The sequence below is a fragment of the Lygodium microphyllum genome, chromosome 30, assembly GCF_053477565.2.
Source record: "Lygodium microphyllum isolate KBCC chromosome 30, Lygodium_microphyllum_v1.1.10, whole genome shotgun sequence".
Classification (NCBI taxonomy): domain Eukaryota; kingdom Viridiplantae; phylum Streptophyta; class Polypodiopsida; order Schizaeales; family Lygodiaceae; genus Lygodium; species Lygodium microphyllum.
This window is the reverse complement of record NC_141164.1, coordinates 40,429,577-40,501,665: the sequence shown is the minus strand read 5'-3', so window position 1 is coordinate 40,501,665 and position 72,089 is coordinate 40,429,577.

Genomic DNA, 72,089 nt, shown 5'->3' with positions numbered 1-72,089 from the left:
GTGAATGGTCCTATGGACCTTAGTACTATTGTATACACTTATGTTATGTTAGTAGTCTATGAAATAATGGAAGATGATGAACGACCTGAAGGTCAGGTTGCTGCTCCATTACATTGTCTCTCTCCCTCTCTCTTCCAACATGGTATCAGAGCCTTCATGGATGGGCTCTTGAAGGCATGAAGCTGTGAGAAAGACCTACAGCCTGAAGACTCAAGGCAGTGGTTGAAGAGAAGCAGGCTGACAATGTGCAGGCTGTCATTATATCTCTGAAGGTATGCATTTTGTCATTTTGGGTTGTCATTATACAAGAGGGTTGTCCTGGCCTGTTTGAAGCATTGTAGAGGCTTCATTGAGCACTCAAGAGCAAGCATCAACTATCCTTGTGGAGTATACCTGCTGCTGAAACCCCCAGGGCTGCTGGCATGTTTGCGCCTGATCTTGAATGATCATTTTCTGCTGCTAATGAAGATATCAATCACTACCTAGTTGATCTCCAACTTGAAAATGCTTCTTGAAAGGTCCTTTGATGCCTTGATAAGCCATTGCTTGGTCTAGAGCTGATGTATGAGCTGGAACAGTGAGCTTCAGATCTGAAATACAGTCCAAGATAGTTACAAACAGGGAATACACAGCATGTATGTATCTCTGACATGAGATTTGAGCATAGATATGCTTATGTAGACATATGTATTGGTTGGTATGCTTATGAACTGAAGTCTTGGTGGGAAAAATATTCAAATCTGGAAATTTTTAATGGCTGGAAGCTATCACTGAATAGGGCAGCATACACTAGAGTCCTCCTGAAGATTTGAAGCCATTTGATGAGCATTTTGAGCTCTACTAAAGTGAGGGTTCATTCAGGAAGCATATGTACTGAGTTTGATGCATTTGGGTTGCATTTTACTGATAAAATATTCAGATCTGAAATTTTATGACAGGCTAAAAACTGTTATAAAACTGTCATCATCATACACTCATTGACTTGAAGAAATACATGCCTTTTGTTACCTACAGGGAGTTGTATGGTACGGGATATGATTGTTGAATGCTATGAGCATTGAGATGAGCATTGAATGCTCTTAAAAACTGAAATCTGAATCAGAGAACAAATGCTTTGACAGTGTATTGGCTGGTCATAAACAGTCCATGTACTTTTTGACATTACTTCTTAAAGATAGAGAGTTTATGAATGCCCGTATGGTTATGTATTGATCCCTACACACAGTGGCATATGTATGAAGTGGCTTGAGGATCTCTTGGGCTGAAATACATCTTGGTTTGACAGTTTATTGGTTGTATAAAATCTGTGAGCAAATTTATGTCACTTGTACTTGCTGGATATGCACTGTTTTGTGCCCGTATGACTATGTCTAGTTGCCTTCATATACTAGCAAATGTCTAGGAAAGTTTGGAGCATGTATGACATGTTTTAAAGTGGTTTTTGACAGTAAATTCACTGCTGGTTACTGAAAAATTACAGGTTTTAGACTGCGTATTCTCTTTACTGCAATAAGCTTGCATGACACAGAGTTACAATACCTGCAAAGTCTATGTACTGACTGATGTACCTACGGGTTATACCACATGTTTGTGGATGTTTTTGAGGTTGTAAAGGGCTAAAATACCCTGGTTTTTTGCAGAGAATAGTTGCAGAAAACTGTCATAAACAGTCAAGGACTGAGGTTGGTCAGAGTGACTTGTTGGCTTGCAGGAAGTCAGGCAGTGACTAAATAGTGTTTGGTACAACATGGCAAATGCAGAAAGGACTGAAAACATAACCCAGATAGTGGGGGAAAAGCTTGACAGTAACAATTATGCCATATGGAAGTTCCGCATGGAGAACTTCTTAATAGGGAAAGGCTATTGGGAGTTGGTGATTGGAGCAGAAGCTAAACCTGAGCTCCCAAATCGACCTACGGCTGATCAGAGACGATTACACCGAGCCTGGATAGAAAGAGCTCGTAGAGTCTTGCACTGGCTCTCTTTATGTATCTCAGATGCCATGGTAATGTAGATAATGAACTGTAGCTCTCCTAAGGATGCATGGGACATTTTGGTCAAGTATTATGGCACAACCACAAGTGCCAGGAAGATACAATTGAAGCAGAAGTTCAACAACATGGAGAGGAAGAGCAGATCTATACAGGATTATGTCACGGAGGTTAAGACCATTGCGTATCAGTTGGCATCTGTTGGTTCACAGGTTGAAGATGAAGACATGGGTGCTGTGACCTTGAACGGCTTGGGGCCTGAGTATAAGTCTTTTGACACTTCTGTGTCTGTGCAGGATGAAATGCTTGATTTCAATGAGCTGGTTGCATTGCTTATCCATGAAGAGGTTAAGCTTGATTTGGCTGCAGGATCTAGCACTTCTAAAAACAAGGATGCAGTTTTCTATTCCAATCAACGTGGCCGTGGAAACCGTGGTAGAGGCTATGGATTTGGCAGAGGAGGCCAGCAAAATGCATCCTATGGCAATAATAATCAGCAGATATCGAATGCAAGAGGCGGTGGAAACTTTAGAGGCAGGGGGAGATCTAGCCCTAGAGGTAGAGGCTCCTGGCAACAGCAGCATCCATCTTACAATCCGAACAAGGATAAGGATTGTCATTACTGCGGAAAGTATGGGCATATTGCCAAGGACTGCTGGAAGAAGCAGGGCAATCAGAAAGGCAAACAACATGGGCATTTTGCTACATCTAGTCAAGTAGATGATACTTCAGGAGATAGATTGTTTGGCATGCAGTATGTAAAAGACAGAGTTGCTGAAAAATCCACTGATGATGCAGTTTGGTATATTGATTCAGGGGCATTGAACCATATGACTCCTCATGGTGATTGGTTCACTGATATGGTGGTTGAAAAAAATGGCTATGTCTGTACAGGTGATGACACGCAACATAGCATTGAGCATAAAGGCAAAGTGCCTCTTGTGGTTCATGATGGAAAAAATAAAAATTTGCATGATGTATTGCATGTTCCTTCGATTATGAAGAACCTACTGTTTGTTGCTCAAATGATGGAGCAGAACTTGCAGGTTAGATTCAACAAGCATGGTTGCTTTATTGAAGAGTTTGGTAATGGATGCAAGTTAATAGCTCGTGGTCACATGAAATGGCAAAATGTTTACTCTTGATGCTACCTTGCTAGAGCTGAATTCAGCCATGTTTGCCCATGGTTCTGGCACTACCAGAGAATTGAAAATTTGGCACAAGAGAGTGGGGCATGTAAATTTGCAAAGGCTGCAAATTATGTAGAAAAAACAGCTTGTTACAGGTTTACCCAAGTTCCAATATTCAGATATTGGTCATGTATGTGATGCTTGCTAGTTTGGTAAGCAGTCAAGGTTGCCATTTGTCAGGCATGTAAGGAAAAGTACACGTCCATTGCAGTTAGTGCACTCTGATGTTTGGGGGCCAGTCCATAATACATCCATGGGAGGCTCGAAGTATTATGTTACATTCATTGATGATTACAGTCGCTATACCTGGGTTTACATTCTGAAGACAAAGGATGAGGTATTTGTGATGGGACCTAAAATAGGCCGGCACTGGCTCATGCACTAGCCGGACCTCTATCATGCGCTCAACAACCCCATGGCCTCACGGACAGGAGCGTGGATGACACATACATCATCTTCCTAAACATCTTGTGTTTGTATTACGTCTCATAGTCCAACTCTAACCCAATTAACACTCCTTAGAGGGAGTCCCAACACATTGCCAAATAGCACAAAGTACAAACATAGGAGGTCCTCCCATGGCTGACTGCCGCTACCTCACTGCGACTCTCCTACACCTTGGGGATTGGCCCCTCGATGCGTTGCTAAACATATACAACACATACGAACACAAACTTCTCTCTTTTATGATTCGCGTATTTCTAGGAGATATACCATGCTTCCTCACTTTACTTTCCCCCTTAGACCCAACGCCTAGCCTGCAGCTTGGACAACCTTACTCACTCAACGTTGGTCATATTCCTCTAGAAATCAATTGCCATGCATCCAGGAGATATTGTTTGATACCTTTTAAATTTCTTTATGATTTATGCAAATTGTGAATGTCCATGTGCTCAAACAATTAAGAAAATCAGCATTGGTGCACATGTGAAAAACATTTCTTTCAATGATTTTGACTATTGCTCATATGCGGCGTTGCATGAACCTAGCACCGAGGAACCCTCGTGCTACTAGGTTCTTAATCTTTAATTATCGACCAACCTAAATGGTATGCATAAAAACTAGCAAGCTTTTCATCATTTCATTCAACATTTAAACACTTTTTATACACTCTACCCCCTCACTCGTTTAGGTTGTGCATTATTGATCGGTTTAGGGCTCATTTTCCACATTTTTATTGTATAAAAAGCCATAAAAACTCACTAGAACATAAAGGTAGGGCTGAACTGAGGCTAAACCTCATACTTCAGACCCCCCATACATCCACAAACATGAATCTTATTTTTTCTTAATTTTTGGCACTCAAAATCCATTTTTCCCTTATTTTTATCCATTTTTCCTATTTTTCTTGTATTTTTCCGTAATATTAAATAACTAAAAATACAAAATGAGTTGTGGAATGTGGCCCTTAGGTTCATTTGCAGCAAAACCACAAATTTAGTTGGTGTGTCTTATTATATTTTTCATTTATATATCAAAAACACCCAATTTTTCCATATTTCGCGTGTTTTACGGGCTTTACACTATTAATTTCAATCACAACACTTATGATTTTCTGATTTTTTGAGCATAAACTGATCAAACTCATAGCAAGCAACAATATAACGCATAATCATCCTGTGGGAACAAATATTCATAAAGCAATTTGCATAAAACATCAATTTCCTTTGTAAAAATGAGATTACCATTCTTTGCGGGTTGTGGGTTTTTATTTGTCATATCTCGGGACTGATTTCCAGCCACCATTAATGCTCATGACAGTCCACAATCAGCAATCTTCATTCCTCTTGAACCACGGAGCAATCCGGTCTTAATTGGACAAACATCCGTCATCCATTCTTCTTCTTCTTCTTCACCACATGAATCTGCCCTTAGAGGAGAGAGAGGGAGGAGAGAGAAAGACTGATTTCAGAGATCTTCATAGAGACCGCCATTGGAGGAGCGAACCACGGCAAAATGATCGGCATCCAGGGGGGATTGAAGCCCCATGATCAATTGGGGGGGTTGCTCACAGGCAGGAGATGGCATGATCAACAAGAGGGCGCATTTTTCTGCACCTACATGCCACGCCCTCTCTCCACGATTTTTCTCTCTTCCATGCATGAAAAGTTTCATGCTACATTTAAATTTTGGGCTCCCAAGGGTCACTTGCCCATTTTGGCCAAATTTTGTCCACCTCTTTGCATCTTGACCGGTTTCTTGGCCATTTCCTCGTCCGGACTCCGAATTGAGCTCTGAAAAATCCTGGGCGTCCGGCTCGGCATCCCGCATTGGCCGGTAACTCTTGTCAACCCGTACGACAGTCTGAAAAATTATGAAAAATTAACAAGTGTCGCTCGGGCGTCTTTAAAGCACTTTGGCGCTTAAAATCGTCCTAGATCGAGCCGCCGCCTTCGACGTTGAATATTTGTCCCTTGATATTCGTAATTTTTAGCTATTTTTAAGCACTTCTTGGCACCAAAATTCCGCTCTCAATTTGTTATTTTTCAGCATTTTAAAAAGCAGGTTGAAAAGGAATTTGACTGTTATATCTCTTGCTTGAGGTTAGATAGCGGTGGGGAGTATGTGTCAAATGAGTTTGACAACTTTTTGGCTGAAAATGGCATACATAGGCAACTTACCTGCAGCTACACTCCCCAGCAGAATGGGCTAGCTGAAAGAAAGAACAGGGTTTTGATGGAAGCTTCTCGCGCCATGATGAATGAGAAGAAGATGCAGCTCTATTATTGGGCTGAGGCTGTTATGACAGCCATGTATATCTTGAATCGGACTCCCACTGCAGGTATTCATGAGATGACACTATTTGAAAAGCTGTATGGCTATAAGCCAGATGTAAGTCACATGAAAGTCTTTGGCTGTCTTGCTTATGTGCATATTCTAGATTAAAAAAGGAAGAAGTTGGATCCAAAAGCGCATAAGTGTGTTTTCATTGGATATTCGCAAGAGAAGAAGGCATACAAATGCTATGATCCCTCTACCAGGGAGACCTTGGTGAGCAGGGATTTTATTTTTGATGAGATGGGTTCTTGGTATGTATCACTGGCAATAGTGCCATCGGATATGCCTTCCACTCATGTATCTATAGTTGATATGCAACAGAGCACTACTATGACATGACCTAGTAGTCAGACAGTATCTCCATGGACAGGGAGATTGAGGAGCTCACCGTCCACTGACACCAGTATGTCAGTGAGAGGGAGATATGATGTCACGAACAAAGGAAAAGAGAAAGTTACTGAGGATATATCTGGGATGATGACACCTGGTAGGATGACTTTTGGATATGAGTTTACTGACACTTTAGACAGTGAACTTGGTATTCCAACTACCTATACGCCTGGCGCAAGGCAAAGTAGGTAATTTCTGCCTCATGAGAGAGGGGAATCGAGCAGTGCACCACAGCTTAGACTCTCACAGAGGGTTAGATACCCTGTTGACAGGTTGACATATAGTGGTTACACTGCAAAGCATTATGCTTACATGACAAAAGTGATGGAGATCAAAGAACTAAATACATATGCTGAAGCAGTGGAAATGAGAACTGGTGTGCAGCTATGGATGAAGAAATGAATGCCTTGGCTGAAAATAAGACATGGGATCTTGTTCCACTACCTGAAGGAAAAAAGACCATTGGCTGCAAATGGGTCTATAAAATCAAATGCAAGTCAGATGGTAGTGTGGAAAGGTACAAAGCTAGGCTAGTTGCTAAGGGGTATGCCCAACAGTATGGACTTGATTATGAGGAAACATTCAGCCCTGTTGCCAAAATGGCAACCATATGCACTGTGATTGCTTTGCCTGCTGCTAGAGGATGGAAATTATAGCAAATGGACGTTAAGAATGCATTTCTTAATGGTGACTTAGCAGAGGATGTCTATATGGTTCAACCAGAAGGGTATATTCACCCTGATTTTCAGCATTATGTATGCAAGCTGAAAAAGGCACTGTATGGGCTGAAGCAGGCTCCAAGAGCTTAGCATGGTAGGATCAGTAACTACTTGCAGAGGTTGGGTTTTACTGTTGGTAGGGCTGATCAGCCTATTTACAAAGAAGACCGACAGTGGCTTGGTAGTGCTGGTCATATATGTTGATGATTTGATAATCACTGGTGATGATAACTTGGGCATACAGCATGTAATGAAGATGCTGAAATCCGAATTTGACATGAAAGATCTAGGTGAATTGAAATACTTTTTGGGTATTGAGGTAATCAAGGTTGAAAATGGCTTATGGCTGATGCAGAAACATTATGCCATGGAAATGGTGAAGAAGTATGGCATGGCTGAATGCAAACCATTGGATACACCCCTTGATCAGAATGTCAAGTTGGACATTAGCACTGGAGCTGAATTCAGGATGTGACTATGTACAGGCAGATGGTTGGAAATCTGATCTACTTGACCATCACTAGGCCGGATTTGAGTTATGTAGTTGGGCTCATAAGCCAGTTTATGCAGAAGCCCAGGAAGCCACATTTGGATGCTGTTAGGTGGATTATGAGATATATTAAGTCCACTGTAGATTATGGGTTGTTCTATATGAGAGATAAGCCCTTGAAACTAGTTGGATACACAGATGCGAATTGGGCAGGATGCTCATATGATCGCAGATCTACGAGTGGTTATGCTTTTGGCCTTGGAAGTGGCATGATCAGCTGGAGCAGCAAGAAGCAACCAACGGTTGCATTGTCTAGTACTGAGGCAGAGTACAGGGGCGCTGCATTAGTAGCATGCAAGATTTCATGGCTGCTCAAGCTTATGGCTGATTTGGATATTTAGGTGGATGCTCTAGTGACCTTATTATGTGACAATCTCAGTAGTGTACTCCTGGTGAAAAATCCAGTATACCATGCTAGGAAAAAACACACAGAGGTACACTACCATTTTATCAGAGAGATGGTTCTTGCAGGGAGAGTAGATCTTATGCATGTGAAGACTGATGAACATGTTGCAGATATCTTTACCAAGTCTTTGGGTAAAGATAAGTTTAGTAGTTTTAGATAACTACTTGGAGTTCATCAGATGATTTGAGCTTGAGGGGGAGTGTTAGAATATCAAGCTCCCATTACTCTCCTATCAGTATGTATGACCGACATTAGCTGTGTCCAGCTGTATTAGCAAGTGTGGGACATTAAATAAGTCGGTGGTCTTAGACCCACTGTGAATGGTCCTATGGACCTTTGTACTATTGTATACACTTATGTTATGTTAGTAGTCTATGAAATAATGGAAGATGATGAACGACCTGAAGGTCAGGTTGCTGCTCCATTACATTGTCTCTTTCCCTCTCTCTTCCAACATAAATTTAGGCCAAAATTGTACTAGGATTTTGTCCTATGTCCATCAAAACTGGGAGACTTGTTTTTTAGAAGTTTTACTAGCGCTCTCTCCATCTCTTCCTCTTACACTCTTCATAGAGGAATGTGTTTCCATTATCTATTTTGCATCAACCCATTGAACTCAACTAAGCATTTATAGCTTGATGATCACATGTTCCTTCTCAATTGTATAACAAGCAAACATCTTCTCTACACAAGTGGGAGATCTCTTTGTGTTCAATTAGCCATGATCCATTCTTCTTGGAACACACTATAGATCCTTGACAAAATGCTTCTTATAAATTAGAACAATTTTTCGATTTCCTATGCCAAGCTTCTTGCCTAATATATTGTTCATTCTATAACATCATTGTTTCAATTTCAAAAGGTTTTCTTCCTTTGAGGGATTCTTAGAGTCCCTTAAGTATTTGTTCAATCTATTTTAAATCCTCTCTCTTTACTATGGCTAGCTAGATACCTTGGAGATTGATGCATCATAGAATTGAAGTGAGGAATTTCACCTAGTTGTTGGGAGAGCTCATTGCAATATCTTCCTTCAAACCAATGATTTCCACTTCAACAATATAAGAGAAGGCAACATGCTTAAAGTGTCATTCATTGGTTTTGCAATCATGATATGCAAGAAACATTTCAAACTCAAGACATTTAAGTGACACACTAGAAAATAATCCAACATGAATTGGTGCATCATGAAGTTGTTAGAAATTCTTCATGTGAATTAGCTTAATCATCTCCTCTACATTGGTTTGTGCTTGCAATTCCTTTTGTTGGAGCTTGGCTATTTTGTTCCATGCGTTAAGATAATCTACTATCATTTAACATCCCCATTGAGCAAGTTTTTATTGATGACAATTTCTTCTAGTGATTCCCACATAAATTTTTGAAGCCTAGTAGCATTATGGGACAACAAACTACCACTTTGAGAGTGCATTTTATGTTATTGAAATGAAAAGCATGTTGAAGTTATCTTCAGTTAACCATCTCAAGAACATGCCTTGTTTGTTTTCTCCATTAATTCCCTTAACATGAAGCAATCCTAGCTTCAAATTTATTTGTTTGTCCATCCTAACAATTGGTGTTAAGAGTGAATTTCTCAAAATCTTTCCCTTCCTTTTCTAGACTTCTATGTTCTTTGAACCATTTGCTTTCACCTCCTTCATCAATTTTCTTTGACTTTTCTACAATAGTTTGAGTTTCAAACAATCTTTGGGTCTTATGTCTTGAAGCCTCAAGCTACCTTGCACCATAGACATTTGAATCTTAGCATTAATCCCAAGGTATTCTTGGTCAAGCTAGGAAAATGGCCCTCTATTGAGGCTAGTGGAGGCATTGGTATGGCCCTTGATGTTTTAAGGTACTGAAGCCTTGCTCCAAAGATTGCAAATTTGGTGTAGTTTGTTCCATGTAGTAGTTATAAATTCAATCCTTTGCTTCATTCTTGTAGTTTTTTAAAAATTATTAACCATTGGACAACCCTCAATCTCACGTTTTTTTATCACCTTTGTTCTCTAGCATTGATGTCCATTGTCTTTGTTAATAGTAGTGGCCCTAGTAGGCCAAAATTAAAACAAGTACCAAAATGAACTTGCTCCATGTGAGATTGAATTTAAGCTCACAAACATATGGGACATCCATAACTAGTGCATTAGGCTTCTCAAATCTAATGTCCCACAACATGTAGAATCTATTTTAGAATGGGCTTGCCAAAGGGGGCACACTAACTTCCCAAGCCCTTTGGTAATTTCCATAAGTAGATTACATAATAGGTATGCCAATTTAGGATCTTTGCCCAAATAGGGCACTGTTTCTCAATTGAATTACAACCCATCTTGTTCAATGAGCAAAAACCTTGCCTAGCATAGTAGATATAATCAATGGCTCCAACATCTTTGAGAATAACATTGAACAAATATGTAGTATCCATTGGTTCTATGGATTTACCTATAAAAAGTCCAACAAAACCTTAGAATTGAAGATAATAAAATTAGAGTAGAATTTGTTTGCATCCAATGTAATATTCTTGGAGACTCCTTCCAATTTCTTGTCCATGTTCTTGTTGATGTAGTGGCCAATAAATCAACAAAAATTTGGGGGTTCACTTCAAGGTGAAGTCAAATGTCTTCTTTAGTGTTGATGGATCCCTCTAAACCTTCTTGTGTTGCAACAATTTGGTTGATGCACTACTATCTTGATTCAATTCCATCTATTTTTCTCTCATTCTCTTGTGAACAACTCTTGAGCTATCCTTTTAGAACTAAATGATTCATTAGGGGAAATATGGACTCAAAAAAGTCTTAGGAAGAAATGGATTAGAAATCTTTAATCTTCGATTAGTCCCTCTTCCATGGACATGATTGCATACCTTTTGTCCCCTAGCCTCCTACATTCCTTGGCTCCACCCTGCTTTTTCTAGTGGTGGGATCCACCTAGAAAGGAGGGGGCATCCTCTACTTTTCACTTTGGTAACTACCCCTTTTCATTCTACAAGATGGAACCTACCATTCTTCAAAAAGTGCCACATCAGTGAAAAGATGGGGGCAGAGTGAGAGCTTGAGCTCTTGCAAGACACAAAACACAAAGAGAGAATATGCACAAGGTAGGAAGCTAAAACCCTAGTCTTTCTTTTTCTTCTTCTTCTTCTTCTTCACTTTATGAGTCTACCAAGAATAAGAGAGAGTACAACTTACATAATATAAAAGCAGTCCATAGTGTGAATACACTAAGTAGAAAGATGACTAGATAAGTATCTCATAACTCAGGTAGGTGGACTTGATATCTAGCTATAAAGTATTACTTGAATGATATGCCAATGCAGGTACCGACCATGTCAGTGATATAAATGTGGAAACAACCATCTAGATACGTAAATGTTAGCCCGTGTTGAGCTTGACATCTCAACACTCCCCCTCAATCCCAACTCCATGGCCTATACTCTGAATAAGCTTCAAAAACACCAAATTTTTTTTGCTCCTATGGCCTTGGTGAAAATATCTGTATTGTGCTCCTTTGTGCTCATATCTATGAGATCAATATCACCTATTAAGGTTTGATCTCTAATGAAATGGTAATGAACCTCAATGTGTTTCATATGTGTAGGAAACACTAGGTTCCTAGCCAATTGTATATTGCTCATGTCACAATAGATTACAATCATGTCTATCTATATCCCCAAATTATCAAGCAGCTTTTGCATCCAATATACCACATGCTACCATAGTAGCACCCCTGTACTCTATCTTTGTACTCAATAATACAACATTGGGTTGTTTCTTAGTGCTCCAACTCATAGTCCCACCCCTAAAGGAAAATATATAGCCATTGATGGACTTCGTATTAGACACATTTCTTGCCCAATCTAGATCAATATAACTAAATAATTGCACCACCAAATTAGCATCATTAAAAAATACCATAATCCAATGTGGCCTTAATGTATTGTAAAGCATGTCTCACAATCTCTAAATGAGGCTTACAAGGTACCTACATAAATGGACTCTCTAAGCCAACTGTGTCATTACAATCTAGTCTGGTAATAGTAGTGAAGATTAAACTTTCCATCATCTTCTCCTACATTTTGGGATCTTCCAATATCTCATCCACATTAGCAGTTGGTTTCACATTTTGATCCAATGGCATTGACATTGGCTTACAATCAGTCACACCATACTTCACTAACATATCCAAGGTGTATTGTCTTTGTGAGAGCCATATCCCCTTAGATATTTGTATCACCTCAATGCAAGAAAGTGCTTCAACTCTCCCAAATATTTCATATCAAAATTTTTTAAAAAAGAATCTCCACATGCTCCACCTCTTACACATTATCACCCCAACAATCAAATCATCCACATACAAGGTAATCACAACAATGCCCCTATCACTCCAACAGCCATAAGGCAAGTGATCTACATTTCCAATAGATAAACCAATAGAGACAAGATACTATGCTACCTTGTCATGCAATGCTCTTAGTGCCTATTTCAACCCATATAAGGCTTTGCATAGCCTACACACATAATCAAGGTGCAGCATGCTCTCATAATCCTTTGGCTACTCCCCCCATGTACACTTTTTCTTGAACTCACCATACAAGAATGCATTCTTTACATCCATTTGATGCAAAACCCAACCTTTTGCTGCAACCACTGTAATGATGGGTCTTATATCTGTCATCTTTGCCATTGGAGCAAATGTCTCCTCATTGGCAATTAGTCTTTCCTTATACTTTCTCACACTACAATATGCATTATGTTTTACTTTGTGAGTCCACTTGTAGCCTATAGCTTTCTTCCCCTCTCAGATAGTGGCACCATTCCTAATTTTAATTTACATCCAAATTATGAGACAATTTCTTCATCCATGGCTTTCTCCCAATGCAGATGACAAATAACTTCCTCAAAACAAGTAGTTTCAATTGATTTTATAAATTTTTATATATGCATAATGGTGAGCAATATAATCATTATATGTCAACATGTTTATGGGATGCCTTACTCTTGTTTACTTCTACACTTGCAAAGCACTTTGTGATCCTTTTGCATTAGCCTTGGTTTTCATTACACCAAGCATACAAACATTTTGAATACCAAACTCCTCATCCATACTTTGATCACAGCCATGAGACTCGCCATCTACATGTGAATAGCAAACAATAACATCTAGTGTGCCAAGTGACTCAACCACCTTTTATGTTTCCTTGTGTTATATATTTTTTGCAAAAGTGCTATTTGCATACAACTTGCCACTCCATGGTCTCTCAATAGACCTACTAAAAGAGAACTCTTCTCACCTACTCAATGTTTATGACTCTGGATCCATATTTTCTAAAATCACATTTTCCTTTGCATAGTCTACAACACCCTATCTTTTAGTAGCATACCAATTGCTCATCTCATCAAACATAACATCTCTACTCATCTATAACTTGCGTGTACCTAGATTATAACACTTGTGACCCTTTTGCTGAAAGGAATAGCCACAAATACACACATTTTAGATTTTGGATCCAACTTCTTTCTTAGCTCATCAAGAATATGTACAAATGAAATGCATCTAGATATCTTAACATGTGACAAATTCGGTTTCTTGCTAGTCAACTTCTACTTTGGTGTTAGATCATGCATTGCAACGGTGGGAGTCCTGTTCATAATATGCATAGTTCTAGAGACAACTTCAACCCAATAATAATGAGGCATACTCTAGACCTGTGCAATTTCTACAATGTGCATGTTCTTTCTTTTAGCAACACCATTCTATTGTGGAGTGTACTTGCATGTAAACTACATTTGAATTCCATGCTGTTTTAGAAAATTACTGAATTCATTGGAGAGGTCTCCTCCATCTAACCTTAGGCACTCAATTTACATGTGGTTTTTTCTCAACCAAAAATTTCAAATCCTGAAAGTGAGAGAATACCTCACTTTTTTCCTTCATGAAGTATACCCATACCTTCCTTGTATGATCATCAATAAAGGTTACATAATACTTACATCTAGACACCATTGATGCAATATTTATAGGATCCCATACAGCTGAATGTACAACATCAAGTAAATACATACTTGCATGTTTATCATAAGGAAATGCATATCTTGCATGTTTTCCAAATTGGTATACTTTACACACTTTCTATATATTAGCCACTTTGAACTTAAACAAGCCTATCACAATTTTATGTGACTATGGAATGTTGGAATGACTTGATTTTTTGGTTGGTTTTACTATTTTTCGGATTGAATGGTTTATATTTTATGGATTTTGAATGAACTTTAGTTGTTTTTAAAGTGTTTGAGAGTGTTTTTGATGAGCTTGGTTATTTTTTGGAAGCTCGTGATGTTTTATAGTAGAGATACGATGTTATGTTATGTTCTGATGATGTCCTGATAGTGTTTGTTTAGTTCTGATAGCTTCTGTTTTGTTTCTATTTTGTTCTGTTTTTCTTCTGTATGGAAGGATGGAGTAATGGTTTATGAAGAATGAGGTTGTTTCAAATCTCACTGAATGGTTTTTGGCAGGTTTGAATGATTTAAGTTGAGGTGGATGCATTCTGTTGACCTTCTGTAGTAACCCTCTGTTGAGCTTCTGTAGATCCTCATGTTTTGTTTTGTATGCCTATGTATGTATCCTGTTGGATGAGGGTATAGTATGGGAAATTTTTATAGCCTTGAAAAGAGATGAATTCAAGTTCAAAAGAGCTCAAGGAAGTGGAAGAAGAAGTTGCTAAAGAATCAAGTGAAGACTGGAGTGAAGTGACAGTAGTGAACTGTGAAGAGTCGTTGTACTGGCTCTGGTGACCTTTCATATTATCCACGACCAAAGAAGGGTTATTGTGAGTGATTATTAAGTATTGTAGTGAGGAGATGATGTACTATTGAGAGAGAGAGAGAGAGAGAGAGAGAGAGAGAGAGAGAGAGAGAGAGAGAGAGTCAGAGATAGCCAATTCTATGCAAAACAATGTATCTACATATGAGAGATTGTGAGAGAAAGCTATGGAAACTTTGAAGATGAATCCTATGTAATTGTCTTTCCATTCAAAGTGGTGTATTATTTTGTATTTTTGTGGTCTATCAATGAATATTATGAAGAATATGAAGAGAATGATGGATTTTGTTAAAGTTAAAGCTATGGGAGGATTGTTTTTATGAAGTTGCATGAAGATTTCTTGTTCCTGGTGTTGATTTCTTTATTATGGACATATCAAATATGAAAAATGTGATTTTTGATAGTACAATATATATTTTCTTGTAGTAGAAATTCCTTTTTCCTTGGTGTTCCTTTTGGGGCTCCATGTTTTTGGTGCATAGCCAGGGAAAACTGCCTTCAACAAGCATTATAAGAGACTGAAAATTAAGGAAATGGCATTGCCAAGAAGAGAAGAATTCAATGGAAGCTTGCAAAGTTCCTTTAACCACTGAAGAATTGGAGATTCTTATTGCCAAAGCCACTTTCCACAATAATTGTATCCCACAATGGCAGAAACATATTACCATCATGATGCAGGCTCTATGTGGTGAACTATTTCCTCTCCCTGTTGAAGCAACAGAGATGTGCATCTTGGTAGCAAACTGTTTGGGAACAAACTGAAGTGCAAAAACAGATAGAATGATTATCCATGGGAGATTTGGCATTCATTGAGAAGTTTCAAAATATTATCAAGTGGGAGATCATGAAGAAGGTTCAGGATTCATGGTCAATGGAGGTTCACGAAAATAAGAAAGAAAAGAGTTGGAATTTTTTCATGGTGGATGCTCAACAGCAAGACACATGGGGACGCATGGCGTACTAACAATCTCCTATTTTTTCAATTAGCGATCCACTGGAAGTTGGTAGAAAAAGTATTCTTCACAACATACACTGTTGAAACCATTAGAAGTTGGCATTACTATGATGATGGCACAACAATGATCCTTAAAATAATGAGTTTTGACACTTTCAAAATAGAATATCTTCCCCTCTGTAGCAAATTGAAAACTGAATTTAAAGATGTAGAAAAGAAAAGGAATAAAAGAAATGTTGGCCAAAGAGTCATCTAGATACAAAAGCCCCCTCTGATTCTGTTCTATTGAGTATAGGCCAATTGGGTGAGTTAACTCCCTATGATGAATGATGCAATCAAGAGGCAAGCACTAGAATGACTCTAGAGGTACATGAGAAGAGAGAAGGAATAAATCAAATCCGAGAACAAGCTAGCAACAAAATCCTCCTTTGATGCCCTAGTAGCACTATTTACAGAAGTCCCTATGACGAATCAAGGTCCCCTTTCTAATTAGATTTGTCTTGGAAATATTGATGGGATAGGCCAGCAAATGTAGTCCTATTGCCCATCTTTAAGGGAGAGTACAATGAAGACCCCGATCTTCATGTAGCAGAGTTTATGGTAGCATGTGTGGCTAACAATGCTAGAACCCTTGAGCATTGGTTAGTAATATTCCGTGCCACTTTCAAAGGCAAGGTGTTCCAGTGGTATGAGAGACAAGCAACAGGAAATTTTGGCACATGAAATGACCTGAAGTTGGCCTTCCTCATTAAATTCAGGCATGAAGGTTTTGAAGAGCGGATGCAAGAGAAGTTTATGAACCTAAGTCAGTCCTTTGGTGAGAACAAGTAGAAGCATGTGTCTCACCAATGGAATCCATATTGAAGAGATGGACTAACCATCATTTGGATGAAGGCATCCGGAAGGGAGTTTTCCTTAGAGGCTACAACCAAAAGTTTGCAAGAATGTGGAATTGAGAAGACCAAGCAACCTGCAAGTTATAGTGGAAGGTGCAAGACTTTATGATGAAGTTGAAGCAAGGTTGTCGATGACCTTAGGAAGAAGAGTCCTACCTCCTCCCATGCCAGGAATGATATATCCAACAAGTATAGTCCTAGGGATAGCTCCCTACCCCTACCCCCAGATGCAAACAATGTCATAGAATAGTGCATTGAATCCAAGTAGCCCAAAAGATAGTGCCTCAAATGATGGTTCAACCACAACAGCCGTAGCCTCAGACAGTTCCCCGAATGGTGACTCAATAATAGTGGAATCCTACCAACTCGAATCAACAACCCCTAATCACAATAGGAGCTCTAAATCACAATCACAATAGAGGACCCTCTGGATCAACCCAACGAGTGTATGCAGTGATTACAAAAGCTTCTCAAAACCCTACTACAAGTATTCCAATAGGTGAAAATTTGAAGGACTACTTGTCCAATTCAATCGCAAGTATCAAGAAAGAGCTTATGGATGTGATTACAGAATAGCTACAGACGTTGAAGGTGAATAGTGCCAATATATCTACTCCTGCGAGAGGTGGGAGAGATGTGATGCATTCTAATACATGGTGCAAAAAGTGCCATCAAGCGGGACATTTAGCCATTGAATGCACCCAAAAACCTACCATTCCTAGAGCCTTCTATTCATACTATTTGAAGAAGAACCATATAGAGGATATTTGCTCTTTGAAGGAGATGCAGGTTAGAAGAAACAAAGATCAAGAAGCAAGGTTCAACTTGTTTGAATCCAAAATGACAATGCAAGACATTGGACTAAAGCCTAGGGAGTTCGGTCCTAATTTCAATCCAAGGATGTTTCCCTCTCAGAGTTATAGAGGATGATAGTCTAGAAGTGGCCAAAGATCAGTAGTGGAGTGTTCTAGATGTGGAGAAAAGGGCCATATTTTACCAAACTTTCCAAACCCTAGAAGGGCTATGGGCTACAAGCCCTTATGCAGTCAATGCAAAGGAGAAGGCCACACTACAAAAGACTAGCCATGTCCAGCTCTTGTGAAAGCTACTCCTGATACCCAATAGAAGACCCAAGAACCTACTTTCAGTGGTGGAATTGGAAGTGGCCACAATAACACGTGCAAAGAAAGGAGGAACCATAGTTCAAAAAGAGAACATTCCCTCCTCTAAGACCATGAAGTTCAACCTTCCTAGGGAGAAATAGAATGATGCATCGCATAACAATGTAGTACAGAGCACTACTTACAAAGCCACAGAGATAGTTGTAGAGACAGGACCAGAGGTCCAGGGGATAGAGGATACTGAAGTACCTCCTCAAGGAGAAGAGGCACAAATGCTACTGCTCTTAGAAGAAAAAGGAAAGATAAATGCGGGTGTGGCTCCATTCCCTAATCGATTGGAGAATCCTATTGATCCTATTAGAGAATATGACTTGGTCAAGGACCTAGACACTTTTAAACCAAACTTAACGTTCTGATAGTTGCTGATGTTGTCTCCTAGCTATCAAAAGAAATTCAAAAGCATATTGACAAGAAGAAGGGGCCTAAGGATTGCTCCCTCTATAGCAACCAAGTCCAATAGAGCCTTAGAGCCCGTGAAGAGGATGTGGCTAATGCCTTCTTGGATCTTGGAACTCTAGAGATTGGCATATGGATTGAATGATGCTTTATAGAAGATGCATTGATTGATGGAGGCTCATCAACGAACATAATGACAGATGTGACAATGAAGGATATAGGCTTGCAAGGAATGTAGCCTACACATTGGCTTATTAGATTGGCAGACCAAAGCAAAATCAAGCCTTTGGGCATTCTCCTATACGTAAAGACAACCCTTGTAGGAAGAGATTATTGGCTGACATATCTGGTGGTTAAACCAAATTCTTACGGGACCTCATATCCTCTGCTACTAGGAAGACCTTGGATTTTTGAAGTAAAAGCAATGATGGATTGGTTCAAACGAACCCTAATCCTCAGTAGAGAAGCCAAAAAAATACTACTGAAGTTGTATGGATCACAAAAAGGAAATGGATCAACGTCCATCAAAGTCTTAACAGACTCCTCTAATGAAGTAACAGATGATACATTAGGAGATGAAGAAGTTATCAAATAGATCTTTCCCAAGAAAATAGAGGCATTGCCCTTGATAGTAGGCATAGTAAGCCAACTCCCAAAGGAAGCAAAGTCTTTGTCAATGGGTGAATACCTCTTGCCTGAACCCAAATTGACTTCTAAAATCACCTCTAACAATGATGTAATATTCTCCCTATTACATGGCCATAGCAGAGATAGAGACAGAGCCAGAGACCAAAGCAAAAGCAGAGGCAGACACAAAAGCAGAAGCAGAGGATATAATAGAGATTATGTTCTTCTCTTATAGAGCCCCCACAAAGGTAGAAACAGAATCTGAAGAGGAAAAAAATGATAATGCTACAGAGAAAGTGTATGAAAGCGAGCTAGATGAGTCTGTCTTCCTCATAGAAAGTAGAGATGAGGAAGAAGTGTCAAAAGTTCCAGAAGCCTTAGAAGTAGAAGATCCTTTTATGTTTGACAGAATGACTATGGTACCCTTTGGATTGATTAATGAGTCATGTCATATGCACAACCTCTATAAAAAATGGATTAAGAAGAATAAGCCTTCTTTTCAGCAGTAGCTCTTGCCACCCTAATCCACCCCTCTCACGAGAAGATGATGACGATGCACCATTAGAAGGTTCCTATTATGTGACGTTTTTAGATGCATCCTCGGAGGATGAGTCCTCGAGTCAAGAAGTAACTCATCCTCAAACCAAACCTGAAACCACAATGATACCATTTTAGCTTTCCAAGGAGCAAGCTAAGCCTCCACTGAAAAAGGAAGTTGGTTCCACAGAAGAGGAGACTAATCCCTTGAAGAAGTCGGGGAACTCTACCCAAAAGCAATTCATGGGACATTCATCCATTGCAAAGTGGAAGGAGAAAAGTAATTGTGGATGCTAAAGGTACTGAATCGTTGGGGGTAAAGGCCGTGTATTACTACACTGACAATACCCGCCATTGCACACTGTAGGTGGCGGGCACTTGTCACAATCACTTATTCTTTATTCTTTTAGTGACAGTTTGAATAAAGGAAGGCTCGGCCACACATTGTGGTTGTTGAAGTTCCCACTTTCGAGTCTTTCTCTTTCTTGGCTCTTGCTCTCCATCTGCCATAGCTCTCACCGCCAAGCTTCTTCCTCCTGGGTTCCACTTGCCTTTCAACTGGTATCAGAGCAAATGCATTGGAGCTTGCCCGACATTCTCTTTAGCCTGGATTTGAAGAGCTTCAACCTGAGCTTCAATGGTAGTCATGGCACCTTCATTTGCAAGTACGTTTTGATCTCCCACCTCCTCCCCAAGCTTTCAGACCTATATCGGCTTCTTCTCGGGCTGCATTGGAGCCCCCTTGACCTTGCCAAGTGCCCCCAAGGGTTTAAGAATATCCCCCAGATCCCAAGAATAGCCAGTGCAATTTTTGGTGCATTTTTAGGGGGTTGGGCTGATCTGCTCCCTGGCATTTCCTTGCTCCTCCTCAACTTCATGGCACTCTTGGCAACCTTCCCGAGCATTGCTTCTTGACTCCTCGGCATTGGTGCTTCACTCCCAGTGATCAATTTGAGTGCTTCCCCCTTCAGCCCTTTGCTGTATACACAATTCTAAGATGTCAAGAATCGCGTGGTCGGGGGACTTGCTCGAGATGCTGTGCCGAACACACACAGAATGCACAAGGAGAAGCTCACTCAAGAGACAAGAAGAGAGATGGAGGCCAAAAAATTTTCTTGTTGGTTTCTTCTTCTTCGTCCACACACTTTACAATATACACAAAGTATAGATAAGATACAAAATAAAGGAAAGTGGCCTACTAAGTCAAACAATGCATAACCGACTACACTAGTCGACTGGCGCTATAACTATGCCAGTTGTAAATAGGTGTAACAACTTGAATATAATAAGTAATGAGTCAGTGGCCATGTGAGAGTCATAATGACCACCAACGTGCTAAGTGTAGACGTGTGGACCCATCTAATCGGGCGGTCCATCATTAATGTCCACATGTGTTGAGCTTGTTATCTCAACACTCCCCCTCAAGCTCAACTACATCTCTGCAACTCCAAGTAAGCTTTGAAACTTTTGAAGCTTCTCTGTACCCAATACCTTCGTGAAGATGTCAGCTATCTGATCCTGTGTGCTGACATACACCAAGTCAATCTCACCTGTTAGTACCTTCTCTCTCACAAAGTGGTATGTACCTCAATATGTTTTGTCCTCGCATGGAACACATGTTTCCTAGCCAACTATATACCGCTCATGTTGTCACAATAAATGACAACTGGACCTTCCACCTGCACATCTAAATCAGCCAATAACTTTTGCAGCCATACTACCTCACATGCTGCAACAGCAACACCTCTATACACAACCTCTGTACTCGATAAAGCAACTATAGATTGCTTTTTGCTGTTCCAAGTAACTGCAGCACTACCAAGAGAGAACATGTATCCGCTGGTAGATCTTCTATCAGACATACTACCAGCCCAATCCGCATCTGTGTATCCCAACACCTGTACATCTGTACCTACCTCATAGAAAATTCCATAATGTAATGTGGACTTCACATATCTCAATATGCGTCTGACTACATCCAAATGTGGCTTTCTAGGTACTTGCATAAAGTGACTCACAAGACCAACAACGTACCTCAATTTTGGCCTTGTAATGGTCATGTAGATCAAACTCCTCACTATCCTCTTGAACATAGTAGGGTCTTCTATCTCATCCCCAACATCAGCATTCAACTTTACATTCTGCTCCAACGGGACTGAAAGTGGTTTGCATGCTGTCATATTATACTTGGATAACATATCCAAGCCATACTATCTTTGGGATAGCCATATACGATCATCACATCTGATCACCTCAATGCCAAGGAAGTACCTTAGCTCACCTAAATCCTTCATCTCAAACTTCTTCTTCAAAAAGTCCTTGACTCAAGCAATCCCACTATCACTATCACCTGTAATAATCAAGTCATCCACATAGATGACTATGATAACCAAACCTGCATCTCCCTTTCTCACATAAAGTGAGTGATCAGCATCAGAAACATAAAAGCCAATATTGACAAGATACTCTCTAATCTTGTCAGACCATACTCTAGGTGCTTGCTTGAGCCCATAGAGCACCTTCTTCAACTTGCACACATACATGGGACGCTCTAAATCTTCATAACTTGTTGGCTGATCCATATACACTTCTTCCTGCAAATCACCATGCAAGAAGGCATTCTTTACATCCATTTGCTGCAACCTCCAACCTTTGGATGCTGCCAAAGCAATCACACATCTGACAGTTGCCATCCTAGCAACTGGACTGAAGGTTTCTTCATAATCTATGCCATATGTCTGGGCATAGACTTTTGCAACTAGCCTAGCTTTGTACCTACTAATAGAACCATCTGCATTGTGCTTAATCTTATAAACCCACTTACATCCAATAGCTTTCTTGCCCTTCGGTAATGATACTAGATCCCAAGTCTAATTGGTCTCTAATGCAGCCATCTCCTCATCCATTGCTGCATCCCAATGAGCATGACCAACAGCCTCCTCAAAACATCTGGGTTCAACATCCTCAATCACTTTCACCATATAAGCATAATGGTGAGCTGCATAACCTTCAAAACCAAATCAGTTAACAGGGTATCTCACCTTGCTAGACCTACGTACCATTGGATCACTCAATGGAGTCTTTGCATTGATGCGTGCTCTTTGCACACCTGGAGTCCTCACTGAATGAATGCCAAGCTCATCATCCAAGCTCTCTGAGCCATTGGAGTCTCCATCAAGAACTGCATCAATGCCATCTGACACTTTATTCTTTCCTTTGTCTTTACCTGTAGTGCTACTAGATGCACCTGAAGATGCAGAGCTACTCCTTAGTCTCCCAGACCAAGGACTACCAGATGATGTCTCTGGTCCACTAAGAGTCCGTGATTCTTGCTTTTCAGCCTACACATGAGTGTCATGATCATCATCATCATCCAATGCATCACCACTAAATGCATACCAACTTCTCATTTCATCAAAGATGACATCCCTTCTCACTTTGAACTTACATGTGACAGGGTTATAACAATGATATCCTTTCTGCTCTAAAGAGTATCCAATAAAAACACATTTTTCTGCCTTTGGATCAAGCTTCTTCCGTAGCTCATCTGGCACATAAATGTATGCAACACAACCAAATACCTTCAAGTGCGATATATCAGGCTTCTTGCCAGTAAAGCATTCTTCAAGAGTCATACCATGAACTGCAGTTGTGGGAGTTCTGTTCATAATATAAATAGTAGTATGAACAGCCTCAAACCAAAAATGCTTAGGCACATTCTTTTCAGCCATCAAGGCGTGTGCAACTTCTGCAATATGCATGTTTTTCCTTTCTGTAACCCCATTCTGCTGTGGGGTATACCTGCATGTGAACTATCTCTTTATCCCATGAGACCTCAGAAAATCACTGAACTCATTCGAGAGGTATTCTCCCCCTCCATCTGACCTTAAGCACTTTACTTTCAAGCCTGTTTCTCTTTCAACTGCAGCCTTGAAAGTTCTAAAGTGCTCAAATGCTTCACTCTTTTCCTTCAAAAAATATACCCACAGGTTTCTAGAACAATCATCAATGAATGTGACAAAGTATGAACTGCCTCCAAGAGGTACATTTTGTGTAGGCCCCCAAATATTTGTACGCACAACATCAAGGATATTTTTGCTTACATCTCTATCATGGGAAAAGGGTTGTCTTGCCTGCTTACCAAACTGACATGCTTCGCATACCTTATGAAATTCTGTAATTCTATATGTAGGCAAACCTGTAACCAACCCTTTGGACTGCATTAATTTTAACCTTTGTACATTTGCATGTCCAATGCGTTTGTGCTAAATTTCAATATTTGCAACAACACCTTTTCCTTTAGCATACATAGCAGCATTCATAGTAGGAATTACAGCATCCAGAGTAAACATACGTCCAACTCTACTTCCCTTTGTGACCAACCTACACTTGCCATTGAAGTCTTCTACAAAGCAACCCTTTGCATTAAATCTGACTTGTAGCCCTTGCTCTATCATTTGACCGACTGACACTAAGTTCTTTGTAATAGATGGCACATGTAATACATCTGAAAGACTCTTTGTCTTACCATCATGCAAGGACAAGGGAACTTTTCCAATGTGTGAATTTGGGTGGCATGAATCATCACCCGTCTGCACATAACCTGTATTTGCAAATCCTGTATCTCTCCAAACCATTCTACATGGCTGGTCATATGATTGGATGCACTTGAATCAACATACCAAACATCATCATGTGTTCCCTTTCCTGTAACAGTATTCAGCATATGCTGCATAATAAATAGATGTTCAGTTTTGTCTTCATTCTGTTGTGAAGACGATGCATAGTTTTCTTACTGCAACTTACCACTGCGAATATAATCTTTCTTAGCATAACATTGGGCTGCAATATGACGTGTTTTGCCACAGTAGTGACACTGCAATGCCAGAGTTGTTAGAACATCTGTTTTGCCATCCATCTCTTCCTCTAAAGCTCCCCCTACCTCTAAAGTTACCATGACCTCCTAAAACCTGCATATCGCCAAATTGCTGATTCGATCTATTTTGCTGGTTGTTACTACCACGTCCTGTACCATGGCCTCTTGAAGAGGATCTACAACGTCCCCTTCCTGAACTCGAGTAAAATGCTTGGACCTGTTCACCATTTCTTTCAAACGAATCACCCTGCATATTGATCTCTTCAGTAATCATGAGAGAGATCAGCTCATCAAAATCTGGAAATGACTTCCGTACATAAACTGAACTAACAAATGATTTCCATGCCTTCTCATTGTTAAGGCCACTCAAAGTGGATGAAACCAAATCATCATCATCCGGAATTGCATCAATCGCTGCTAAAGCATCTGCAATGCTCCTCACCTTCAACACATACTCATTGATAGACATTTTTCCTTTCTTCAAGGCATTCAACTCTTGCTTGAGTTGAATCTTTCGTGCCTTTGTGTTTACTGAAAACATACTCTCAAAAATCGTTTAAGCTGCATGTGAAGTTTCTACATTCCTGATATGTCCCAACATAGTATTATCAATTACTACAGATAGCCAGTACATCACCTTTTTGCCTTTCACATTCTACTCTTTCCATGCTTTTAACTCATCTGCACTCGGAGGGATACCCAACTCTGGCTCCTTTTCTTCACCTGAGACAAACTCATAAAGGCCCTTTCCAATGAGAAAGTTCATCACATGGAACTTCCATGAAGGGTAGTTGATCTTGTCGAGCTTCTCAATAATGGGATTTCCACTGTTCTTTGCCATTATCACAAACAAGGATATAGCACAGCAAGCTAGTCTTCTGCAATCTTCCACAACACGTACACAGTAATACTCCAAGCAACCTTTTCACTGATTGCTCAGCAGTACATGTAACCTGCAACCTGTTTACAGATAAACCTTATATTTACTTCTTGTAAACACCTAAAAAATTACAGATTTGCAATTTGTAACATGTGCACCCACTTTCGGTCAATACAGCCGAAATCACAGTATACCCTGAAACTGCTATCTACAACCTTGCGGCTCTAAAACGGGGCCTGAAATGGCCTTAGATGCCCAAAATAACTGCGAAAAAAGCCTTGAAGGGCTTATTTGCAAAATATACAATGCTCTGCTCACACACCAAATCTCATAGCAATCTGAGACTTTTTGCTCGACCCTGCTTCCGGTGCTTCCACAAGCACTATCCAAGAGAGAGTGGAAGGATGGGAGAGCTTCTTACCCGTGGCTTGCTTGCTCGAATCTTGCTTCTTCTCCTTCACTTCACCTTTGAAATCAGCCTCTCTCAGTGGCGCGGCTCTGATACCATGTCAAGAATCGTGTGGTGGGGAGACTTGCTCGAGATGTTGCGCCAAACACACACAAAATGCACAAGGAGAAGCTCACTCAAGAGACAAGAAGAGAGATGGAGGCCAAAACGTTTTCTTGCTAGTTTATTCTTCTTCTTCCACACACTTTACAATGTACACAAATTATAGATAAGATACAACATAAAGGAAAGTGGCTTACTAAGTCAAACAATGCATAACCGACTACACTAGTCAACTGACGCTATAACTATGCCAGCTGTAAATAGGTGTAACAACCTGAATATAATGAGTAATGAGTCAGTGGCTATGTGAGAGTCATAATGACTACCGATGTGCTAAGTGTAGACGTGTGGACCCATCTAACCAGGTGGTCCATCATTTATGTCCGCATGTGTTGAGCTTGCCATCTCAACACAAGACTGTCAAAATACGACATCACTTGACATTTATTTATGCTTCTTGGCATTGCCCGTTTGATACCTATTGATGCTCGATGATGCTCGGATGTTATGGGATGCTATGTCTATGCTTTGCGACTGATTTGGAGCATATTTGAGCACCGTTTGAGCTTCATATAATAGTAAATTGCTTGGTGTAATATAGTGGGTTGAAGCTCATTTACTTGGTGTATGCATTGATTCATGGATACGAGGTGCTTCCTAGAGGTTTGAATTATCATACTGATGTATTAGAGCGTTGCTTGCTCTCTCTGCATCTGACTTCACTTCTAGTGGGAGCCTCTTGGTATATTCAGATATACACCGAGTCTTATTTATAAATGAGCTTGAGCTTGTGGGACAGCTACATACATTTGCTCCCTTGAGAGCTTCATGTCTGCAGTTTGTTTGTAGTGGGATGATTTGATATGCCTAGTGGGGCATGCACCTATCTCTGTCATATGTTTGTGAGTTTTGTATGCACCTTGGATGGTTATGTATTGAGCTTCTTGCTCTATCAGTTGTACTTGTGCTTGGTGTCTTCTCTTACCCCGAGACCATTACATGCATGACTTCTAGACCCATGAGATGTCTCTTGCCTGACAGGTGATTGGTTTGACAGTTCTTGGTACCTTCTTGCCCCTAGAAACTCATTGTTGGATGTATCTTGCTACCTGGCAATTGTAGTGACATATGTATCAATGATTGCTTCATTTTGGGACAGTTTTACATATTGCTGTCATTTATTACAGCAACCTAAAATCTGCGAATTTTGAGCACTTCTATGAGGGTAATGCTTACTATTTGATGTTATCTTGATCATATTTGGTGGACAGGTGCTTCTCTTGGTGAAATACACCCTTTTAGCCAGTTTTAGTAGTGGTTTTAGTACATTTTTTGCTAATTTATAGAAACCTATAATTTTGCTTTTTTGCTTTGATTTGGGATAGTATGGCTGGTCATCTGAAAGATACAGCTCTCTTTAACATTGCCAAGTTGGATGGTACCAACTATGGGTATTGGAAGTCCCAAATATGGCAGGTTTTGGTGCAGAAATTGCAAATTAAACCCTTGCATTTCAAGGGTTTAAACCTAAGGATATGGATGGTGATGTTTGGATGAAAGTTGATGAGCTATGCAAGTCTACCATTATTTTGTCACTCTCAGAAGAGGTCCATCATAATGTTGTTGAAGATGAGAATCAAACTACATGGGATTAATGGGAGAAGATTCAAGAGCTCTAATCGCAGTAGAGTCCTACGTCACAGATGTATTGGCTGAAGTAGTTAATGGACCTTTGCATGAAGGAGGGGACGTCCCTTTCATCTCATATTAGTCAGTTTCATGCTATCATGAAGAGTCTGTTGTCACAGGGTATTAAGTTCAAAGACAACTTGCACCCGTTGTTTCTTCTTAGCACCTTTCCTAAATCATGGGATGTCTTTCGTACTACCATATGCACAAACAAGCTTGATGGGCTGAAAATCAAAGATGTTGAGAGTGATTTATTGACTGAGGAAATCAACAGGAGAAACAATGATGCTTCTCGCTCTTCACATGCATTGACCGTTAGAGGTGGCAGACATGGCAGACATGATAATGATCATAAGGGCAGGGACTCTCAGAAGTTCAGGTCCAAGTCACGTGGTCGCAGTAATTCCCGTGGACGGAAGTCTGATCTTACCTGTCATTATTGTGGGAAAGTAGGACATATTAGGCCACAGTGCCATAAAATGTGTGATGATAAGCACAAAGAAAAGGGAAAAGAAAAAATGCAGAAAAAGTCTTTTGATCGCAGTATTGTACCTACAAAGTCCAGTGTGAAGATAGAATAGGTTAATGTCATGCAAGCCACTGATTCATATGATGATTACATACTTCCAGCTTCTTCATGCGATGCCTTACAGACTTATGAGATACATTTTACGTATGCACAGTGCTGGCCCTTGGATTCGGGTGCATCCTTTCATGTTTCACTCTGTAGAGATTGGTTTCATATCTATCGTACCATGTCTAGTTCTGTGCATCTTGGTGATGACAAGTCTCTTGGCATTGTGGGCATTGGAGATGTTAGGCTATAGTTTTCTTTTGGCAGTTCTTTTGTTTTACATGATGTGTGCCATGTACCTGCATTGACTTGTAGCCTTATGTCAGCTGGACAGCTTGATGATGCAAGGTATTTTGTGTCCTTTGGAGACTCTGCATGGAAGATTACTCGTGGCATGCTTGTACTTGCAAGAGGTACCAAGTTTGGCAGTCTCTATCCCTTGTATCTGGAGCTACATTGGATCATGTTTTGTCTATGGGTTCTATTTTCCATGTATCCCTTTGGCATGCTGGTTTGGGGAATATGTCTCTTAAAGGAATGAAAATGCTCTGTGCTTTGCAGTATCTTCTGCCTTTTGACTCTTTGCATTTTGATTCTTGTGATCATTGTTTGTATGGCAAGCAGACTAGAAATACGCATAAAAAGTCTGGTAAGAAATGCATGGGTGAGCCCTTGGCTCTTGTGCACTCAGATGTATGTGGGCCTATGCCTTGTCAGTCACTCGGTGGGGCAAAGTACTTTGTTGCTTTCATAGATGATTACTCATGTAAGGTTTGGGCTTATCCCATAAAGAGAAAATCCGTTGAGGTGAGGTATCACTTCATTTGCAATGTCATTGAGGATAGGTCTGTTGACCTTGTCAAGATTTCGACTGAGCAAAATCCTGCAAACTAGCTCATGAAAAGCCTCACTACCAAGTGCTTTGCCTTCCTGAGAAGATTGATGGGCATTGGATGAGATGACTTCTTTTTCCTCATCCTGTTGTACATGTGTACATGTTGTACTATCTTTTTCTTTTTCTCTCTCACTGGGGCAGATTCGCCTTTAAGTGGGAGGTTGTTGGGGGTAAAGGTGCCTCTGCCTAGCTGCCCGTGTATTACTACATTGACAGTACCCGCCATTACACACTCTAGGTGGCAGGCACCCATCACAGTCACTTCTTCTTTATTCTTTTAGTGGTAGTTTGAATAAAGAAAGGCCCAACTACACATTGTGGTTATTGGAGTTCCCACTTTTGAGTCTCTCTCTTTCTTGGCTCTTGCTCTCCATCCGCCATAGCTCTCACTACCAAGCTTCTTTCTCTTGGGTTCCACTTCCCTTTCATGAATGTCACGCAAAGATGGGTATAAATCTTCTAGAAGAAGAAATATCAGTCTTGCATGACATATTGAAGGAGAACTTGGACATGTTTGCATGGCTGTACAAAGATCCAAAGGGGATTGATCCCATAGTGTGCCAACACCACATTGACTTAGAGCCTAATGCCAAACCTATGAGGCAAAGATAGAGGCGCATGAATCCAAATTACTCGGCCCTAGTGAAAGTCAAATTACTGAAGCTCCTTGAAGCTGAGTTCATCTATCCAATGGCTAATAGTGAATGGGTTTCGCCCATTGTGGTAGTACCCAAGAATAATGGAAAGCTGTGAATATGTGTAGAAGTTTTGAAAGATGAATTCTAAGATGAAGAAGGATCATTTCCCTCTCCCTTTCATAGACTAACTATTGGACATAGTGGTAGGCCATGAGCTCTATTCCCTCTTCGATGGATTCAACAGATATAACCAAGTCCAGATCACAAAAGAAGATCAATCCAAAACAACCTTCACAACAACATGGGGAGCTTATGCTTAGAGAGTGATGCCATTTGGGCTCTATAACGCTCATGCTACCTTCCAATGAGTGATGATGGTTGCATTCCAAAACCATCTACATGACTTCATTGAGGTGTACCTAGATGACTTCTGTGTCTATAGCCTAATCTGTGAGCATTAGGGGTATCTAGAGAGCAGTGCTTTGATAGATGTTGAGAGTATGGGATTTCTCTCAACCCTGACAAATTTGTCTTTAGCGTCTTGTCAGGAGTTCTTCTAGGTCACATTGTCTCTGCACAAGGGATAGCAATAGATTCTACCAAGATTGAGAAGATTGGTGCCTTAACATCCCCAACCAACCTTTAACAATTGAGGGAATTTCTTAGCCATGTGTGGGCTATTATAGAAGATTCATTGCACAGTTTGCAACAAGTTGCATAAACTTCTCAGAAAATATGCAGAGTTTACATGGACCAATGATTTTGACGAGGCATTCAACACCCTGAAGCAATGCTTGATTGAAGCACCTATCATGTAGCCTCCTGATTGGTTGAAGGAGTTCCATGTGCACACTAATGTATCAGTTGAAGGCCTAGGTGAAGTCTTATGCCAAAAGGGCCCCTCAAAGTTAGATAAACCTATCTATTATGCAAGCTGGAAAGTAACCGACAAAGCTTGAGTGTCTAGCAATGGTATTTGCCTTAGAAAAGTTCTGACACTACCTATTGTCAATGCACTTCAAATTCTATGTGGATTATGAAGCCCTATCCTTCTTGATGAACAAGGCCGATGTGAAGGGAAGAATGATGAGATGGCTCCTTTTGTTTGAAGAGTTCAACTTTGAAGTGGTTACCAAACCTGGTCACTTCCATGTCTTGGCTGATCATCTTTTGTGGATCCCTCAAAGTGATGATGAAGAGCAACATGATCCAGACCTTCTTGAAAAATTGACAGAGCTATACAAGATCTACCATCATAAGTCCACACCCTATTATCCCAGAGCCAATAGCCAAGTCAAAGTTACCAATTGCATCCTCTGCTTGATTCTAACAAGGATGATTGATGCACATTGTCCTGATTGGGACGACCAACTTACAGAGGCTCTCTGGGCATACATAACCTCCCATAAGGCTATCTCTCCTCTTAAACTCGAGCTACCCTCTTTGTGCATGGCTATCAAAGAATTGTTGGGAGGTGATGAGTCCCTAAAAGGCCGTCTCTTGCACTTAGAATGTCTCGAGACTCGCATGATGGCCTTATAGTGCATGGAATCCACACAAGCCCGTAGAAAAGCCTATCATGACAACTTTATTAAGCAGAAGGAGTTCAAGATGACTTAGTCCTAGCCTATGATTCGCAATTGGAAAGTTCCCAAGTAATGGCTCTATCCAAGTCCAGACAATTGATGCTTCGAATGATCCCTTCTTGATTAATGGCTATCGCCTCAAGAAGTATTAGCCTCACTGGGGACCTTGACAATCACCATCAATAGCTTCCTCATTCCTTTCCCGATGGTTGATATGGTTTTACCTAATGTTCTTGATAGTCCTCTTTCTGATCCTAATGATGTGGCTTCATTCTGTTAGCCCCTCACAGCCACCTTCCCCTCCTCCTTGCCTTCCTTTCCATCTGATGCATCAAGGGTGGTGTGGATGGTTCTAATACATGGCTGGTACCGTGTTTCCCGCAGCACAGAGGAGCGAAAAATGAAAAAAAAAAGGAAATAGCAAAAAAGGCGCATGATAAAAGTAGAAAAAGGCGCCTTGACTAGTAACCAGTCCCTGAAAAATTTAAATGTTCGGGCACAACCCTCAGAAAGCCTCGATGTCGCCCCGAGACAACAAAAGAGTAAAAGGGCGCACCATTAAAATGTGGCAGCGCCCCCGAATCCTTGTAAAAGAGCGCCAGGCTCACTCTTGTGCAAAGTGTATGCATTAGTTGGGAATAGGATAAATTAGAATGGTGGGAAATGGGAAAAAGGGCCTAGGCTACGGCCGGCCATGTAAAAAAGGGAAAAGGGGATGACCGCCCAAAAAGGATTTAGGGCTTTGTATATAAAGTTGAAAAGTGAATGAGAGGCTCATTCTTTGGTGTGTGGCAAAAAGAGTCTTCTTCTTCCTCTCTTCTTCTCTCCTTCTTGCTTGTGTGTGCTCTTGAGAGAGGGAGTGTGAGAGTGTGAGGGAGTGAGTGTGTGTGGGAGAGGGACCGAGGAGGAGAAGCTCTCCATCTTCTCCTCTCTTCTTCTCTTCTCTTCTCTTCTCTTCTCTTCTCTTCTCTTCTCTTCTCTTCTCTTCTCTTCTCTTGCTCGCGACCATGGAGCTTGGAGCGTGGAGCTTGAGGATGGAGCTTGCTTGAAGCTTGCACTTGGATCATGGAGCTATCGGAGTGTGCGGGAGAGGAGGTAACTCGAACGGCATGGAAGTAAGCTCACTACACCCGTAGATATGGATGGTGCGTCGGCTATGTGAGAGGTAGCCATTAGTGCTCGGCTTGGAACACTTGAACAATAAGCAGTCCGTGGGTCTTGGCGGTTGAGCAAATGCTCCCACATTTTGGTTCCATTTGCCGGGACCACGGATTCAAGCTTGAGCACTTGCGCGCCTCATATCAAGCATCGAAGTAGGGTACTCATCCTCGAAATGGAGCTTGAGATAGGTAGGAAGTTGGGTGTTTTTAATCTTCAAAACAAGTAAGTATTTTGGGATATTTTGGTTGTTCGATGATTGGAAAGCATGAAGAATCTATTTCAATTTTTTACCTTCGATCTTTGTTGCATTTAGCATAGGTTAGAGTTAGGAAATCGAACTGGAAAAGGGTAGGGTTTACTGTTTCAAAACAAGGCAAAACAGGGAAAACATCATGCAAAATGTGTAAAATGCTCACTAATGAGGCCTAAGATCAGCAACAAGTGAGTGATTGGGGGCGTCAACGCCACATTTGGGAAGGCATATAAGAGCCAAGAGGCCAAAAGAGAGCTCATTTGTGCCATTTTAGTGTGAGGGAGAGAGAGAGAGAGAGATAGAGAGCTCTAGCCCATGTTGATTCAATCGCATCACCGATGCACTTACCGGGCCCATTCAGGTATACAAACCCCTCCCTCTACTTCCCTAGATAGGATCTGGAAGTGCATGACTATGGCGCCGGCCTAGATTGGGTGAAACGATCGAAATTGCATTCGCGCGGGTTACATGCGCCGCATTCAACCCGTCCGAGTGGCCTCTCCTGGGCCGAGTCCCAGAATCGGCCCTCGGCTCACTTGGCCAAACCCTAGTCCCGACGCTCGGACCGCCGTTCGAGGCAACTTTCCGAGTCAACCCACTCGGCCATCCAAGTCAAAGCTCTTTGCCACGTGGCACATCCGGCCTCGGCCCGTCCGAACAACCCGTCCGAGTCTCAAATTTGGCTCTCGGCCACACTCAGGATTCGGCCCTCGGTCAAGCTCCATTCGGCCCGTCCGAATTACCCTGTCCGAACCTACCATTCGGCCCGTCTGAATCAAAATCGTCTGAGTCAAATCTGGAAATTCGGCCCTCAACCCCGTGCCTCGGCCTGTCCGAGTGACCTACTCGGACCCTGCAATTCGAACCAGTTGGTCCGAGTGTAACTTTTTGTCAAATCTATCAGAAATTTGACCCAACCCGGCAAATACGCATTAGCGCAAACTGACGAAACCCTTCGGGCACTCAGAACTTGATTCTGACACACGTGACAAGAGAAATTGTAGTGCGCAGCCACTTAGCAGCTAGAAATGGACAATTGCGGGACCCAAGGACTTGGATGCGAGTCGCTGAACTGTAAAACCTGATCGACCGGAAGCAAACAAGGCAACATACAAGGAAACCATAAACCCTGACTAAACGGCCAGGAAATGGACCTACAAGCCTATTAGGCCCGAAACAAGCGATAGTGCGTAGGACGCTGAGGAATTGGTCGCTGCACTCACATGGAATTTTTGCACTTGAAGTACACTTAAGAAAGTTGAAAGCCTGATTGGGGACAAGTGCACGAGGAACGACACACTCACCAAGTGACCATAAATTGAGGTCTCTATTCAATAACCAAAGGAACTTACTTAGATAAACCACTCAAGGAACCCACCAATAGGAGAGGACCCAAGACAGACAAACAATTGAAGCGCAGGGCAGGACCAAGCAAGGAGCGCCAATGACGAGGATTTGTCAAGACTATTCAACCTGATCGACAGCGCAGTGGGGCGCAAGAATTCGACCATGACAGAAGAAAGCTCAGGCCATCAGTCTAATGAGGAGCTCGATTTGAGTGTATTCCCAGATGCTATCCAGTAGATGGTGAGTAGTTACGACACGCACGGCCGGTACGAGCACCATGGTAGGACAACGGACGCAATCGTTGCAGATCTAGAGGAGGAAAGAAGGCTAGCCCGCAAGGCATTGCAGGGAATAGTTGATTATAATAGGGATCAGCAAGGCGAGGAGCCAAAGGCAAAGCATAGAGCTGCATGAGGTGCAACGAGTGCTGAACTTGGCTGGCCGAAACCGAAGGGACCATGAGAGAGCACTAGAGGGAGACTTGACATTGAGCGAGCTCCTCATGAAACGACTGCTCAATAACACCGCAGTAGAGTAGAGTGCCACTGCACTAGCGATGTCGCTGCTCGCAGGATTAGGGGCAAACCAAGGCTCAAAGAGCCATGCCAAAATACCCATTGTTGCCAAGCAACTCGATAAGTACCAACCTTGTGACGACCCCTATAGCTTTGTTGAGTAGTTTGAACAAGTTTGTAAAGCCAACGGCCTCAACGACCAGACTCAACGTTCGCAAGCATTCGGGCTTTGCCTTGGCAACAAGGGTAGGATGTGGTATACAAGCCTGGATGCCGTAGAACAAGCCAACTTCAATAATCTCAAGGATCTCTTTGTCAAGAGATTTGCCAAGCCCGAATACTCCAATAATCTGCTGGTGCACTTGATGAATGTCAAGTAGAAAGAGAAGGAGGACATTCGCGACCACGTGACCCATGTGAGGAGTCTCTTTAAGAGAATCCCTTTAGGCGAGTGACCGACTGACAGAGTAGTTTTGACTGTATTCATCAGCGAAATTCGGGACGAGGAGTTATATAAGGCTTTGGCAGGCAATTCAAGCTTGCAGCGGGACGTGGTGGCTAGAGTGTTTGAGGAAGCCATCAGAGTCGATGATTAGCTGAAAGAGCGGAGCTCTAGGAGCTCAAATCTAGAAGAATCCAACTCGCAAAGCTCGGAGAGAACGTCAGCCTCTGGTGAGCGGTCCATCCCATTATCCCAAGATAAGGGGAAGGCCACCGAGACAGACCAAGGCTTGGCTGAGGTCAAGATGGAATTAGCCAAGATACAAGACATGTTGAGACGACCAACGTGCCCACACATCCAATGCGTGTACTGTGGCGAAAACCACTTGCCAGCCGAGTGTCAAGACCCTAGGTCAAGATCTTATGCTAACTCCGGTAGGTTTGGCCATGATGTCGCGCATTGCAGATTACCAAGAAGACTTCCATACTCGCAACCTACGGCCAGCCTTATCTAGCTAACAGGCCGCAGCCATTCTTCGAAAGCGGAGCCCCATTGGCTCTTCTCGCGCCTAACCATATGAAACCAACCGTCCCTAGAATGGACATAAATCCTACAGGCATTCCTAGACCACCTGGTCCTTACGTGATCCACCCATCGAGTGATGCTTCAATACACTACGTGGAGGAGCCGAATGATGAAGAGACCTACATATACCCTTACGTCTCGCACGATGATGAGGGCAACGCGGTCCTCATGGATTATCGACCCGCGCCGGTGATGGCGTTAGGACGAGGACGAGGTAGAGGCCTAGGAGGGCAGCTGTGCAGGATCCAGTCACTTGTTGCACTTGCGGACACCCAGGTCATGTCTCATCACGTTGTGTTGAAAGAGAGTAGAAAAACAGGGAAAAGGCTAACCAAAGGTGTGCAGAGTGTGGAATTACCCATCTTTTTGTAGACTGCCCAAAGCGGAAGCCGTCCTCTAGCTCAGCCAACTTGCCATCTGTCCCACTGGGGCTGTTTGGTGTCGAAAACCCCGATGGGGAGGCCACACCTATTCCCTTGCTGGTTATGACCCGAGCCCAAACGAAGCAGGCCGACATCTCTCTGCCAGGACCTAGCAATCTAGACACAACCTCGATAGGAAAGAAAAGCCACAGACAAAAAAAAAAGAGATCGAAAGCTAAGGTTACACTAAAGGCCGAGAGTGCTACGACTCTACCTATGGGAAAGAAGGTCTCAGATACAGAGGTAGAGATTTCAGCCCCTAAGATAGCCGAAAAAGGAAGCGCTAAGGTAGGGGAATACCTGCATCCGAAGCGACAATTAAAGGCCATAGAAAAGGTGAAGGAATGGGTGAGGGAGGCTCAACGGCATCTCAAAGACTCTGAACCCATCATAGAGGACGAGCTCGATGATCTCTCCAACGTAAGCACGCCAATATCACTGCCTCAACCTAAGTCGGTAGAAGCAATTGTGCCACAAGCAGTGCCGCTGAGACCAAGTCTAGACGCGAAAGAGCCGTGGATCAACCATGGCCATTGGCCCAAATAATCCAGGCTGAGGGAAGGACGAGTAACTAACAATCTCCTGACCATGCTAGTGACCACCCCTGTAACACTTAGCCTGGGAGATCTGCTTAAGCAGTATCCTACCCTATGGCAAGACCTTAAGCAGTGGGTCGAAGGATCACAAGAGCAGGTCACTGGAGACCCTCGAGACCAAGACGCAGAAACACAATTGCCAAGTTTGACGCTGCACTCAATGCCTAAATCCTTGCACATCAACGCCTTTTGGGAAGGCTCTGAGATGCACGTGGTCCTGCCAGTCCTAGCCCTGGGTGACACAACAAGGAAGGGAATCGTAGACACGGGAGCTGGGTTTAGTGTGCTTAGCCACACAGTGCTTCAGACTTGGGGAAACCCGCCGGTCGAAGCTGCTCGGTTCAATGTCACGCTAGCAAACGGTATGAGAGTGAAGCCATTCGGGGTACTGAAGAATTGGCCAGTGAAGATCGCAAGTGTCCAGTTCTCTGTCGACTTTATAGTCATGAAGGGAGTGGACTATGATGTCCTATTAGGCCGACCCTGGATGCACAATGCTAGAGTCATCGAAGATTGGGGTAACGGCTTGATCTTCCTTGGAAATAGAATGGATGCCGTAAGAATAGAGATGGACACTTGGAGGACCTCACCAGTCGACCTAGACGCCATCTCTGCTATGCTCAAGGGGAACACTCGGGTCAAGAAGCCCTATGGGTCCTTGACCAAGTATATCCCATGCCCAGAGGATGAGCGAGATTGGATGCACATTCTCACTACAATCGACCTGCCATTCTTAGACCATGAGGCATATGAACAGGCCATCAAAACGATCGGCAAGACCAACGAAGCACTCTCTACACCAGTCTGCATGATGGCAGCAAGCCTCCATGGAAAGCCTAAGCCTATCACCTTCCAAGTGCCATCCAACAAAAGGGAACTCCAGGGGGTGTTGGAATACCTAATGGATCAGCTAGCTGGCAACCCAGCCGCAAACTTCAAACCACTCCAAGATCTCTTAGAGGATTCCAAGTGGCAATGGACCAGGGTGCATGAGTTAAACCTCATGTATAACTGGGCCCTGGTTCCTGACCAACGACATGAGGCATACCAAGCCCTAGGAGACGACAAGTAGTCGAATGACAAAGATTCCAGCGATGAATACGAAGACTGCCAATCCTTCAGTGATGAGAGTGAGGGTGAAGTAGATACCATAGAATATGACACTGAAGGATGAGAAATTGAGCAGATATGAGCAGACACCAAGCCGCAGAAAAGGTAGGCCCTTAGAATAGAGCGAGGGGTCATGTGCTTGGAATGTGATCATGCTCGGTTGGAATGCATAGGAGCCATAGACATTGAGCAAGCTGGCCTAGCCCAACCAGGAACGACATCAATACTTAGGACCGAATTGCCATCTGAACTGCGGCCATGAGGGGAGACCACCTCTTCTAGCAAAGATGGAGGGTTTGACTCTGAATTGGAGGTTACTTCGGATAGTGACCCAAAGATGTTGAGATATCGAGCTCCACTCGTGATACGCCAGGGTGACCGTTGTGTATTTATGTCACCGACTTGTCAGTTGCAGATGCGGTTGGTACACCGCCCCTGAATAATAGCTACATGATAGCTATCCTTATCTACTCTAGTTCGTGGCTCAGTTAGTATGCCACCTTAGTTAGTTGAGTTTGGTTTGAGACCCATATCTAGGGTTCTTCTATTTCTTTGTACTTGAGTTCTTTTGGCTTACACAACTAAGAAGAGAAAAACTGTTTTCAGCCTCCACCCTTGTGTGTCTTCCCCCATTGTGCAAGCAAGAAAGCTTCAAGCGAGACTCCTTCCTTCTCTCCCACAATCTTGACATGGTATCAGAGCCTTGTTCGTGGTAAGGAGCTCAAGAAAGCAAGCCAAGCTCGCGGTGGTCTGGTAAGAGGAGCAGTGTTGCTTTCATTTTCTGTTTTGGGAGCAGATCTCTGCAGGTAGCACAGCCGGAAATTGCAGGAGTGCATTGTCTCAGGTTGAGACGCCCTTCGCGGTGAAGCAAGAGGGCAGTATATGCTGCGGGCAAAGGCTTTAGCCCTCGGCGACCTTGATTTTTTGATTTGAGGCCATTTTGGGGCCTGTTTTGCAGACGGAAGTTTTCTGCACGCACTCAGGAAAAGGCTCAGTTTTATGCTGTGCAGCCACTGTTCTACAGGTCGGTGAAAAGTTACTGTAGAAATTGCATCGTATGCTTGTGCGCAGAGACATTGGGAGTTTCAGAATCATCCTTGGTTCCTGTTTATGCAAAATCGTCACTAGGAAGTGACTGTGTGGTCAAATACCACTTTCGCCAGTTTTGCAGATTTGCCCTTGTGAGGGTGAAGCTGTGTTTTTTGCAGTGACAGAATTTCTTGCAATATTCTGTAATGGTGTCTGATTCTCTTTCACAGATTGTCACTGAAAAGCTTGACAAGAACAACTTCCAGGCATGGAAGTTTAGAATGACGAATTTCCTTATGGGAAAAGGATATTGGGAATTTGTTGCAGGAAATGAAGAAGAACCAGTTCTTCCTGATGTTCCCAATCAACAACAAATGCAGGCATTTAAAACATGGCATGAGAGAGCCAGGAAAGTTATGTACTGGCTGTCTATCAGCATTTCAGACTCTATGATTGTGCATATTCAAGATGCAAGTACGCCAAAGGAGGCATGGGATACTTTGTCAAAAATGTATAGCACAAATACACAAGCCAGGAAAATGCAGCTCAAGCAAGAGTTGCACAATGTGCAAAGAGAAAATATGAGCATCAACGACTACCACATGAAGGTGAAGAAGATTGCAGATGCACTTGCTTCCATTGGGTCGCCAGTGGAAGATGATGATTTAGTTTCCGTGACCTTGAATGGTCTAGGAAAGGATTATGCACAGTTTCGGACATCCATTTCAGTTCGTGAAAGATTTCCTGATTTTGAGGAGTTGATTGCTCTTCTAATTTCTGAGGAGCAGAGAAATGGTGGTGCATCTTCTTCAGGAGGAACTTCAAAAGAAGCTGTCTTCTACTCAAATGCTAGAAGAGGTAGAGGCAGAGGTAGAGGAGGCCGATTTGGAGGCCGTGGCAGAAATCAGAATATGCAGCAAACTCAAGAAAACCAGTCCTATGGAGGAGGACGTGGTAACTCTAGAGGCAGGGGGAGCCAAAGAGGTCGTGGTGGATGGCAAAGAGGCCAAAATGCAAACAGTAATGTTGAATGCTATTACTGTGGTAAAATGGGTCATATGGCTAAAGACTGCTATAAAAAGCAGAATGACATCATGAATGGAAAACTGCAACAAGGGAATTATGCATCTTCTAGTAGACAGGGTGATGACAGAAATGAGCATTTGTTCATGGTGCAGCACATGAACAATTCTATGACAAGTGCAGAAGAAAGCAATGATGTATGGTATGTTGACTCAGGTGCATCAAACCACATGACAGGTCATGCAGAATGGATGGAGGATGCAAGGAAAATGGAAAAACCAGGATTTGTGGAGACTGGTGATGATACTGCACATCCTATTGTGCAGATTGGAAAAATTCCCTTGTCTATGCAGGGTGGGAAAAAGAAATACCTGTCCGATGTATTTCATGTCCCGAATATTACCAAGAATCTGGTTTCAGTTGGTCAAATGGTTGAACAGGGCTTGCAGGTCAGATTTAATCCTCATGGATGCTTTGTTGAGGATATGAAAAATAAAGGTCGCTTGATAGCAAAAGGAAAGAAGAAGGGCAGAATGTTTACATTGGATGCAAACATGTCTGAATTGAGTGCAGCAATGTTTGCACATGGGACCGGTGTAGTTGCAGATATTGATATCTGGCATAAACGCATTGGTCATGTTAATGTACAGCGACTTAAATCAATGCAGGCCCAAAATATTGTTGCAGGATTGCCCAAATTCAAGGTTGCAGAAATGCATAAGGTATGTGAAGCCTGTCAGTTTGGAAAACAGGCAAGGAAACCATTTCCTAGACATGTTCAAGAGAGTGAGAAGCCATTGGAATTAATTCACTCTGATGTGTGGACAACTAAAGCTGCATCTCTTGGAGGCTGTCATTATTTTGTCAGTTTTATTGATGACTATAGCAGAAAAGTTTGGGTGTATTTTATGAAAAAGAAAAGTGAAGTTTTTGGGCATTTCAAAACTCTTAAAGCTATGGTTGAAAAAGAAACAGGCTTGCAGATAAAATGCCTAAGGTCAGATGGAGGGGGAGAGTACCTCTCAAATGAGTTTGCAAAGTTCTTGCAGGAGCATGGCATAAAGTAGCAATATTCATGCATTTATACCCCACAACATAATGGAATTGCAGAAAGGAAAAACAGGCATATTGGAGAGGTATCTCGTGCCATGCTCAATGAAAAAGACTTGCCAGATTTTTATTGGGCTGAAGCAGTTGCTACAGCAGTCTACATAATGAACAGGACTCCCACTGCAGCAATACATGGAATGACTCCAGAGGAGAGGTATACTGGTAGGAAACCAGATATTTCTCATTTGAAAATTTTTGGTTGCATTGCCTATGTACATGTGCCAGATGAGCTGAGATCCAAGTTGGATCCAAAAGCTGAGAAGTGCATCTTTATTGGTTACTCTCTGCAGCAAAAAGGGTATAGATGCTATAACCCTTCTACTCGTAAGTTTACAGTGAGCAGAGATGTTGTTTTTGATGAGATGAGTAGCTGGTATAAACCAGTAAATGTGATTGATGATGAAGATGCACAAAATGGTAATGCTACACAGAATTCACAGCAGCAGTCACAAAATATTAGTGGACCTGGAGCGTCCTCTAGCAGTGGTTCACATTCTTCGCCATGGACAGGCAGATTGAGATCAGGAGAATCTTCTCAAAGCAATGCAGATAGTGGTATGCAGGTATCACGAAAAGGAAAAGAGAAGGTTGATCAGCCCATGTTTGATGTGAATGCAGGTCACTCTTATGTGGATGGTGAATCCAGTGGCTCAGAACAGAGCATTGATGATGAGTTGGGTATTCCTTCTATTGTTACACCTGGAGTAAGGAAGACCAGGGATGTTTTGAGAGCACCTGGGAGTGAACCTACTTTGCGCAGGTCTACGAGAGCTAGGTATCCTGTGGATAGGCTGAAATATGATGGATTTACAGCCATTCACTATGCATATATGGTCAAAGTGATACAGGAACCAGAACCCACATCTTTTGAGCAAGCCATGGGAAAAGAAAAATGGGAGAAAGCCATGGATGAAGAAATGGATGCCTTGGAAGAAAATGCTACATGGGAGTTAGTACCTTTGCCTAAAGGTAAGAATGCAATTGGCTGTAAGTGGGTTTATAAGGTGAAGCACAATGCAGATGGTTCTGTGAACAGATACAAGGCAAGATTAGTAGTCAAGGGGTATGCACAAACATATGGCATTGACTATGAAGAAACATTCAGTCCAGTTGCAAGGATGGCAACTGTAAGAGCAGTCATTGCTATGGCTGCATCAAAGGGATGGTCTTTACATCAGATGGATGTAAAGAATGCCTTCTTGCATGGTGATTTGCAAGAAGAGGTCTATATGGAGCAGCCACCAGGTTATGTGCATGCTGTTCATCCTGAGTTTGTTTGCAGGTTGAAGAAAGCCTTGTATGGCTTGAAGCAAGCACCTAGAGCATGGTCTGACAAGATAGGACAGTATCTTGTCACTATTGGCTTTCAGATTTCCAAGGCAGATTTCTCACTTTATGTGAGAAAAACAGAGAAAGGTATTATGCTGCTTGTCATTTATGTTGATGATTTGATTATGACAGGTGACAGTGATGAAGATATCCTTCATGTGAAAATGCTATTGAAGCAGAAGTTTGAGATGAAGGATTTGGGAGAGCTGCGTTATTTCTTGGGCATTGAGGTGATTAGATCACCAAGTGGGATACAGCTCTTGCAGAGGCAGTATGGATTGGACATGCTGTCCAAATATGGGATGACAGGCTGTAAGCCTATTTCAGTTCCTTTGGAGCAAAATGTGAAGCTGAGCACAGATGCAGGTGAGCTTCTAGAAGACCCTACTATGTACAGACGCATAGTAGGAAGTTTGATTTATATGACTATTACCAGGCCAGATTTGAGCTATGCTGTTGGATTGGTAAGTCAGTTTATGCAGGCTCCAAGGAAACCACATTTGGATGCGGCTAGACGCATACTTAGGTATGTGAAGTCCACATTGCAGTATGGACTATTTTATGAGACTGGGGTTCAGATACAGTTGCATGGATACACTGATGCTGATTGGGCTGGTAGTATTTCTGATAGACGATCTACCAGTGGATATGTATTCTCTTTTGGGAGTGCTGCAGTCACTTGGAGCAGCAAGAAACAGCCTACAGTTGCCTTGTCGAGCACAGAGGCTGAGTACAGGGGTGCAGCAATGGCTGCATGTGAGGTAGCTTGGTTGCATAAGCTACTTTATGATATGCATCAGTCTACAGATGGGCCAGTTGTCATTTATTGTGACAACATGAGTAGTATACACTTGGCAAATAACCCAGTCTATCATGCTAGAACAAAGCACATTGAGGTGCATTATCACTATGTGCGAGAGAGGGTTTTACTAGGTCTTATTGATCTAGTTTATGTCAGCACAGAGGATCAGGTAGCTGACATATTCACGAAGGCATTGGGCGCAGAGAAGCTGCGCAAGTTCAGAGACCTGCTTGGTGTGCAGGAATTGGGATTGAGCTCGAGGGGGAGTGTTGAGATATCGAGCTCCACTCGTGATACGCCAGGGTGACCGTTGTGTATTTATGTCACCGACTTGTCAGTTGCAGATGCGGTTGGTACACCGCCCCTGAATAATAGCTACATGATAGCTATCCTTATCTACTCTAGTTCGTGGCTCAGTTAGTATGCCACCTTAGTTAGTTGAGTTTGGTTTGAGACCCATATCTAGGGTTCTTCTATTTCTTTGTACTTGAGTTCTTTTGGCTTACACAACTAAGAAGAGAAAAACTGTTTTCAGCCTCCACCCTTGTGTGTCTTCCCCCATTGTGCAAGCAAGAAAGCTTCAAGCGAGACTCCTTCCTTCTCTCCCACAATCTTGACAAAAGATCCCTAGGCCGCCCCCATGACCAGACGCACCAAGGGGGACTTACCCGTCCACTTGAGGCACAAACAATTAAGGCACGATAAGGCAAAGAACCCTAGGGATACAAGATCAGAAGAACAATAGAAGTCGCAGGACCTCCCGAAATGCTTCACGAAATTCAAAAAAGGGGATAGGGTGGTAGTTCTGTTGGATGCCAAACGTCAAGGGCAGACGAGCGAACCAATCGAAGGACCAGCCAAGGTCAAAGAGGTAGACCTAGCCCTAGAAGGGGAGACACCCTGACCAGTGTTCATTGCCGATGACTTGACTGGTAAAGAAGAATTGAGTCTTGTCGCTCTCTTGCAGGAGTACATAGACATATTTGCCTGGTCCTTAGAAGAGCTACAGGGGGTAGATCCGAGTGTTGTGACTCACAACATATCTATGACGTCGAACGCAATGCCAGTCAAGCAGTGACCATACCATATGAATCCAAAACATGCTCATGCTGTCAAAGAGGAAATTTACAAGCTGATGAGAGCTGGATTCATTTACGAAATTGAGCACACAGACTGGGTATCACCCATAGTCATTGTGATGAAGAAGAATGACAAAATTCGAGTGTGTGTCAATTACAAGAAGGTGAACGCTGCTACGAAGAGAGACAATTATCCCTTGCTGTACACTAAGCACACGCTTGAGAGGGTGGTAGGCAAGGAAGCCTACAGTTTTCTGGATGGCTTCTCAGGGTACAACCAGGTGCAAGTGCATCATGCAGATAGGCATAAGACCGCCTTTGCCATGGAGTGGGGCGTCTTTGCATACATAGTCATGCCCTTCGGGTTGACCAATGCCCCTGCCACCTTTCAACGTCTCATGTGCACCATCTTTAAGGACATGCTTTGCAAGGAGTTAGAGGTCTTTGTCGATGATCTGTGTGTCCATTCGACCTAGATCTAACACTTAGACAAACTCCGCGCAGTCTTTAAACGGTGCCGCTTATATAGTCTCTCCTTGAACCCCTTGAAGTGCCAGTTTTGGGTGAAGCACGGATGCATCTTAGGACACGTGGTGTCGAAGAACGGCATTGCCACTGACTTCTCGAAGGTCAGGGTTATTGTTGACCTTCCACCCCCAATTAATTACAAGGGAGTTCAATGCTTCTTAGGCCATACAGGATACTATCGGCGGTTTGTGTTGAACTACGTGCTGATCGCCAGGCCATTATACAAGCTGTTGATTATCTTCAAGTGGACCGAGGCATGCCAACAAGCATACGAAGAATTGAAAAAGGCTCTAACAACAACACCAATTTTGCGAGCCCCAGATTGGACCATTACCTTCCACGTGCACATCGATGCTTCTAAGTTTGCCGTGGGGGTAGTGTTGTGCCAACCTGGTGAGCATAACTTAGATTACCCAGTGAGCTTTGCTAGCAGGCAACTCACTGAGACAGAGATGAATTACTCGACAACAGAAAGGGAGGGATTAGCCATGGTGTTCGCTGTGAAGAAATTCCGGCATTATCTATTGGCCACACCCTTCATCTTCTTTGTGGACCATCAAACCCTGCTCTATTTAGTGAACAAACCTTGTGCTACAGGACGCATAGCTCAATGGCTCCTCCTGCTCCTAGAGTTCGATTTCTCTATGGTGGTACGAAAGGGAAAACATCATTACATGGCTGATCACATGTCCCGTATACCCACAGGAGAAGCCGCTGGACAAGGCATCATTAACGAGTTACCTGACGCCCACTTATTCCACCTATCCAGCGAGAGAGATCTATTTAAGGCTGATCTAACGCCATACTGGGCAGACGACATAGTCCAAGTGCTCGAGCACGGACTACCTGAGCAACCAATAGAAAAGGCATGACTTAGGCACTTGATCCTAAAGATCCAACCCTACCAGCTGATTGCAGGCCAACTCTATAGGCTGGGGCAAGATGGATTGCTGTGTAGGTGTGTGTGTGAGCATGAGATGCACGATGTGCTCTCGAAGGCGCACAACAGCATCGCGGGAGGACACTTTAGTGGAGATACGACATCATGGAAGGTGCTGCAGTCTCAACTATGGTGGCCCACGCTTTTCCGCGATGCTATGCAATTCGTCAAGCATTGTGACGAGTGCCAACGGACAAAAGTCCCGATTCATAAGGATCAAATGGAGATAACCCCAATTATTGCTCACCAACCCTTTGAAAAATGGGGAATTGACTTCATAGGACCCATCAATCGTGCGGCGCAATACTCACAAGCCAAGTACATCGTGGTAGCCATGGATTACCTCACGAAATGGGTAGAGGCAAGAGCCACACAAAAAAACAACGCTAGGATGACTGCCAAGTTCTTATGGGAGCAAGTGATCTCGCGCTTCGATGCCCCATCAAACTGGTTAGCGACCAAGGCACACACTTCATCAATGAAGTGATAGCACATCTCCTATCCACCTTTCTCATCATCCATCACAAATCCTCACCATACTACCCTCAGGCTAATGGCTAGGCAGAATCAACTAACAAGATTCTTATCAATGTCCTGACTAAAGTAGTCTCAACCTCACGAAGTGACTGGGACAACAAGTTGATGGCAGCCTTGTGGGCCTACCGCATAGCTTATAAAACGGCCATCGGCCAAAACCCCCTTTAGGCTGACTTATGGAATTGAGGCAATTCTACCGTTAGAATTCTTCGTCCCTAGCCTGAGAATAGCACTCCAAGAACGATGGGAAGGGAAGGAAGCATGGACGCAACGCCTGGTCGAGCTAGAACACCTATCAGAGACTCGTCTTTTAGCCACCCACGCACTTATCTGCGAGAAAGCCCGATGCAAGAGCTGGGTTGACAAGCATGTCAAGCAATGCGAGTTTGAACAGGGCGACTTGGTGGTTCTCTACTCAGTTAAAGGACATAAGAAAAAAATGAAATTCAGATGTCTCGGAACCTTCAAGGTTCGGGAAATCAACCAAACTGGCAATGTTGAGCTTGAGACCCTAGACAGTGAAGGAATAGGCTTCTTCAATGGCAGTCGTGTCAAGAAGTACTTCCCTCCCACTCATCCTTTGGATGAGCCACCAATGTTAGAACCGCCAGTCAAAATACGAGCAGCCACAATCACTGAAATCAACGAAGATGATGAGGAAGCTGTAGAACCTACTTACCTTCGTGTCATGGTCTCACTGCCAAGCAAACATGCGCTTTCAACGCCTTGATCGATGAGGGAGCAGACTTCAATGACTTAACCCACAATCATTGGAGCCAACTTGGCCAACCATTGCTTCAATCCACAACTGCCAAGCTAAACCCATATGGAGCTCAATCATACTCACTTCTTGGCAAGTGCAGGGTCGCCGTTTCTATCGAGTCTGAGACTGTTCCAATGCTTTTTTACGTGTTTCCCAATGCTACAGACGCAGGCATGGCGTCCCTGCTTGCTCAGGCAAACCTTCAAAAAGAAAACTCACTGCAATGTTGATTATGAGTCGCAGTGCATCCACCTAGCAATCGGCAACGTGCGCATTGTCACAGCTTTCAGCAAGGGCTGCGCGACACCACTACCGTCTGTAGGGCCACTGATAGAAACATCCATAGGCAAGACTAAGGAGGGGGGTTAGTGCACGGCTGCCACTCCCCGACTTTCGCAAACTGCAGACAACAGCGAGCCAAAGCAAGGGCCCAACAGCCTCGCCTCCAGTGGGTGCCTAAACAACCTCGAGAGCCGCCTAGGACTAGATGCGCCTATCCTCATAAGACCCAGTACTCTAAACCTAGGAGGCTAAGGCGCAATCACAAGAAGAGCCGCATAATTAAGCAAAGATGGGTCCCTAAAGCCCTCTTGCACGTGCAAGGCTACTATGGGGGAAATACCACAATGTGGATCCCCAAGGCCCCCACGGCCAAAGGCACTAGTCGTACGCCACCCTCAAGCTTGATCAGCCCATGTCCCTTGGCACCACGAAACCATAAGCGGCATCGCTCTTCAGAGCCCCAGCCATCCGACTCATTTACGCTTCGGCCCAAGGGAGTCGTGCAAACCTATCGGGCCAAGCAACAGCCCTGTCATAGGAGGCATCACCCGACCAAGTCAATCCCACTCCCCAAAGCAAAGCTGAATGTAGCAGTCCATCTATTAAGGCTAACCCTAATCCACCCATGTCCCAAATAGCCCAACCGCAAGCTCACGGAAACTCCCAACCACAACTATGTATCGTCAAGGCCTCTAGTTCTAGCAAACCTCGACCGCCCGTGAGCCTTACGCCCTCCTATGAATGAAAATAATTTCTAGCACTAACCGCCGCTGACCTATCCGAGGACACCGGTGATGATGTGGTGGACTACATCAAACGACTCGATGCCACCTTCGTGTCGCTCGCCCTCAGCTATGACTACTTGGATTTGGGTCTATTAGCAAAACCCTTTGCAACAGAAGTGCGCAATATGCCTTGCTCTTGGGAGACTTTTGAATTCGCCTTTGCAAAGGCTTCTCCCTCTGCTATTGAGTTGCTCGGTAGCGAAGTCTCCAAAGAGCAAGCCATTAAGCAACGTCTCATCACGTCATACGATCCACGGACCACTTCTGCTATCACTGACCAAGAGATCGCAAGGTTATCCCACCTTGCTGACATTGGATCCCCTTTCTTGAGGCAGTGGTACACTCTTAGGTTGCAATGGGAGGTTGACGGATGTCGCATAATGACCAATGTCGAGCAACGCCAAGCCATCAAAACGGCAGAGTATGATCCCACTTACGTCGCGCCTACCTCATATAGAGTGTTAACCACTCTTTGGGGCCGACCCATGGACAAGCATATTAAGAGGCATCCCTATCTTGACCGCCTCTTAATAGCGGAAGAGCTCCACATCGCGAATCGGGTCGACTCTGGTGACTTCCTCACAGATGTCCTCACATACGTCACACACGTAGGAATTCGACCCTTTGATCTAGACTGCGACGCTCAACTGGAATACAATCCAAATTTCTACACTTGGCTCCTTCACAAGTAACTCCTACCCCAACAAGCCGAAAGCCCCTAACCTTTTGACCCCCAATCCTAGGAAGGATTCTTTTCAAGATGGAAGGGGAGGGGGTACGAGGGGGTATGGTGAAGGTGAAAGGAATCAGATGGGAAATGAATCAAAAGGGATACAGTAAAGTAAAGGTAGTGAAAAGCATAAGCATATAGTTTTTTTTTAAAAGGCTTCCTAAGAAATTCATTCAAGAGTTTTTATTCTCACGCAACCAGCGAAGTGATATGTGGAAAATGCTAACGAAAGTTACGAATTATGGCAGGAGCATAAAATGTCGCAGCAAGACCGTGCCCATTGACTCCTATTCATAGACGAGGAAAGGGAGCAGTATCGCATCCATCTAGAGAATCGCGCCTTCGGCCAACTCAAGTTCCGAACCATCCACAACATAGAAGTCGTGGTGGCCAAGGAGGAAGCAGCCAGGAGGATGGTGGAACAATGCAACCTCACAAAGTATATTGAAAAATTCTCGCAGGAGCAGGACCACCTAAAGTGCGTAGAATTCCTCAGAACATATAGCACAGACCAAGAGGTGGTATTGTAACAGTGGACAGAGGAGAGGGTGCAAAGCAGGTACAAGTCCGGTTGGATCCAGCCTTGGTGGAGAAGGCTTTGGGATTGGTACCAAAGACAGAAAGGAAACAAAAAAGGGATGTTTATGCCACGCTGAAAATGAAGAAGGAAGAGGTGCTCATGAATGACGGCATAAGCATCCAGGACATCCCTGACACAAAAGCCAGGTTGCAGGCCAAGTTGGTACATATGCTCTTCTCCAGCCAGCGTTACAATTCCTTAATGCATCGAATTAGCGTACCAGTGCTAGAGAATGTAGCAGCCCATACCCTAGACGAAGTAGATTGGAATGGGTATGTGCGAAAAACAATTGATCAAGCGGCCAAAGCGCTAGCCCTAGGAAGTGCACCAACAAGAGGAGAATCTCTGGCTTCTAAAGTTACGGAAAGGAAGAAAGCCTCCTCCAAAGCCTCCTTCATTGGGTATGGAGGAGTCTTGACCGCACTCATCCAGGAGGCAGTAAAGGAAGCAAAGGAGGCGGAAGAGGGAGAACGAGAAACGCCAGAGAGGTCGCCTCCTCGCCAGGACAAAGATAGGTCCACCAACAGAACTAAAATAGAAGAAGAAGGGGAGGGATAGACTAGCAAAAAGACAATCAGGAAAACCAAGAAGAAGGCGACGCAGAGGAAGAAGAAGGATGATGAAGGCAAGAAGAAGGAGAGAGAAGACTTGGAAAGGGCGAAGAAAGAATCCCTAAAAGAAGCAAAGGAGAGAGAGAGAACAAAGAGACAGGAGGAGGAGAAGGAAAAAGAGGAGTTACAGAAAGCAAAGGAGGCGTTGAAACAAGAAGCAGAGGGGAAGAAAAGGAGGGAAAAAGAACAAAAAGGGAAAAAGAAGGAAGAACAGAGAAAAGCGGAGGAGGAAAGGAAGAGAAAAGCGGATGAGAAAGAGGAAGAGCTACGAAGGAAGGAGGAAGAGGACCTGGCAGAAGCCACCCCGCCGGTCCATCGAACAACAGAGCTGAGCAGATGAACTGAGGAGCCTGAGCCCGCGTGGAGAAGAGGGGCCAGGGTCTAGCATGCAGGTGCCAAAGTTTGTGCCACCTCCAGTCCCTGAGGGCAAGGGCAAGGCCCCGCTCCATCCGATTCCTACCCTCCTGGTGTCTTCCGCTAAACTCACCACCATCACCCCCAGCATCCCGACTAGTGCATATGTGTCAAACTTCGTGGCGTGGATGCAGTATTTCATCAACAAAGAGATGGGCCAGGCACACAGAGCACAGAGACTACAGCCACAGGACAGAAGAGGCCAGCTATGGATGTGGAATCTAGGCAAGAGCTCAAAAAGTAAAAAGTCGAAGCCTCAACCTCGCCCATCCACACAACGATGATGCCATTGGCTAATTACGACGAATATGTCACTAAGCTGCTCTCCCAATTGAAGAAAGCTAAGGAGGAACGCAAGATAGCCATGGCTAAGTTGGTAGCCGAGAAGAAATCAGTGGCCGCCTTACAGCTGGATAAAACAAGATTGATAGCCTTGCAGAGCAGCGGGAGATTGCAGATCTCAGACAAGAAATGAAGGCTAGGGATGAGAGGGAGGAACACTAGAGGCAGCTACTCGAAAATGAGACACAGGAGTTAGTACAAATGCAAAGAGAACACAAGCACCTAATAGTGCAATACCAGGAGCTTGTTGCGAAATCTGCTCACATGGATGCACTCGTGGCGGAGCTAGATGCCAGGGACGAAGAAAGAAAACGAGGCATGGAGGAATAGCAGGAGGAACTCGAGTGCCTGACAAACCAGTTGACCTCTGAAAGAGAAGAACAAGAGAGGCTAGTCAAGGAATTGGAAGACTATGAGCAGAAACTTATGATGCTAACCCTAAAACAAGGAGAGGGCTTGGAAGTGATGAACAAAAGAGCAGAGGAGTGGGCTGCGCACAACAAAAAGAGGGTGAAGACACTGGCGCAGTGCCTTGCTCTGGCAGAAAAGGAGAAAATCATCGCAGAGAGCAAGGCAGAGGCAGCCCAAGTGGCCTTCAGCACTCAACAGAAGGCCTTCCTCGACACCATCCTAGACGCCACCCACGCAGCGCAAGGAGAGCCATTGGAGGTGATGCAAAGAAAGCTCGGCATGGCATGAAGAGCCCTACACGCTGGACTGCACATGCCACCATTACCTGCGGAGGTTATACTGAGCTTGAATGAACAACAAAAATACCTAATGTTGGCTGGTCTACCCCCCCAGGAGATCGACGCCCTCAGATTCGAGGAAGAAGTAGCACACGCAGAACGGCAGGGGGAAGAAGCAGAACTGGAAATCGATATGAATCGATTTAGGGAGGGATTCCACGCAGAACTGGTGTTGTGGGAGATATAGGAACTAGGAAAGGATCCATTCCCCTTTAGTTTCCTCCTACGCAATAGTTTGCGGAGGGTCTTGCCACTCAAGGTGATGGACGAGGTAATCGTGGTCAGTGGCCGGTTGGGGCAAAAATGGCTGGAAGAGCGGGAAAAGGCCCCGACCTCTTGGGGAATAGAAGTGATCGACTACTGGCAAGATAAAGTTTTTGAAGTCCCACACTCTGTACAAGGCTACAAAAGCCAACCCCTATGGAGGAGGCGAGCATGCTGATGCTTGGATGGCATTTTGTAACACCCTGCCATTCGAGCGGAACAACCCTACCTACATGGCATACCCTCGAAGGGTAGGGGTAGATTTTGATGCCACCCTCCACAGACGGTATGACTTCCCCATTATTTATAACTCCACTGTAGTATCCTTTGAGCATGACCTTCTTTTTACTGCTGAAAGCCTAGATGAGTCTATGATGTGCTTTCTTGCGGATTTCTCCTCATGTCCTGACCCCGATTTTGTTACAACTTGTAATTATCTTAGGTTACTTAGGCTACTTCTTAAGAAAGACCCGACTCCACAAGAGCGCAGCCTGCCTCCCCTATTATTTGATCCTAACGCTATAGACAACTGCGCCATGGATCGTCTCATGATGAGGGCTAGTTTCCTTCCCTGTTTTTGCCTAGCCCTCCTAGAAGATATGAACGACAGCCAATTCACTAGGTGCAATCACCCATTCCTCTCCACCACTTCTCTTCATGTCCGCATGAATCTGAAAGATTACATGCAAAGTCGCCAGTTTTTGAGAAAATCTGTCCAACCCCTTTCTCCTCCTCATTTTGATGAAGAGAATTAGGCATATTTATCATTTAAAAATTAAAAAAAAAACACCATAGCCATCGCACCTAGGGTTCTACCTAGCCCCTTCCCCACTTCATGCTTAGGGCACATCAAGGGTAGGACTTTCAAACCTGTCACCCTAAGACCTGCACCGCACCTCCAATGACACACTAACTGGGTTCTCAAGTGTGGGACATTACCAAGGGCTTGCACAAGGTTAGACCCATCTCCCAGTTCCACTGCCACGGACACCACGCACTCCACGGAGAGGCAGACACGCCCCTTAGGGAGTGCACAACTTTTCTTGCAGGTTCTGTTCAAGTTTCAAGAAATGGCTACTCCACTGAAGAGGATCACCCGCAACACCCTTTAATCACCAAAATTTTTTCCATGTGCCAATGTCGAGCCACCTGCTTGTTTTTGCTGATGGTTCCTAGAATTGAACCAAGTTACGATATGTCTACCATTGGCATAGATCTTGGAACCTCATCTTCCAAAGATGCATGCCCAATGCCTCAAGATCTATGGATCGCTTATTGATTCCACAAGCTTGAATACCTTCAACTCAAAGATGAAGACCTTCAACTCAAAGACAAAGATCTTCAAATCAAAGACACATATTTTCAATGCAAACAGAGTTCGGGGGAGCTTCTCCAGAATAAATCCCTCCAATACCATCCTCCTAAGGGATTGCTTATTGCTTCAAGCATTTTTGATACTCGAGGGACAACCAAATACATAAGGGGCACCACAACAGTGTGAAAGACGCCGAGTATCTTCATGGAGCCTAAAGCTCATTCTTTGGTGTGTGGCAAAAAGAGTCTTCTTCTTCCTCTCTTCTTCTCTCCTTCTTGCTTGTGTGTGCTCTTGAGAGAGGGAGTGTGAGAGTGTGAGGGAGTGAGTGTGTGTGGGAGTGAGGGATCAAGAGAGTGAAGCTCTTCACCATCTCCTCTTCTCTTCTCTTCTCTTCTCTTGCGCGCGCGACTATGGAGGATGGAGCTTGGAGATGGAGGAGGCTTGAGGATGCTTGAGCTAGCATCAAGAATCGTGGAGCTACTAGAGTGCAAGAGAGAGGAGGGTACTCGATCAAGCATCAAGGTAAGCTCACTACACTTGTAGGATAGATGGCGCGTTGGCTAGGTGAGAGATAGCCATTAGAGCTCGCTTGGAATGCTTGAAACAAGAAGCTGTCCAGCGTGGAGCTTGAAGATGGAGCTTGCTTGAAGCTTGCACTTGGATCATGGAGCTACCGGAGTGCGCGGGAGAGGAGGTAACTCGAATGGCATGGAGGTAAGCTCACTACACCCGTAGATATGGATGGCGCGTCGGCTATGTGAGAGGTAGCCATTAGTGCTCGGCTTGGAATGCTTGAACAATAAGCGGTCCGTGGGTCTTGGCGGTTGAGCGAACGCTCCCACAATGGCGTTCCTACCATTCTTCTCTTCTAACAAAAAAAAAGAAAATAAATAAATATATCGATCATGGGAGAAAAAAAATTTGGTCCTAGTCATGTCGACCTATTCTTTGAGAAAAGGTGGAAACACCCTCGGGAGTTGGGAAAAAGAAAAGAAAAGAAAAGAAAAGAAAAATAACAACAACAAAATTGTTATGGGAAAAAAGGAAAAAATTCCATATCACAACAAGCCTCATTCCAAGATAAGGTGGCACACACCCTTGAACGAGAAGCTAGCTGTGGAAAATGTGGTAATACCCCGCAGTCCAAGGTAGCCGAATCTCTAGTAGAACTTTCATATCAGAAGTTCCCAAGTTGCCTCTCTTGGTGTGCTGGATTTGGTAACCCCACCAATGCTTTTGATTCCTCCAACAACCATTGTTTTTCCTATGCAATCCAAGTACAAGACTTGTTGGCTACCTACCTTGTTATGCCTCTTCATCAACCAATCCACATGGACATGATCAACTAGATGTAGCTGATCTTTAGCAACAAACCTAGAGAGATATGAGCTTTCATCCTAACTAGATGAGGATGTGAGTATGGAATGGCCTTTGTATTCATCAATGGAGTGTGAGACACAGAAGGTGGGGTGAGTGAAAAATCCTTGCCCTTTAGATCTGATAGAGAGGTGAGATGTGTGAATGGAGAGTTGCACACATGGGATGGGTCTCTCAATGCATAAATCACAAAAATTTTTCTGTGCACGATACTATAAGGCTCCCTTGCCTTCCTTCTCGCACTATATGCCGGCACATGGCGGGTTGCACAGTTGCACCATCAATTGCACACAAGGCATACACCCTCTACACAAGTGACAGTGAGGATAACATCAATGGGTTTCACGAATGGGGTACCCTCTTATATCTATTAACAAAGCGTAAGATAGAGGGGGGACTGAGTGTGACTGATGTTTTCTCAAACAAATATTGAGTGGTGCGGATTGAGGGACGTTATGACACTAGGAGTTAGGTATGTTCTCGTTTCCCTATGCACACACGGGGTGGGTCTCTACCATCCCCATAAGACACAACACCCTATTCTGTATACTGCACTGCAAGGCTCCCTACCTTCTTGCTTGCACCTATGCTAGATGGGAATGGACGCACTAATGCATCATCAACTGTGTACACTAGCATACTCCCTCTTAACCATCTCCCTTGATTGATTTCTAATCCAGGTGTGAGACTGGATTTTCATCATTATTCAATCGAGTGATATTCGTTGTGGGATGAGTGACTGTGAGCAAAGTCCTACATCCTTCTCCATAAACTATTTCTTACTTCATCAACAATGCTACCTCCCTGGGTGTTACTGTGTGGTCCCTGCCACACTTGGACATTGTGCTATGGTGACACTTTGGTACCTCCTGTAGTTGATTGTGACGTAGCATACGACATCAAAAATCCCCCTCAACTCTTTGCAACATGGGCCAAGTTTTTCTAGCCCTACACTTTTGTTTATCAGCGATGGTCATGTGTTAAGTGTAGGGATGCCAATGTTTGGTCTATTGTCAAGTCCTAGGACCCTGTTGCTCAGTTCACCCTTCCCGATAAGGTCTTAAGTGTGGGGACATGTCCCTAAGGAGAGGAATAGATTGTTGAAGTAGTCTCAAGAGCTTCAAGCTTTGATAGTTGCCTAGACAAAGAAGCTTAAATTAGCTAATACCACCTAAAATAGAGCAACATTCAAATTCAACAACTTAACGATCAGTTGATTCAGTCACGTTTTTCTTCACAGAGTCCTACTGTGCAACAAATTCCTTCTTTGTCCCCTATGAACTTACTAGTTCTTCAAAGATAAGCCACATTATGCCCTTTGTTCTAGGCTAAAGTGGAAAGACTTTAGTCCAGAATGGATTTATTATGGTCTTCATTTGAGTAATTACAGGAATATGTTCCTCCAGATCACTCACTTTTTGTGCATTATCAACAACAAAAGTTGGCCTTTTATATTAAGCTCTCAACAATGAATCTACCTCTTCCAAAGGATGGATGGATGGGGCTTAGACTTCTGACTTGTTGATTGAAGTCATTCAAATGGTTTTTGAGGACTCTATGACTTCAGATACTATGTTGATGTCTTATATGTATTTGAGAGGTGATTTGCTGGTTCCAGATAATGAAGATTTAACTTGATATGTTGGGGATGTGGTACTACAAGCTGCTTTGTATATCAAACATTTAGAGTTGTGGATAGATGAGATGTTTTAGTATTATTCCTCCAAAGTGGTTGAGTACCCTGAAATTTTGTGGCATACAATGATTGACTTTGTGATCCTGAATCAAAGACAAAATAAAGCCTCTATTCATGTGCAGAACACTAAACAAGTGAGGGTGGATCTTTTAGCCTATCTTTTCAAATAACATCCATTTGATTCCTCTTTCTTTGATGCTTACAATCAATGATCTGCCTTAGGTCCATTAGTTCCTAACTTATCTTATTATCAACAAATGGCCCATAGATATGATGTTTATCTTTCCCTTTATAAATCCAACTCTGCAGTCATTTTACCTCTCCTTTTTTAACCTCAAGGTGCGCCTCAAATTTTGATATTTACTCATTGTTCTTTCATTGAAGATCGTGTATTTTTCCCTTCACCATCTATACATATTCCTTCCACTCTTCTTTCCTATCTATTAATACTTTTTTTAACAGATTCTTCTAAATTTTTAGCTAATCCCTCTTTAGCTCATTCTTCATTTTACAATTTTGCCTACCCATCTCTTCATCCTCTTTTACTAGTTCCTCTTCCATCTCCTACCACTTCTGTTCATTAGCCCCATCAATTGGTTAGTGGGTATGCAGGGTTTGATCAGAAGATTCCTAGACAATGAGGATGGAGCTCAACTGATTCTATTACTAGAACTCATATTAATTGGCCATTGATTCTAGGGGAGTAGATGACTCCTAGTCAAGCATGTCAGAATTATCTACATTTTTCTCAACAACATTCTCAATCTACAGATCCTTTAGTGAGATTGATGGCTCACTTTGCTTGGTACTTAGCATATATGCATAGGCATTCACATAATGATCCGAAGGCCATTCCAAACTTGTACATGAATGTAAATGCAAACATTGATTTCCAACAATTGGATGCATTGTATTTTCATGCCCTTTGTCTGCCTATTAGATATATTGTCTTGCTAGAGATGATATGTGGCCTTAAAACTTTTCCAAAATCCTCTAAAAACTTTTGTGGACAAATCCTTATCTATAGACTATTTTCAAAATCAAGAGAAGAGAAGAGAGGAGAGGAGAAGATAGAGAGCTTCTCCACCATGGTCCCTCACCCTCACACACTGACTCCCTCATTCCCTCACACTCCCTCTCTCAAGCACTAGCTCAAGGAAGCAAGAAGAAGAAGAAGAGGAGAGCTAGTTTTGGCCACACACAAGAATGATCTTCTTCATGCCCTTTTTGTCTTTTTATGCATGCCCTCCTTCTCTTTGGGTGCCTTCTCTTTTGACATGACCGAACGTTTTGGCCAATGTTTTCTTTCATTATTTCTTCCCTCTTTTCATGGTTCCTTCACTCGTGCCCATTTACATTTAAAATTGCACATGAGGGAGCCTCGCCATCTTTTACAAAATGAATTACAATGCACCCAAAACTTTCTTTGCTAGAATATTGAGTGCACTCATTATCATGTACTTTCTTTTACATTAAGGTTTTTCCTACATTTTCCTAAGCTTGTCTTCCTCTTTCGTTTTTCTCACCTTGGGTTATCTTCCATTTTTGAATTTTTTCGAGATTTTTTTTCTTGGGCTTCCTTTTGGGCTATAGCATTATCCCCTCCTAGCTGAGTGCCAGTCCCATAATGCTTGTTGATAAGGGCTTGGGTTGTTGAAAGTTTGCCATGTGGGTCAATGATGGGATTTTAGGGAGATTAGCTATGGAGAAGAGACACATCAAAATGGATGGATTGAGAGGATGATGGGGACCTCCAATGTCGGTGGTTAATGGTAGTTGCTGAATGTACTTGGAAAGAAAAGGAAGTGCACTATCTAAGGGTGTTCCTACCTCACAGTGCAATGTACAGTGTTTGTGCTAGTGGAACTGGGAGTTAGGTCAAACCTTAGGCACAAGCCCATGGTGTTTTCCCATACTTGAGGACCCAGTTCTTGTATAAAGGGAGGTGTTGTGGTTGTGACTTAGGGAGATGGGTCTACAGCATGAGCTCCCTAGGTGTGTCCTTTCCTTAAGGTGCCCTAAGTATGTGAAGTGAGAAAAGAGCTAGGGTGGTCCCTAGGTGCAGTGCTTGTGATGCTTGTCAAGTACAAATGTGCTGATTTTCTTGCTATGCTTCTTTTCTTTCTACTTTCCTTCTTGTCCTTGTTCTTTTTCTTATCTTTTCATTTATTTTTGGATTTTCTTTTTCTCCTTGTTTTTTTTAAATGAATAAATTTAATAAGAAAGCATGCTTAGAGACACCTCATTTTCTTGAGCAAGGGGTAGGTTGTGTGGTGGCTTGAGGAATTTACTAAGGAATGCTCTCCTTTGCAGATACCCCTTTAAGTTGGTTCTTACATTGAATGGATTAGATGAAAAAAACGGTGGTTACACTTGGTGAATCTACTATCACTCATATCTTCTAAGAGGTTCATGCAAAATGTTGGCAAGAGAGTGGCTCTCATCATGAGGTATACCATTGCACAGCTATCTATCCTAGCATTGAGATTAAAAAAAGAGGGATGGTAACTGCACTTCCTCTGTAATAGGTTTTTGTTTTATTAATACTCATAATAGGTAGAGGTAGTTACATGTGGTGATAAAAGTAGGGTTGGGGCACAAGGACAAGTCCTTCAAGAAACTTGATATAGATGGGTGGAGGTCCCTTTTAGTGAAAATCAAGCTTTCTTCAAGGATTGAGGCATTCACATTGTAGATTAGAGGGAATTTGTATCTACCATGTGCCTCTTGGTTAAAATCAACTCCAAATCTTCTTGGGTAGGGCATGTAGATAGGATCATCCCACTCCTAAGGTGGGGTGTTACAGAAAGAAATTTAGGCATCTAGGCTAGAGTCCTAAATGTATTGGTGCCACCTAGACTGTGCCTCATATCCCTCTACCCTCCAAGGTACCTCCCTTGCCTTATCTTCCTAATAGTTTGCAGGCTTTCCAATAGTTTGCAGGCTTCTACCACCACATTGTGGGCTACCTCCTCTGTTCCTTTGGACATCTCCTTCGCCACTTGGCTGAAAGCTCGATGATATCCTTCACCACCCTAGGAGATAACACTCTATCCAATAAGTGAGGGAAAGTGAAGGAGAACTTGAAGGGGCTACGGTTCCCCCATTGCTCTCACACCGCAAGTTCTTGACCTTAGTTAACGTGATCATACTCCTCACTTTGAGGGATGGCCACTTGTGGAACTTGTTGTATCCTAGCTTGAAACTTCTTGCCGGCATGTTGCACCTACTCCCTATGCTTGTGCCTTGCCTCTACCATCTGTTTGGGTGGTCTTGCTTCCTCTTGTTGCTCCTCTAGTTGCACTCATGGTTGCATACGGGGGCTTGGTTCCTACACTTGTTCTTCCTCTTGATGGTCTAATTCAAAATTAGGCCCTTCTTTGTGCACCAGCTCTAGTGGCTCCTATTGTGGTGGTTGGATTTATTGTTTTGGCTCCCCAAGCCCTAGCGGGGCTAGCTCCTGTGTAGTTAAACCAACTGAGATTAGGTGAGTGCATCGCTTCTCCACTCCCAAACTGGTGCCATGCTTGTGGGCCTTGTCATGGAGTCCATCCTGCTTGCATGGCCCTCCTCATGAATTCTAGCTTTCTCTTTAGTTTCTCTAGCATCTCTTCCCCTCTTGGCTATGCGATATTCAATACTATGCCTAAGAATGCATGTTGTTGCTCCAGCATTCCTACCTCGATTGCAGTGTCTTTGCTTCTTGCTAAGAGGCATTGGCAGGATTGTAGGCTAAGTTTTTGATTCGATTTTCATTCCTAGCTTCCCATTCTTCTAATTTTTCCTTCATTTGCTCTAACCCTTGGTTTTGGCACAATCACCTGCTCTTGCTCCCACCACAATGTATGCATTTCTTTTTGCTCGGGTTTTTCCTTCAACCTACCCTTTCAATATGGCTTGTTTGTGGAGAGCTGATTGTAGCTAGTTGTGCAGCTCCATTAGTTTCTTCTTGTTCTCCTCATCTCATTGGTTCCTTGCCACTTGCAAATCTTTCCTAGCCTCTTCTCTTTGCCTCTTCATCTCTTTCATTTCCAACTCTAAATGTTTATTTTTATGGGAGTTAAAGGCACACATATTTTCCAAGGAGATGCAGGTCTCTCTCTCTTTATCATACAACTCCTAGAGACCCTCTTCTCCCTCTCTTGCCTTCAAGGCCTCTTTTAATGCAATCATCTCCTAATTTATGATGGTCGTTACTCTTGGTTGCTCCACCCTATAGTCTACAAAGGCAATCTTCTTTTTTTTTAGCTATGCAAGTGTGGCCTTTTTATCACTTGTTGTCTTGTGGAGTTGTCTTTGAAATTCCTTCACCAATTCATCTTGATCTTCATTATGGCGCATGGACAAAGGCACTAAAGTGGTTGACACTTCTAACCAGTGTACCTTAGGCCATTGGTATGACTCCGCATTGGTTGCCCCACTGCCGCTGGTCTCATGGTTCGTACAAGGGGGGACTCCTTCACTAGGTGCAAGCGCGATTTCTTGTACTTTGCTAACTAGATATTGCACTAAGGCCATGAGATTGCTTTCATTGACTGCCCTTTTTGCAATACCCTCTTGGTCCAACTTCTTCTCCTGCTATGCTCATGCTTGGCACATCGTCCCTTGTTGGGCTCGTCATTGCCAATTCTTGAGATTAGGAGGATTGCTCCACTAATCTCCGAATGGCCAGGGCAATCTACCCTTACTCTTGTCATCTCAACCGTTCTTTCTCTTCTCATCTCTTTCCGCACTCTCCTTCTAGCCTCTTTGACTCCTCCTCCACCCTTTGTAGCTCTCTATTTTCCTCGACATTGGAGAAATCCTTTCATATTGGGATTTTGAGAGTGATATTTCTTCTTCTCCCTTGGCTTGAGATATCTAAGCCTTGTTGCTCACTGTCCTCTTGCTTGAGGATTCTTGTGGTTGAGGTGGTTGGTCATTCTCCTTTTCCTTCTAACAATTATTTTTGTGTTTTCATGCTGCTCTTTGTGGCTTTCTTCTTCCCCCTATTCTCCTCTAGAAAGCAAGATGGTTGGGCTTGTTGGTGTGGGAGAGTGATGCTATTCGCGGATTGGTGATGGCTAAGGGGTCTCCCCTAACACTTCTCTCTCTGCCTCCCCTAGAGATTACTAGATAATGGTTGTTAACACTCCTCCAAAGCCTATGGTTGAAGCCTTACAGGCAAGTGTTTTTCTCTTGGACTTTGTAGAGGTAACCAGGGACTCTCCTCCTGCCACCCTTGGTGCTATGGCTAGTACCTTTGCCAAGGCTTGTATTTTTTTTTCAAACATATGCATTCCAATTCACCTCATCTAGGGCATTGGTTGCAAGGCTTTCCAGTGAGGGTACACCAATTCTACTCATAAGGGCATTGTATCTCTAGCTTGAAAAAAGTGTGTGGATCATTTTAGCCTACAGTTGATTGGTGGGGTCTGGAATATCAGCTAGGTTGATTCCATCATTGGTGTAGACCCTTCTTTTTTCCATCTCTAGCATTCCATACACATCCCTCCTAGGTCCTTTTTCTAGCTTCTCTACTAGTCTTGGTGTCTTCTCTATGATCTTTGGACTAAGGGAAACCACCACACTTCTAGGGGTATTGCCTTGCCTGATAATCACCATACCACTATTTCTTTGGACATCAAAAGTCCTTAGGAATTTTGTACATTTACTATGGTCTATGTCTTGTCCCACCTTTTCCAAGTACTTGATAAGGTTACCTCACTCTAGCATCTATGCTACTGTCTCTTTGGATGCCACTAGTCCTTCCAAATTGTGGATGCTATGATATTTCAATTGGTTGAATGCCTGGATCTCCATGGCTAATCCATATCTTTTATGTTCCCCCTCCAAGAAGGGAGACTATTGGCTTTATCATGTTTTCCTACCATTTGGGTCCATATCCCGACAAAATATTCCACAATTACTTTTCTTTAAAGGACGTCTCTTGCATGGAAAGTAAGATGACTAGAAAGATTAGTGTTTGAAAATGAGAATTATCATACAATGAGGAATATAACCCACAAAATAAGAATTCTCATACCAATCAATCCACACATTCATTCTTTTCTTTTAGAATTCAATTCCTATTTTTAGTTTTCATCCATTACTCCCCTTCCCCCTAGAAAGGATGAAAATCATTCTTAAGATTGTGGAAATCAAGGTGTATGGGCAATCAATGGTCTGTGGTGTGCCTTACACTTTCAAGAACTAGTCATAAAGCTTGGGGTTATATTCAAGAGTCGCATAGTAGTACAAATGCCATGGAAAAATGCCTACTTGCATGATGTAAGTCAATACATCAATCAAGAAGTCACTTTGAGTTGAGCCGACTTACAATATGGAGTTCCTCCTCTGTTAGAGTCTTATCCAAGTATGGGTGAAGCACGACATTGTCTTCTAATGGATGATTCCTCATTATGGCCAACACTCTTAATGAGGTGAGGGCCACATAGGTATAGTTATACTTAGAATTATTGTTGGCATATTGTTGCTTTATATCGGTCATGATTTGATATCCCTCTTAGGCCCATGAAAGGCGCAAATTATACCACTTGCGTAAGAAATTGGACTCAGATTCAATGAGTCACTGGAGGCTAGAAAGTTCTTGTGGTGGCATGGAAATTATATTGTTTTGATAAGATGTGATCAAGTGTTGGCTTATAGCCTTTTCTCGTGAGATTTGGTTGTTAATCATCTCATTTGCAATAGCAAAAGTTCTAATAAAGATGAATTCATAACTTCTAGCAAACAATGTGAAAGTTGAATCCAGCCATCGGATGCATGTAGCCAAGTCATCCCCTATGTCCATGGCCATATTGGATGCCACTTCAAGAATGTATTGTTGTGGTAGTGATGGCTTAAGGTGAATTGGTGGCTTGGGTTTAGTTGAACAAGATAAGTTGATGCGGGCCACTTTCACTGGAATATTCTTAGTGGGTGTGGCAAGCTTGGATTGTTAGATTTGCAATTCGATTGATGCTTTATCGTCGAGTCTCTTGGTGATTATCTTAGAGTCTTTAGGTAGGGCCTTGCTTGGTTGCTCGTGAAATCTTGGTTGAACTTTGGGTCAATAGACCATTTGAGTGCTCAAGGATTGAGCACCCTTCATTTTAGTTCTTCTCCTCCCCTGTTCTGATTGACATTGTGGAAGCTTGGTTTTTGGGGCTTGAGATTGAGGACTTGACTTAGCATTCACAAGTTTGGGCAACCACAATGAGGTGTTACCCTCATAATATCCTTAGGCTAGCAGTGTGGCTTTTGGAACCCATCATTGCTCAGTCACATGCGCACTATAAGAGTTCCAACTTCACAGTTTAGGCCTAGATCATGAGGCATAGAAACTACGCATTCTCAATGTTTGATGTTTGTGAAAATGTGGTTTATGCTTAGGAACTTAGTAGAGTGTTGGGACTGTGGTTCCTTGATGTGACTGGGTAGGTATCATGGAAGCACATTGGGATGTACTTGTGGAGACTTAGACATTTGGTTCAATGTTAGGCTTGGTATGTGCATCACAATGTCATGGTCAAGGAAGTCTTGCAGTTCATGTCTATCGATTCGTTCTACCGATTGCTTCAACACTTGCCATAGTGCAGGGTTTTGCCTAAGCAATTCTCCTATTGGAAATGCTATAGGCATTGATATAAGTGTGGTGAGAAAATTGCCAACCGTCTTTCCCTTCTCTACTTCATGAACTCCCTACCAATACTCTTGGGTAGATAGTCTATTCATGGCATCCATGTTTTGTCTATGTGGCTATGTATGTGGTGATGTTTCCTCTCTCCTACTCTTAACTATGTGGGAGAGACTGGTGGGATCATGGTTGAGAGTTCATTAATCTCGTCCTCAAGTATAGGCTCAACATCTTGCAAATAACCTTATGCTTCTTATATCCATTCTTTGATCTTATCTAGAGCTTTTAGTTGCTAGTTGGGGTTAGGGTACTCTCCAACCTTAGCATTCCCTTCTCCCTCATCTTAGGAGGTTTCTACTTCTACATCAGTAACATGCTTTTCATTTGCTAAAGTGGTTGTGCTCTCTATCTTGAGTGTTTTTTTTGTATTAGTCCTCTTTCTTCTCCTTCACCAACTCTTCTTGCCTATAGAGGCTGCATCTAGGTTGCTAGGTGTAGGTAATGAAATACTAGCCTACTTTGTTTGGGCTCGTATCATGACATTTATGGGGGTGGGTGTGGCATCGTTGTTACGTGATTCAACAAAAAAGAGTTTGAGTGGCACACATGGCACGATTGTCAAACTAGTGGAGGGTTTCTCCCTATAGGGAAATCAATGAATAGGTGTGTGACTCTGTATTCAAGATACCTCAAGTCGGCCTTCTCTCTACTATTTGCTTACTCCTTTTCAGGGTAACAATATGAGATATGCCCTGGAAGGCCACATGCCCAACATGCTATGGACTCACGGTTTTGACCTTCTCCTAGGCCTCTATCTCTCTCTCTTCCTAAAGACATAATTGGCACAGGCCTAAAGTCCATCAGTATGGGATTACCCTCCTCATCATAAGAGACATCAGGGTTCATGTATGAGTCTTCCTCTAGTGGTTCCTCAACAAAGTGCATTGGAAAATTGGTTGGTAGATGGGCACTATAGTTCTTGGTGGTCTACGGATTCCTATTGGGTTGATGTTGATCCTTGGAGTGGCAAGGTTTGAATCATTAGGTGTGGGTAGAGCCAAAGGGGCTCCTCTTCAAAGGTAAGGTTGCCTAACTCCTAGATAGTATGGTTGAGCATAGGGTTGCTGGTATGGCTACCATATTGGCAATCGGCAATGCATTGCATCATGCTCAAATCTTCCATAGTTGGCACAAGGTTGAGATCTAGGATCAGAATACTTAGACGGTAAATGATTCTCTCCACAATGCACACATTGCACGTGAGGTTGTACTAGCCTTTGTATTGACTTATGCAGTCTGATCAACTCTGACTTTAGATTAGATATCACTTGGGTTTGATCAACATTATTTTCTTTATCTTAATCATTATGGGCTGATCATTTGCTATGTGTTGTGATTCTCTCGGCATTTTTGAATGTGTTGATTTTTTGTTGTGCAGTTGCAGAGCTTCTCTCTGTTGAGATGGCAAGCTCAACATGTGTGAACATTGATGATGGACCACATGGCTAGTTGTATTCTCACATCTACACTTATCATGCCAGTGGTCATTATGATTCTCACATGTCCATTGACTTATCACTTATTATATTTATTTGGTTACACCTACCTACAATTGGCATAGATATAATACAAGTCAATTAGTATAGTCAGATATGCATTGTTTGACTTAGTAGATAGACTACTTTTCTTTATGTAGTATCTTATCTACACTTTGTGTACATTGTATTGTGTGTGGAAAAAGAAGAAGAAACTAGAAAGAAAACGTTTTGGCCTTCATCTCTTTTCTTGTGTCTTTGGGTGAGCTTCATCTTGTGTGTACAGTGTGTATTTGGTACAATAGCTTAAGCAAGTCCCCCCACTACATGATTCTTGACATGGTACTAGAGTAGCACCACTAAGAGAGAATAGTTTTGAAGGCTAAAGTGAAGAAGAAGAAGCAAGGTTCGAGGAAGCAAGGAATTGGTAAGAAGCTCTCCCACTCTTTCTCTTGTGGATAATGCCTGTGGAGGCACCGGAAGTAGGGCAGAGTGGAAATCTCAGATTGCTATGAGATTTGGTGTGTGAGAAAAGAACTATATATTTTGTGGATACACATTTTCGGGCTTTTATGCTACTTTTTTGGGCATCTGAGGCCGTTTCAGGTCCCGGTTTAGCGCTGCAAGGTTGTCGACAGCAGTTTCAAGGTATATTATGATTTCAACTATATTGATCAAAGGTTGGATGTACATGTTGCAGATTAAGAATCTGTAAATTTTGAGGTGTTTGCTAGGAAACAAACATAAGTTTTATATGTAAACAGGTTGTAGATTACATGTATTATTAAGCAATTCATGAAAAATTTTGCTTGGTATATTGTTGTGCACTTGTTATGAAAGGTTGCAGAATACTTGCTTGCTATTTTATATCATTTTTGTGATAATGGTAGAGAACAGTGAAAATCCCATCATTGAGAAGCTGGACAAAAACAAATACACTTCATGAAAGTTCCATATGACGAACCTCCTCATTGAAAAGGGCCTTTATGAGTTTGTTTGAAGTGAAGAAAAGGAGCCAGAGCTAAGTATCTCTCTAACTACAAATGAATTAAAGGCACGGAAAGAATTGAATGCAAAAGACAAAAAGGTGATGTATTGGCTATCTGCAGTAATCATTAATAATACTATGCTGGGGTATATCAGGAATATAGAAACTTCAGATGCAGCTTGGACAATTTTTGAGAACATGTTTTTAGTAAATACAAAGGCATGAAAGATTCAACTCAAGTAAGAGTTGAGTATCTTAAAAAATGGAAAAATGTTTGTCAATGAGTATGCTTTGAAGGTGAGGAGCATTGTAGATACTTTAGCAACGATTGATACAATGCTTGATGATGATGATTTAGTTTCATCCACTTTGGGTGGTCTTAATAATGAGAAGGATTAGAAATTATTTGTCACTTTTGTATACATATAGAAGCCATTTCCAAATTGTATTGAGGTGGTCTCTCTCATGATTATTAAAGAGATCAATATGCAAGGTGACTCATCTGAAAGATATGGTGAACAGGTCCAAGCATTTTACTCAAGTTCGGGAAGGGGATTGGTAGATTCTCTTCGAGAGGCCGTGGTACGGAATGTGTTTGTGATAACCAGCAAAACAAGTTAAATAATCAATTTGGTGAAATATAGGTTTCAGGAGGCCATGAAAACTTTAGAGGTAGGGGGAACTCTAGAGGAAGAGGTGGATGGCATAATAGAGGTTTTGGAAATTCTACTATTTTTTGTCATTATTGTGGCAAAACATGTCATATTATAGCCCATTGTTATGTTAAGAAGGATGATATCCATAGTGGTAAATTGTAGCAAGAAAACTATGCATCTTCTTCACAACAGAATGAAGATAGAAATGAGCATCTGTTTGTTATGCAACATATGATGAATGTTGTTACAGGAAAGGGGACACATGATGATGATGTATGGTATGTTGATTCAGGTGCATCTAATCATATGACCAGTCATATTGAATGGTTTGGAGAGATGTAGGACTTACAAAATCTGGGTTATGTGATGATGGTGATGATTCATGCCACTTAATTTCACACATTAGAAAGGTTCCCTTGTCCTTACATGATGGCCGGACAAAGAGTCTAACATATCTATTATATGTGCCATCAATCGACAAAGAATTTAGTGTCTATTGGCCAAATGGTAGAGCAAGGATTGTAGGTTTGATTTAATGCAAAAGGTTGTTTTGCAAAATACTTTAATGATACGTGCATGTTGATTGCAAAAGGAAGTAAAGTTGGTCGCATGTTCACTTTAGATGCTGGAATTCTTGCGATGAATGCTGCTATGTATGCTAAAGGAAAAGGAGTGGTTGCAGACATTGAAATATGGCATAAACGTATTGGACATGCAAATGTGCAAAGGCTGAAATTAATACACTCCAACAGATTGATTATAGACTTACCTACTTTTAGAGTTGTTGAATTTCATAAATTATATGAAGCATGCAAGTTTAGTAACCAAGAAAGACAACCCTTTTCACATGACAAAGATGTGAGCAGAAATATACCTGATGTTATGCATACAGATGTTTGGGGATCTACACAAAATTTATCTCTTGGTGGTAGCACATACTTTATTACATTTATTGATGATTGTTCAAAAAAGCTATGGGTATACTTTATAAGGAAAAGGGTGATGTATTTGAGCACTTTAAGTCTTTAAACGTAGCTGATGAAATAGAAACAAGCTTGAAAGTTGAGTGCTTGTGAGATCAAATGGAGGAGGAGAGTACCTCTCTTATGAGTTTATTTGGCTTCTTGAGATCTCATGGGATAAAGACACAGTTTACTTGCAGCTATACCCTACAACAAAATGGGGTTGTAGAAAGAAAAAATAGGCATATTGCAGAAGTTGCATAGGCATTGATGGCTAAAAAGAACATGCTCAAACATTTTTTGGTTTGAAGCTATTCATATTGCTATCTATATTATGAACAAAACTCCCATAGTTGCAATTCAAGGGATGGCCCTTGAAGAGTGCTTTACAGGCAAGAAGCACGATGTGTCACACTTAAAAGTGTTTGATTGTATTAATTGTATTGCATATGTTCATATGCCAGATAAGCTGCAAAAGTAGCTTGATCCAAAGGATGAAAAATATATTTTTATTATGAGATGAGCATCTCCTAGTGATGTATTAGATGATGATAATATTAGATCATGATATTTATGTGCAGAAAGAAAAGTAAGAATCACAAAACCTTAGTGGACTAGAAACATCATCTGGTACTACACTTATAGTTAGCCCTTGGTCTAACAGACTGAGTAGCCCCACAACTTCAAGTGGATCTATAAGTATTGCACATAAAGATAAAGGAGGAAAGAAGAAAGTATTGGATAGTAATGATGCGTCCACTAGTCATTTGGGGTTTGATGGAGATTCTAGTGGTTCAGAGAGTTTGGATGATGAGCTTGGCATTCCTTTAGTTAGGATAAAAGGTGTACAGAGAACACATAGTAATGGAAAGGCTCCACTGAGTGACCCAATGGTACACAAGTCTAGCAGGATCAGAGATACCCTACTAAAATATTTGGTTTTGAAGGTTATGTAGCTCACCATTATGCTTATATGATGAAAGTATTTGAGGATATTGAGCATACTTATTTTGAGGATGTTGTTGGTCATGCTCATTGGGATGCAACAATGGATGAGGAGATGCTTGCATTAGAAGCCAATAAGACTTGGGATTTGGTACCCTTTCCTAAGGTTAAGAAAGATATTGGTGGCTATAAGTGGGTTTACAAAATCAAGCATAATACAGATGGTTCAGTTAGTAGGTATAAGGCTAGGCTAGTTGCAAAAGGCTATGCTCAAACATATGGCATAGATTATGAAGAGACATTCAGTCCAGTTGGTAGGATGCTCTCCTACATCTCAGGGATTGGCCCCAAGTTGCATCAGCCATATATAGAACACATACGATACATGCTCTACTCTTTTAATCAATCGTTCCAAGAGATAAACGATAATCCTCACTGAACACTCTCCAAAGGAAATGAACTAACCTTACAACCTAGGATACCTCACCTCCTTAACGTGGGCCAATGTTCATGAAGGCAATTATTGTGCATCCAAGATGATACCATGTGTTGCATACAATGCAATTTTGTATGACTCATAGTGCTCAAACTTTTTTTTAATCAACAACTGGCATTGTGAAGGTGTATAAACATTTCTTTTCACGCCTTTACTCTAAACGCAATTGTTGTATTGCATAAGGTCGGCATCAAGCATGCTTGTGCTACTCGACCCTCTTACTTTTTAAAACCACTTGTCCTATATACCATACATCATTTAAAAAAATTAAAATTCAACATGTTATCTAGCCTTAACATCCCCTTCTCCCTATCGCTTAAGGTTGTGCATTCGGTGGTAGATTTAGAGAGCATTTTAATGTATTTTTACTTCATAAAAAATGCTAAATACTCACTTTAACATAAATATAGGAATGAATTGAGGCTCACCCATGCCTCAACCTTATCATACATTTACAAACACAAATGTGATTTATTCCAATTTTTTAAGATGCAAAAACATATTTTTTAAATTTTTTTCATTTTCTCTATTTATTTATTAATAGATATCAATATTTTTTGATTTACTAATTTGAAATTATTAGGCTTGCTGAGAATTATTTTGATATCACATTCCATTCCATGAGAACACCACATACACAACAAAACCCTAAAAATCCATGTTTTTCCTTAAAACCGCAATGTTGCGGGTTTTGTGTGTTTATGGAAAAATTATTAGATGACTGAATTTTTTAAATTTTTTAAACATTTTTTATAGATCATAGCATTGACAACCCTTTTCAACCATTTACAAACAAGCTCTATCATAAAACGATGAAATCTATCACTTGCTCATAAAACCGTGCTTTATGTCATACGCATCTCGTGATTGGAAGGCCTTGATGCTTTCCAATAGCCGTTGATGCTCCTCCAAACCTTGATTTATGCTCCTTTACGATTCTCCATCATCCCACGATCTATATCTTATATCTCAACCCACCCCCTTCTCTCATAAATTAAAGCATGAAAACACACATCAAGGGGAGAGGGAAGAGAGGAGAGAGAAATACTAGAAATTTAGATTTCTATTCGGGCAACAATTTTGCATGAGACAACTAGCGGGTGTGAAATTTTGAGATTCGAAGGAGATCATCAGTTCTATGCCTTGTGTGTAGCCTCTCCACCCCCCTCTCCCACAAATCATCGCCATGGGGAGAGGGTGTTGTTTTTTTCAATCACCGTTTCAAAAAAGCTCCCCCCCAATTGATATATTTTTTTAAAATTTGTCCCTTTGTTGGTTCCCCAAAGGCTTGTGGCTAGCCCTTTACAATCTTGACCCAATTTTTAGCCCTTTAGATGTCTGAGTCTCCGCTTCGTCCTGGTCTAGCTTCTAATTGAGAATCTGAAAAATCCGAGGTGTCTGGCTTGATGTTCCGAATGGTCGAGAAGTCATCTTGCTTTAATCTAGTAGTCAAAAAAATTATGAAAATTTTGCAACCATCGTAACAATCAAAATTTGCATTCCTGTCTTCCACAATCTCTAAAAATTATTGAATCCGCGTCTTTCAATTCCGTTGGCTTTGAATCCCCACATAAAATTTGCATCATTCCTCTCCTTTCTGGCACTTCTTGGGTGTTTAAACTTTTCTCTCATAGATCTGCATTCCATAATCTTTTTAAAGCTTTTTTCTTTTGTTGAAAGGTTTTTAGCCTTAGCTTAATAAAAGCTATATCATCTCTTTTCAATGTAAATTTTGCACTTTTTCAAAATAAGAAAACAAAAAAGACATTGTTTCACAAACCCATGTAGCCTTGGGTGTCTTCTTGTGCCCAAAAAATCTTGTGATGTTAAAGCACAAGTTTCTCAAGACCTTCCCTTGAAAACTTTTATACAACACCCTTTGTTATGTCTTCTAGAATTTAGCCCCTATGTTTTTTTCAATCAAAATCAAGGCCAATGAAGTCTCTTATAAATGCCAAGGTAAATGTCCTATGCCAATTACTATGAATTGAACTATGGAAATCCCCATGAGCCTTCAAGAATATATCTTTAGTGCCTCCTGAGTAACTATCTACCATATTTTTGGATTGATCTCATGGCTACTAAAGCTCTTGGGCCATGAAGATGCAAACTCATACCATTCACTAGGAGAAGTTTTCCAACTTACTTAAGGTAGATTGAGCTATTGTGAGATCGTGTGACATATTTAGCCCTCCCTCCAATTTGCAAATATTCATGTGCAGCAATCCACCTAGATTACAAACAAATATAATATTTTTCTCATCATGCTCACCAATAAGAAAAATTGTCTAAGTACATAGATTGAACACAAAGATAATTCTACTCTCATCAAGGTTTCTAGTAAAGTATACCCCTTGAGAACCAGGATCAAACACATAGATGGCATCCTCTTCATCCCATGATGCTAGACACTTCCGTAGGCCTAAAGAGAACATAGATCCTCCATATAACTCATATGCATACAAGGTCTCCAATTTTCTATCCCAACAATAATGATCCATATAAAACATATAAGTAAAAATTGCTTCTTCATCTTACTGACTTTGATAACTGTCTCCAAGCTCCATCACATCTTTCTCAAAAACTGTAAGCTTTGCAAGAATCTGTATGCATTGAATTAAGAAAACCATAAAATTGTGAATGAACTTTTGCATCCTTATAGGTATATATATATATACCAATAAGCACAACCAGTTTCCTCGACATGGACTCCATGACAATAACCCTCCCACGAACATAATCAACCACAAAACCAAGGAAAAAGCACACAAAATCTATGTGTATGGCTCTACCACTAATCTCAAAACTGAAAACAAATCATAAATCTCTCTTTTAATGATAAACCAATTTGTCATCTTCATCCATAGCTTCAACCATTATGCAAGAACAAAAGGGAAAAGAGGAATTTCTGCACAAATGACAGAGGAGAGAGGAGAGTGAACAATTTTTTTGCACCACCAAAAAAGGAAGAATATGTGATTGGAGAAGAGAGAGGGAAGGGAAAGAGGCACATAGCCACTCATGCACTCCACCCCACCTCTTCCCCAAAAAGTATACCCCTTTGTATTTTATTATTTTTTTATATTTTGATA